This window comes from Python bivittatus, unplaced genomic scaffold (genome assembly GCF_059951505.1).
Source record: "Python bivittatus isolate LINGU-HERP-01145 unplaced genomic scaffold, Pbiv_v1 ctg000480_np1212, whole genome shotgun sequence".
NCBI lineage: Eukaryota > Metazoa > Chordata > Lepidosauria > Squamata > Pythonidae > Python > Python bivittatus.
Window position 1 is genome coordinate 37,915,576 of NW_028277075.1, and position 72,089 is coordinate 37,987,664.

The window sequence follows — 72,089 nt, forward strand, 5'->3', positions numbered from 1 at the left end:
GCTTATAGTTATCTTTCATTCATATACCATATAACACACACATACACATTTGAGTCAGTATTGACTCCTGGCTTTGTGTCCAAGGAGGGACTAGAACTCATGGACTCCCAGTTTCTAGCTTGGTACTTTAACCACTACACCAGACTGGCTCCCAAAGTTGTATTTTAGTATCAGGGAAATTTGGCAAAGCTGTATGTAAGGATGTCTCAATTTACTTTTAATCTAGAAGCAGTTCTATTACAAATTCAAATCCAACTCATTTCAGTTGTTCCTGGATCTGAAGGCTGAATATTATTTTTATTATGACTCCTGGGAATGTACAGTTGTCCAACACAACTCAGTTCTATAGGTCACAGTTGTATACCAGAAAGTGTAGGATTAGCATCTAACTTTCTTCAAGTGCAGAAGTATATCTGTTAAAACAATCAGTCAGCAGAATCTTATAGAAAGTTGCATTTCCAATAGGCTAACACAGGGATGCATAATCTTGGGGCCCATGTGGCTCTTTCTAACCATCAAAAGCTCCCCAAAATTGCAATACAAAAAAAAAATTGTGGCAAATCCCCAATTTTGGGCATGATAATTTTTTTTTTAATGGAAATGGTTTATGTATTTATATATATTTATTGTTTTAATGCATTGTGGGAGCCGCCCAGAGTCCCCCACTGGGGGAGATGGGTGGAGAGAAATTTAATAAACAAACAAATAAACAAACAAACAAATCTGCCAATATTACACATCTTTCATTTCTCAACTCCCATTTCTCAGCTTCTTTAAACCTCTATGCCTCTTCTTTATTTTATATAGAACAAGGCTGTTGTCCCTAACAGCCTTGCCCCATTTGAGAACTCAAATTTCCATCTGTGACCTTTGTTCTCCATTGCCTTCATCTCAATTATCTGAAGAGACCAGGATTTGCAAAAGGTTTCAACCTTTCTCCCTTACTGACTGTATGATTAGAAGTGTCACCCATTTGTATAATGCTGTATCTCTTGCACATCTTGCTTGCTCCAGACCTAGAGCTACACCAACCACATGCAGCCAATTTGCAGCACCCCCAGCACCTCAAAATCAGTGGTATTACAGCTAAAGTTTGATAGCACAATTTTGGACAGTCTTTTTTTTGGGGGGGGGGATAAGATTTTAAGAATGGGAATGAGAGTGATTTGCCTTTGCAAGGCTTCACACTATTCCCCTCTTCCTTAACATCCCCCCAAAAGACCAAAGGGGGGGGGCTGAAAAAAATTCACATATAGCCCTTCCAGAATCAGATGTTCTCCTCTCATCCTTCAAAAGGTCAAAAGCTGAGCAGAGACCATGACTTCCTCAGACATTGCCCAATCAAACAGAACACACTCATACATGCACACCACCGCCACCGATAACTAAGTATGTTTCACTTGGCATCCCTGATATACCTTTCTCCAGCTATGGAAGTGAAATTAGTTAACATTGACATTAAGGCTGATTTAAAATTTACACAGCAACCTGATCTCTGGATGTATAGCAATGTTTGCAGCGGTACACATCATAACATGAGAAACAATATTTTATATTTAGAAATAAGGTAAAGTCTCCTTCAAGTAAGAGCTTGACTTTTGGTCATAAGTACCCAGGCAGTTCTCTTGCCAGCACAGAAACAGTTTATCATTGACTTCTTCTGAGTTGTTTTTTCAGCTTCCCAATCTAAAGTACAGACTGGTACTTCTTACAAGTCTCCCATCCAGGTCTAGCCCTGTTTAGCTTTTCCAGATCAGCCAGGGTCAGCTAAGTGTTGCCACCTAACTGGGCACTTATACAGGCAGACATCATGACATTTAGAAAGGAAGCCTGACTGACAGTAATGTCCTGAGACAGCTCCACAATTTCACCCTTCCTCTTTAGGAACATGTATCTCCAAAGCATGCTTTGAACATTGGCAGAATTGGGGCAAAACTACAAATTTAAATAAGCTGCATGACTCCATTTGTTTTCTCAACTATTCAGCTCGAATCATTCTTCCAGCAGCAACTATGGTATGAAGGACATGCCTATGTTTTAGTTGTTTCTTCAAATATTTCCCTTTGAAACCTTTTCTCTTTGAGATGGTTCTGCTCTTTCCCTAGAATATAATTGAAATGAACAGTGCAGAATTATGCTTGGGATGTGTGTATTTTTATTGTCTCTGCTGGCCAATTCATTTTATCTCCACATTTAAAACTGCATAATAATTAATATTAATAGTGTTATTAGTATGTAAAGGTGGCATTGATATTGATGCATAGCTAAATGCTCAGTGTATAGCAGAAGGCAAAGTACCTTTAGCTGTTAATTCTATCATCTGAAGATTCACGCTCTCTCTGTTTTCATATTCAATATATATTTCTGACTTTAGAAACTGTTCAGGAGTGTCTGTTTTATCCATTTCCTATATTCTCCCTAACATTTGTTTAAATATTTCTGGCTTGCCAATTATCAGCATCGTTATGGAGAATACATAGCAAACCAACAAATTAAAACTCCATGCTGCAGTTAACAAAACTTCAAAGCTCAAATGAATAGGCTTGTCTTAACAAAGTCAAAATAAGGCCAGTGGCTATAGAGCTAAGTCTCTGGAGGTGGAGTACAATGAAGTCCAGAACAAAGCTCTATAGCTGAGAAGGTCCTCTTAATCTCCACATAATGTATGGCTTTCAGGAGTGGGACATAAAACAAGCTCACCAGGTGCAGATGTAAATAGAAAAATGAATGCAAGAACTATTAAATAAAGGTCAATTTAGTGCTGGGAAGGAACAGGGGGTAAGAAAGAAACTCAAGATAAACCTGCCTTGATTCTGTTTGGTATAAGATAGGCAGAGGGGAACACTTACTGGCTTTCAAGATTCTGTTATTATATATTATTTCAATAAAGCAGAGTTCCAATAGTCCTTGCGTTACCTATTCCCTGACCTGGCCTACCATGGAGCCGACAGAAAAATGCTGCTTCAGAAATCAAGTTTCCAAGCTATTAAAGGCTTTAAATATCAATGCTGTCACTTGAAGTTCAGGCCATAAATCAAAAGATGACTGGTCCAGGCCAACCATTTATTTAGAGAGGGCATGTTGTGCAAGGGTCCTGGGTTATGGACCAGGCAGCAGGCTTTCTCAGTTCTGGCCCTGATTTTATGCAATGCAGTCTTTCTGGAGGTAGAAATAACTTTGCTACTCTAGAGATATTCCAAAAAACAGTCATAGCAGCACTGTTCCAACAGGTGTTTTGCCCTTGGATGTTCTGTGATGCATTAGTTGTGGGGATTTTTATTACTGACTTATATATATACAGAGAGAAAGAGAAAGAGAGAGAGAGAGAGAGAGAGAGAGAGAGAGAGTTTGGTGTAGTGGTTAAGGCACCAGACTAGAAACTGGGAGACCATGAGTTCTAGTCCCTCCTTGGGCACAAAGCCAGCTGGGTGATCTTGGGCCTGTCACTCTCTCTCAGTCCTAGGAAGAAGGCAATGGCAAACCACTTCTGAAAAACTTTGCCAAGAAAATTGCAGGGACTTGTCCAGGCAGTCACCAGAAGTCAACACTGACCTGAGGGGGGAAGAAAAAGAAGAAGATGAAGATGAAGAAGGTAAAGGGGGAGGGGAAGGGGAAGGACCACCACCACCTTTGGCTGTTTCCAGTGCTGCAAGAACTTGGTGGGGGAATGTGGGGATATCAATTAGAAATGAAGAGTTGGAAGAAATATGGATCAAGCCATGATAATGAACTCAGGACTCATGAGATAAGAGGCAGTTCTTACAGTGCTATAGGCTGCAATGCTATAGGCTGGATGAGTGGGGATCAGAGGCCAGTAGCAGGTGTGATGGTAATCATGTTTCTAACATAAATAGGCTTTAATATTATATATATGTTTGTATGTTTCTAACACTGCATTAAATATGTACTTAGCTGCCTTTCATGCCAGTGCAAAAATATTTATTTATTTGACTTATATGGTTGCAAAATCAGAAATACTTAAGGCTTACATTAAAACTCATTAAAAGTAATGAGTTGTGCATCACTGACTGAAAGATAAGAACCAATGTTTAGAGAGGATAGATGGCAGAAATTCATTTGCATTAGCATTCAGTCCTATAATCTATAGTCAAGATTAATCTTTTTAATATGTGGATTAATCAATGCTTCTGAGCATGTTAACTAAATAAGCATATCCACCCCTTATATACCTGACACTAGGGGAAAGTGTAGAACTTCAGGACAAGATTAACTTTGCTATTTTTTAAAGAAGAATTTAAGCATTGGCCTAGGTATTGCAAATAATAAAATGAAACTGATATTGATTTTATCTTACTGATCCCTTGGTGCAAATATGTAGAAGTAAACAGTATCTATAAATCAGTATCAGTCAATATTTAGAAATATGTGTGCAATTCATAAGCACTTTACGCAAATTACATAATGATACATTGCTTTAACAGATTCTCATGACCTCTGAGGTCCTAGAGCATTTTCAGAAGCAGACGATTGTTTCTTCCCCCCCCCTCCCCCCTTGTAGAAAGTTCTATAGAAGGACATGCAGATTTAGGGACTCCTTCAGGATAAAATACCATATATCAGTTACAAGAAGTATATTATAAGGGTTCTATCACTGAGTTATCCCAAAATCTTCACAATCCTTGTGTTTTATAGTGCAGAAAGCATTTTTTTTTTTTTTAAAGCAATGTGTAATCCCCCCCCCCCAATTTACTGATATATCAAAAGACTTCACTGTATTAGTATATGGGTATGACTTCCTAATTGTAACAATATAATAGTTGGTGTGTATGCGGTAATGCATCATGAGCATCAAATAACAGTGATTCTACCAGTTTAAATTTTGGGCATTTGGAGAAGAATGGGGTAGGAGATGAGTCTCTAATAGACATAGGATCTAATATTCTAATAAATATAGGAACTAGTTGCACATTAAATCGAAACAACTCTCACATTCAAGACAAGATCAGAAAGCTATTGGAATTGGGCAAGAATTCAGTTCAGAGATTTACCTGAAAGGCAATTCCATCAAATCACCAAGTCAGATAAACTTCTCAAATCAAGTAAAAGAGTTGACTCAAATCATGACAGTAAATGCCTCTATATCAATTCAGAAATCCAAATTGATTCAGTGATTGAATTTGAACTTCCAGATTAAAATGAATCAGTTTTCCAGATTGATTCAAACAGTGTAATTGGATCCATTTTCCAAAGCAAATCAATAGAATATAGAAATTAAAATAAATTAAAATAAATTAATAAATAATAACTCACATTGCATTTTGCCTGATTCACACAGTGATGCCAGCTATACCCCTTGCTTGCCAGTTTTATGACTGCTACTTTTTCCTAGCTACAGTAGTTCTCAAAACTCAGTTGAAGTGGATAAATAAAGAGGGTGATAGGAGAGACAGAGGAGTTACTAATAGGAGCCAGTTAGCCCCAACATCTTAAGGGGCTAACTGGCTCCTGTTAGTAACTCCTCTGTCTCTAAGCCAATGTTTCTCAACCTTGGCAACTTTACCATGTGTGGACTTCAACTGCCAGAATCCCCCAGCTAGCATGGAATTGAAGTCCACACTGCTAAGGCTGAGAAACACTGCTCTAAGCAATTGGCCTCTTCTCATCAAGTGGATTCAGAGAAGCAACAGGAAATAGAAAGCTCCCTAAGAACCTGGTGTTACTCAGTCTAGAGTCTTAGAAATGCTACAGTTGTATGTAAGAGGCTCTTCCCTTTTTCTTTCCCTGCAGCTCCTGCTACCTTCTGTTATTCCTTCTTACCTCCTCTCCTGCCTGCCTATTATGTCTCTTGTGTCCTTCGCCAGCATATCACTCCACCAAGAAGCCAGTGCCATATAGATCATGACTACTTTTATTGTAACAGCTTTAGTAACAGAATCTGTCAAGTCTGAATGTGCTTAACCCCCTCCCTCAGTTTATCTTTGTGTGAACTAAGGAGGGACTTGTTTGAGACATTTACTCAAGTTAGTTTCTTGGGCTGAGCTCAAGCCCTCTTATCTGACTGTTGCCTTGGTAGTGGTTCTTCTTCCTGTCCTTCAAGGTTATTCCCTCTGCCCTCTACACCCATACATGAACCTCTTCAAGTGATCTTGATGTATGGCAAACTGGATTGGTGGAAGAGGTTCACTCAAGTAGCATTTTCAATGTAGCCCACTAGACCACTGGAAGAATCATTACCATATAATGATATATGTTTTTATCTGTATCTCATTTATTGAAAGTAGCAACAATGAATTCCTTCAAGCAAGCTCAAACGTTTACATAGCTTCTTTTAAAACATTTCTGAGTCACTTTTTGTCATTTCCAATGTTCTCATTATCTTGAATCTGGTCTAAGTCATATTTCAAATAGGACCATTGAAATGGGTGAGATTTATGTTAGCTGTAATTAATTTAAGTCCCATCAATTTTAAAGAGTCTGCTGTATTTATGATATGACCAAATCTAGAACTATTCTCCATTCTTTTACTTGCCTTTTATTAGTATGACTATGTGAAATGAATGGATATGACAAACTAGGATTTGTAGGATTTTTTAAATAGAAAATTTATTGGTAAGCTTTTTCATGATAACATTGTTAGCCGTTTAATGTATCTGCGATCTTCCTATTAGTACTTAACAATTTAAAAAAAACAAAAACACCTTCCATAACCTCATACTTTGAATTGCCTCAGAGTTTTATGGCACATATGTTTCATTTTAATACCCACTAGCCAGTTGTAACATTCCATTTTCTTTTCTAAGCAGTTAATGGGGTCTAGTGTGTAAATTGTTATTATTGTCCCCCTTTTTTTTCAATAATTTTGCATAGCTTTCAGGATCTTAAAATGGAAAAAAAAGGGGGGGGGTTGCTTTTGTTTCTTTGCTAGTTCAAAGCCCACACACAAAAGCAGGATAAGCTTTATAAATTAGTAGGAATATTGCTAACTACTAAATAGGACGGGGAATATATTGAATTATTAATTGTACTACTATTGTTTAAACAAAAGCATGTTCCCATTTACCTTATTCTTCCTTGGTCTTGATGGCACATCATAATATTTTTGGTATGTTTGATGACTATGTAGGTCTTCAAAGACATAACCCACTTCTGAAGGTCAGAGTGAAATGCTTCTTCGCACTGAGAATGTACAGAAGCCACACTTACTGAATCAAAGGGGCCGGTTGAGTTGGATCCATGGTGCCTTTGTATTTGTTGAGTGTGAGTGCATGAAACATGCTCTGTACAAGTCTAATACTTTGTTAAGTATTGTCATTGAGTTTGCCAATCAAGCAGACCTACAAAAGCAACATACAACTGTCAGCTCTAGTTTGATTTATAATTAATTAATTAATTAAGAAATGGAAGCAAATAATAACTGAGAGGTATTGCTATTTGATGAAAAATAGAGTTATAGAGCAGTCACATGTTGATCCACAAATAGGGAATTATCCTCCATGAAGGTATATAATCCTAAAAATGTCTGTTTTTTTGTTTGTTTGTTTGTTTTTAAAGTGGGTGTACGACAACAAGAATAATCTGAGAATGGATTCTATGGTCCAACCATTTTTAAATTTTTTTTTTCTTATACCTGCCTTTGTATGTAGTGTAAAGAATATTTGCAATGTTCAACACAGTTCAATTTATAACATGCTGTAAGTCTATAAATAATATTGGGGAATCAACACATTGTGTCATACCACAATGAGGTTCATGACATTCAGACATCAGGAAAGGAGTCAGGATCATAATTTATTTGCATTCTTTCTGAGCCTTTGTTATGTGTACATATTTGAGATTAAAAGAGATTTCCAGTTTCCTGCATGATAAACAGTGAATGGAGATTTACTAAAAGTCTTTTGCTACTTTTAGATAAAGCATTATTAATTTAGTTTGGGGTTTAGGTTTCTGAATCCAGCTCAAGTTTATTTTTAGGATACCTGTTCTCCCAACCTGATGATAACTTGCCTACATATGAATTTGCATATTTATTTTTCCTAAATAGCATTACAACAGCACAGATGGGAAGGATATGTTGTTATGATCTGCTGTATGGCTACAGTGAATACACAGCTATTAACATAATGAGAAATAAAATTGCTGAGAAAGTCAGGGGGTGGACACTTGTTACTTGTAAATCTGTTATTTTCTACATGTTCTTCTGATCTTGGGCTTCATGCATAAGAAATCTGAAAAATAATTTTCAAGTGCAGAACATTATGCCTTGTTTTGCCAAATTTTGAAAATGAAGGTCATGTTACACAAGACACTTTTACATTTTAAAAAAATCTTGTAAAATTAAAACAGGAATTCTGCAATTCCTTCAGTATTTTCTTTATGCTATCTACAGTATCTAGGTCAGCTGCATAAGCAAAATATGATTTATTATACTTAATAAGACTATTTATCCATTGTAGCTCTTCTAGATTGTTTATTCAGATTGGCAGTTTTGAGTCCAAGGTTAAATCCTCCCAATTGTATCTAGAGATATTCAGGACTGTTTGTTTGCAAAAAATATCTGTACTGGAACACTTTTTTTGTTTTTAGTTTTTGAATAACTGGGAAAAAAGTTGTTCAAAAAGTCAAGAAGAGTAAATATAAAAACTAGAGGGGGAGCAGTTAGTTTGTTAAGTGTGTCTTTGAAGGAGTTTGGCAAAATTCTAATTGAAAGAGCAAATTTGGGCAGTGCAGCATGACTTTATGTAGGGCCAGGTAGATGCAGACCATCTTTCCTCCTCAGCATGTCTTTGACAAATGTGTGAATGTGAGAAAGCTTATTATATGCTTGCTGATTTAGAGAAAGGGCATTAAAATGAATTAATACAGTACACTGCATGAAAATAAAATTGAAGTTTTGGGGTACGTTTGTCTGTATATAGGAGTGTGCCTTTGTCTACTTTGCTACATGGAAGTAAGAATAAAATACATTAGGAAAAACAGAAAGAGTTTGAATGCAATGGGAATAGGGTACTTAAGTGTGTACAACAGAACAAGAAGATACATTGTCAGGTATGAATGATTAATGGATGTGGATTGAATGCAAAAATGAGTGACCAATATGAAAGAAGAACATTAAAGTGGTCTGGTCATGTAGAGAGAAAGAAAGAGGATCAATTTGTACAACAAATATATGAAAAAAAAAAATGAATAGGTGGATAGGATGGGAAAGGTCGGGTGAAGTTAATGAGATCCTCAGAAAAAGAGAGGTAAGAAGTTTAAAGAAAAAGTGGCAATGTATGAAATGGAAGCATATCTTTTTTTGAAAAATATTTTTATTAAAGAGTTTTGCAATACTAGAAGATAATACAAACTGAAATCAGAAAAAAAATAGAAAAAATACAAAGTGCAAAAAGAAAGGGAGAGGAGAGGAGAGGAGAGGAGAGGAGAGGAGAGGAGAGGAGAGGAGAGGAGAGGGGAGGGGAGGGGAGGGGAAGGGAAGGGAAGGGAAGGGAAGGGAAGGGAAGGGAAGGGAAGGGAAGGGAAGGGAAGAGAAGGGAAGGGAAGGGAAGGAAAGGAAAGGAAAGGAAAGGAAAGGAAAGGAAAGGAAAGGAAAGGAAAGGAAAGGAAAGGAAAGGAAAGGAAAGGAAAGGAAAGGAAAGGAAAGGAAAGGAGAGAGATGGGGGGAAAAAAAAGAATATTTAAAGAACCAACTTCTGATCTTCCTTGCAACATGTACAGGCAAATTAATAGTTCCCCATCCCCTATGAGATTACATACATGGTTCACTTCTTCCAAGGGCACCCACCCATCCCCCTTTCCATTCACAAATACAAAAATTATTGTCATTTCTATCCAAATGTCAGCAAAAAGTCCATAAAGGGTTTCCAGAATTTTATAAAAATATTCCATATTTTAACCATGATCAAACAAGTCAACTTTAAATTCCTTTCTTTTTTTTCTAACAGTCTTAATCTTTAGTTCATCAAGTTGCTGTTGTGGAATTGAATCTCCATGCAGACTTTCTTTCTCCCATCTCAAAGTTTTTTTCAAAGTTTTAGAAACCTTATTTTGTAAATCCAAAAACAAGTCCTTGCCTAGATCCTTTTTCATATCTTGATTTGTCATTTGTGTTTCCAGTCTGACTGTCATCACTATCATGTCTATAATCTTCCATTTTTTTATTTTCCAATATTTCTCCATCAGCTAGGATTTGTATCCCATCTTCATCATGCCTATCAACAAATTCTTCCATGTTTTTATCTGTCACATTTTCTTCTTTACAATGTCCTTCAAGAAATATATTTACAGGTACAGAGATTATTGCTGTCAGATTTGTTATAAGTTTCCCTCCCAGTTCTTCAAAAATCTGTTTGAAATGTCTCAAGTGTCACACCTTTATTTGTCATTTTGCAGATTTCACTTTTTTTTTTTCCCTGCCTGGATATTCACAAAGTCTCAGGTTTCATTATTACTTCACTTTGTTTTCAATTTTCAACCAATAGTCTCTTTCCTGGTAGACTAAACAATTGTATTCCCATAGAAATGTTGTTTTGTTTACCCAATTTTTCAAAAATCTTAGCAAAAGTCCTAATATTCCAAATTTGTCTGGTCCCTTAATCCAGTTAAAACTTTCTTAAATTAAATTCTTATTCAGCTTTTTGCAATTTGTTTTATATTCTTTTCTTTAAACTGCTAGTTAACTTGTCTTCTATTTTGGGATGATGCTTTACTCACCAAGTAGTTTTTCAAACTCATTGTTTGGAAGACCTCTTCTAACTGTAAAATAATTATAAATTCAGTGGTGGTTAGAAAATGAGGTAGTTGAACCCACTGTCTTCAAAGGCTCCATTGGGGTTGAGAGCTTGATGGCTTCTTGTCTCCTGGCACTCAACCCCATGGGGTGACTGCTATCCTATGGTCTCCTGGTGAGGAGCGGCTGTCCAGAGTACAAGTAAGCAATCTCTCATCCTCTCCCTGTCTGGTGGGATTCTGTTGGACTAACTTGCTGTTGGTCTGTTGGTAGTTGCCATGGTGTTGTCTCCTCTCTTTTGGAGGCATCTAGTTCACAATTTTCCTCATCTGAAATGGAAGCATACCTGAATGAATGCGTACATGAATAAATGAATGTTGTGGAAGCAAGGGTTGAGAGAACAGTGAAGTATGAAGAGGTATAATGAATGGTGTTGATATAAACAAGATTATTTCTTCTTCTTTTTTGTTTCCTTTTATTCATAATATCAGAGAGAGGCACTTTTTAGTTTCAGTTTCAATTTCATTTTCAGCAAGGATAATTATGTCATATTCTTAACTAAGTTAGTTAAGCAGTTTTTGTTGGTTTCTCCCACACTCTCTCAATTTCTTACAGCTTTTTCAAAAAGCATTCAGTAAGACAGAGACTTGATCTATTTATCAAGCATAAATTAATTATTTCTATTTTTGAAATGTATATAACTTAAGGCTGTTAAAATAAAGACTGTTCAGGTTGGGTAAATAGGTGTTTCTACATCATTCTCCTCTTTTAAATAAGGACATTAATTACACTTGGCTGACAGGATGTTGATTACTTTGATTCTCCTCTGGAACATGATCCCATAACTAATGACCTCTTCCCTTCTTGATAATTTCCCATGATACACTGATCCTCCATTTCCTTCAGGGAGACCCTGAAACATTTCAGTGGTCTTCTGTTAGCTTGCTGTGGAACAGGGAAGCTTTGGGTACTCAAAAAGACCTAATCCATCATGGTTCCCTAGTTATCATCTCCTTCTTCCCCAAAAGTCCAAGCCTTGTCCACCATGGCTGGTGTGGGTCTTCCGGGCTGTGTGGCCATGTTCTTGAAGTTTTGTTTTCTAACGTTTCACCAGCACCTGTGACCGGCATCCCCCTGTCTGTGCTCCTGCACTCTGAAGATGCCGGTCACAGGTGCTGGCGAAACATTAGGAAACAAAACTTCAAGAACACGGCCACACAGCCCGGAAGACCCACACCAGCCATCGTATCCCGGCCGTGAAAGCCTTTGACAATACCTTGTCCACCATCTTTTTCCTGGCAGCACATTAGCCCTTTTTTGCTTCTTTTTTATTATAAGGAAGTTGCTGCCTGTGTAAAAAGTGTTTTATCTGTTATTCTCCCAGTGTGTACTAATCAGAATACCAGAACAAAATGTATCATGTGATGGGGTAACAGACAGCTACTGCATGCTGTTACATATTGCCTCTTTTCTGAAGGATTGGGGTACCTTTCCTCAGCTTTCCACTGGTTCCATTGATATCTGTACATATTAGCAAATTCTGGGCCAGTTCCATATCTGGTGTTGTTTTCCTGACTGATATTGAACCATAACCCTGTATGGTTATAGCATAAGATAACAGCATGTACAACTTCTGTCAGTGTCATTCATCTTCAAATTAATCATTGATGATCTGTAACTTCAGAGGATTTAGAATCCCATAAATAAACCTTGAACTTTCCATTGCCCACTTCTAAGCATAAACCTCCTTTCAGTGATGCTTTACATTCTTGCCTGAGTTAAGAGCTTTTTTGAAAGACAAAGAATTGGGTGCTTCACATCTTCAGTCTCTTGCATTAGCACAGCTCCCAAACCCACATCAGAGATATCAATATACAGAATAAATGGAAGGTTAAAATTTGGCCTTCTTAACACAGAGTCTTTACATTCAGGGCTCCAATGAATGTTGTTTGGTTCACTCTTTCAGTTAGGGGTTTTGCTTTGGTAGCAAAATAAGGTATAAACTCTATGTGGCACAACATAATTCCCAGGAACAACTTCACAGCCCTCTTAAAAGTTGAAGTCTGGGTCTGCTGAATAGCTTGCACCTTCCTTTCTTTTGGCTTAACTTCTTCCTGATCAACTATGTCGCCCAAATAACACAGTTCAGATGACTGTATTGGATGACCTTTGGCTGAGTTAATAGTAAGCTTGCTTTCTTTAAGACTGGAAATAACATTATTTAACTGCTGCAAATGTTCTTCCTAGGTAGTTCTGTAAATGATAATATTATTCAGTCAGGCTTCACATAACCTCTCTTCTGTATGTAAGTTTCCAGAAGGTTGCTAGTGCCCCTTTATATCCAAAAGGTATTTCTACGAACTGGAACAATCCTTGAAGTGCTGCAGACGCTGTTTTCTCCATGAAGTCTGCTTCAAGAGGTAGTCCTTTCTTAAGTCTAAGGTAGATAAGTACTTTGCCCCATTTAACTGATCTAAAAAGTTGTCTAGTAGTCCTTGAGTTACGATGGCAGTTGGGACCAGGATTGCTGTCGCTGAGTGATGTGGTTGTAAAACGTGATGTCACGTGACCACATCATTTAGTGATGGCAATCCAGGCAGTCCCAGTTGTCATCGTAACTTCAGGTAATGTGGGTTGTTAAGCTGGAAGCAGAGGGAGTCCCATGTAAGGAACATGGGGATGCCATGGGGGGGGGGGGTGCTGTGGAGTGGTGGGGGTGGCCCTTGGAGGCCTGATGCAGGCCATGCCTGAGTTGGGGGAGGGAGGTGCTGCAGCATGGCACAAATGGTACAATCAGCACAAGTTCAGGAAGGCCCTGGAAGGAGGGTGCTTGTGGGTGCATGTGTGTGAGCATAGGGGGGAAGGAGGATGCAGTACGTGCAAGTAAGTGAAGGGAGAAGGAGGGTGTGGTATGTGTGAGCGAGTGACCAAAGGAGGGCACAGTGCGTGCGATGGAAGGAAGGTGCAGTATGAGCAAGCAAGCAAAGAAAGGCTGTAGGTTGAGACTTACCCAAGCAACATATGACCTTCCCTGCTGGCTTCCCCACTGACTTTGCATGTGAGAAGCCAGCAGGGAAGGTCACAAATGGTGATCACATAACTGCAGGATGCTGCAACCAGTCATAAGTGTGAGCTGGTTGCTAAGCACCCAAATTTTGTTCAGGTGACCATCGGGATGCTGCAATGGCCAGAACTTTGAGGACCAGTTGTAAGTCCCTCCATTCAGTGCTGTTGTAACTTTGAAAGGTCGCTGAACAAATGGTTGTAACTTGAGGACTACCTGTACTCTGAGCATAAGAAAACTATCAAACTTGGTTACCTGACTGAAGCACCTTAAATCTACACAAAATCTCATCTCTCCATTAGGACTAGGCACTAAGACGATAGGTAATTTCACTCACTGTGTGAAGGGTCAGTGATATCTATCTGCAGCATTTTTTTTTTTTTTTTTGGTATTTCTTTTTCTAGTGTCTCTCTGGCCCTTCTGGAATACATTATTTATTTATTTTTTTCCTTTATAGGTTTTTCATCTCCAGTATCTGTTTCATGTTTGACTAGGTTAGCAGTAGTATCTGGCTTCCTTATGAACATTAATTTGAATATCTTGGAGAGTGTTTCTAGAACTATATAAGGTCACATAAGTCTTTTAAACAAAATAAATATATAAACTGTATTTGTAAACTGTAAATATATTATGCCTTTCATGTATTTTACATCTTCAGTTTCTTTGGCTTAGTATGAGTCACTTGGACTGAGATGGGCGGCTATAGAAACTGCATAAATAAAATAAATAAATAAAATTGTTTCCTGTTTTCTGCACTTTGTATAATGTTGCTCTCTTAAAAGGATTCTTACAATGGGTATGCACTGTATGTTATTTTCATTTATTTATAAATGTGATACATTTATAGTCTTTTTCTCCGGGAGCTTAATTTGACACACACAGAACTGCCTCTTCTTATTTTTTACACAGCAACAACCCAGGGTAGAAGTTGTATTAGGGTGTGTGTGTGTGTGTGTGATCCAAAATAGCCCAGTGACTATCTGTAGCTGAGGCTGGACTTGAACCTGGATCTTCCTGGCCTCAGTGCAACATCACTACACTATACTACACTGGCTGTGTTGTGATGTTTCACGAGCCTCTTTTCCATAAAGCTCAAACTGTCCTACATAAGTATCTTCCCAGGCAGTTTTCATGGCTAGATCCCTTTAGCTATAGCAGTATGACCATCCTGTGTTCTCTAATGTCATTCTCTGGATGATTATACTCTTCACAACCATAATTCTTATATAGTAGTGCAGCATTCTGGCTATCAAATCCTATATTCTTCATTCTCATAAAGCAAACTGTAATTCAATAAAAATGTTAAGCTCACTGTTAAAATAGGAGGAGAGCTTTTCTCTGCCCCAAAGCATTTTGTAACTTGTGTAAAAGTAATGGGATTTTTGCAAGCATGCCCACAGGGCAATATATCTAAGTATTTCATCTAAGTTTTCTCTGATGCTCACTTGGAAAGATTAAAAAAATGCATTCTTTTCAAGCTAATTCTTCCTTTTACATATTTCTGTACAAGCCAATAAGGAAAATTTAACTCAGGTTAGACTTATCACTCTTATTCTGATCAGTTTTACTCTGCTAACAGTTCATGCTCTTAACAGAAGGTGAAGGAATATACAAAAAGATTTAAATGCTATCATCCAGCTGCCTCTAGTTATCACAGTTCATGAAAAATAATAGGTAACGTAATATCTCATCAGAGCATCTGGCAATACATAGGATAGTTAAGCAATAGGATGGCTTAAAACTGCCTCAGGAGTACATTAAATAGCTTGCAACTTACACTGTTGAATTATGCTCAGTTTTACCATTCTCATGTAAACCTGAAGGACTTCATGTAAACCTGAAATGACTTCATCCCTCCCTCCCATCTTGCTTTTTCCCTTTGGGGTAAACAACATTGTGAAAAGCATAGAAAAATATTGAGGGGGGGGAGTAAGCAAAAGAGAAGGAGAGAAGAAAAGGAACTCTAAATCTAGTTTATCTTAACACCATTAACTATAGTCCTGTATGCCTTTTTTGGTCTATCAAGATGGTAAAGGATCCAGAAGACAGTGACCTGGTTTTAATGGGAACCTCCTCAATTCTACCCAATCACATTTTTCTCATTTTCACAAGAGTATAAACTTGGCTAAAACAAAGTTTATGTATTGTCTACATTTTTCTGTGTAGCTGCTATGGGTAATACTTTAGAAAATTCAACTGCTACAAAATATGACCACCCGATTTGTAACAGAAATACAATATATTGTCGAAGGCTTTCACGGCCGGCATACGATGGCTGGTGTGGGTCTTCCGGGCTGTGTGGCCGTGTTCTGGAAGTTTTGTTTCCTAACGTTTTGCCAGCACCTGTGACTGGCATCTTCAGAGGGCAGGAGCACACACAGGAGCAGTTCTCTCTGTGCCCAGGGTGATGTGACCCTTTTGTGGGTGTTTATAGAGATCTGAGGGGGGAAGGGGGATTGGGTGTGTGTGTGGGGGGTTGGGTTACTGAGTGGCTGCTTGTTTTGGTGTCAAAATCTGTGTGTATCTTCCTGGGGATTAGGCAGGGTTTTCAATTCAATAGAAGAAAAAACCCTGCCTAATCCCCAGGAAGATACACACAGATTTTGACACCAAAACAAGCAGCCACTCAGTAACCCAACCCCCCCACATACACCCCCAATCCCCCCTTCCCCCTCAGATCTCTATAAATACCCACAAAAGGGTCACATCACCCTGGACACAGAGAGAACTGCTCCTGTCTGTGCTCCTGCACTCTGAAGATGCCAGTCACAGGTGCTGGCAAAACGTTAGGAAACAAAACTTCCAGAACACGGCCACACAGCCCGGAAGACCCACACCAGCCAGAAATACAATACATTAATCTTACATCTATACTAGTTAACAATCCGTGTAATGGTTCAGTTCAAAATGTTGGCTTCAATCTTCAAAGTTCTCAGGTTGGATGGAGGAAGCTTCATAGAATAAGTGCAGATCTCTGAAAAAGGTATGCTTATTTCTTTCATTAAAACATGGTAGGAGGAGGAGAACATAAGGAGGGTGTCAGATTCAGCTGGCGCGGCATGGCTAGGGAATTGCCCAGCCGCGCTGAGTCCATTCCGCCACCTGAGCACAAGCAAAGCGAAAAAGGGGAAGTGGGAAAACTGCAAGCTGATTAATGGGCCAGCTGGGACCGCTTAACTGAAACCGTAGAGCGGATGTTTTGAATTGGGGCCCATTAGCCTTGAGCGCCGCGGACAAAGGGTTGAGCAGCAGTGAGCGGCAAAGCGATCAGCGCGCGATTAGGAAAACCCCGGCTTTGCACGCAACAGAAAGAACCAGCGAAGGTGCGACCCCGGCCGGGGCGAAAAAGCAATCAAGGACAAAAGAACTGATCTGAATCTGCCATTTTGGCAAAGGGGGGAATTACAGTGGGTGATTTGTAACATAGGAATGAAGTAAGCGTGGGAACAAGGGGACTATCAATTGTATCATGAGATGTGCCAAGCCAGTCCTGGCTTTGTCTGTAATTACGTACCTTACGCTTGAGTAAACTTCTTTGTTGAACACACATGCCACGAGAGTTTCTCTAGATGAATGGGGTAAACCTTACAGAGGGAGGGAAAGAAGAAGAGAGAGATCACAAAGAAAAAGGGGGATGACTAGAAGAGAGAAAAATGTGATTCCCCAACCTACTTTTAATTCTGGCCCAACTAAATGTTTCACTTCACTGTTGGCTATGGCCTAATTCATTGCAATGCAGTTCCCAAGAGAATATCCTCAGGGGAATTAGTGCTTCACGGTGGTGGTGGGAATAATTAAGTGCAATTTGTCATTAAGTCTGAATTACTATATGTAGACCAAACAACAGTTTATTGAAACAAATCAAGGGAACAACAACTGCAAGGATTTGCTATGGATATTTCCTAAAGCGATGCTTTCAAATCCTTGAATCTATGTTCACTATGCTTTTTATTTCATGTCTAAGCAGCAGAATCCTTAAACCAGCTCTGAACTATCTGGACCCTTTGAAATCAAGCACAATATACCAAACATCTGTTTTTGCTCTCTGCTTGGAACTGCAAAAGCAATTGTTTTTTTAATGCAGTGCATTCCATTTAAAATTCAATATTGTTGGGCCACTCATACAGGGGAATTAGGGAAGGGATTAACTAATTTGCAAAAAATTGTGTGATCCACTAACCTTATTTCCGAGAACATCAGAACCAGTTTTAAATCCAAAAGCTGACTCAGTGAAAATATTTTTATAGGCTGAAATACATTAAGAAAATGAAAAATAATGATGATAGATAGATGATAGATAGATAGATAGATAGATAGATAGATAGATAGATAGATAGATAGATAGATAGATAGATAGATATCTCACTGCCCTGCATATCTTGCTTCAATATTTCAATGTCTTCCTTCAGAATGTTCTCTCATGTGAAGGAACATCCCCAAGGATTCACATTTGCAAACCTTTAGATCTCTAGGGTAATCGTTAGGCATGAATGAACTCTGCAGTAGGTCTACCAAAAAGATTTGTCAGTGACCAAAGAAAGCTTACAAAAGGTCAGGGCACTTGAGGTTGTTCAGTACTCTTAGCATGTTTGCATTTAATGAAGTTCGTTGAAGTAGGAAAGCAGTTTTGACAAGGGGAATGCTTTCACTCTCCCCTCCTTTTCTATTTTCATCTAATGGTTTGATATCTACTGTATTATAAAAATATCTCATATCCTTGAACTTGTGTTGCATTCCTTTTTCATCCTCTTGGCTGCTGCTTCTTCCTTTTTCCTCAAATCCTCTCATGAGTGACCCTACCTGACTGGAGAAAATGCACTGAATGAGAAGACATTTATCTGTTATTTTTATTTACACTTTTTGTGGACTGCCTCAGTCACAAGACTCTGTATGAAGCACAGAAAAAACAAAACCAGCAAATTAAAACAAAATAATACATCACAATTCCAGGAAGCCAGTTAGAGTTTTCTGTTTGCTTGACACAAAGATTAAGTGTGGGCCATGTAAATAAATAATTGAATATTTATACAAATCCTGAAACCAAATGCCCCCCAAAGAAGATATTTTTCAGCATTGCCAAATTATTTTTAAAAAAGAGAAAGATTAAAAAGTCCTCCGCAATTTCTTTGGGGAGAAGGCTTTTCTTCTACTGAAAACTTTATCAAAAGAAACTGGGAGGAAACTTTTGCTCCTTCTCTTTTGGCTTCCAGTGCTTATGCCCTCCCCATTTACAGAGAAGTTTGGGGGACCCTCAATAACAATACAGGAAAGGGAATCTGTGAAAATTATCCTCCCTATTTATGGCTTGGGGAATTTTTCTTACACTGAATTTAAGGTTTAGTATACAGTGCCTGGGCTATAGGCTGAACTTGGAATTGAAAAACATTCCCAAAGAAGACCATGCCCAGTCATTCCTGTAGTGTTTCCAAAAAATATAGAGAAAGGTGTCCATATAGTCATCAAGAATTGAGCTCAATTTAAGATTACCTTTTATGTCCCTTTAGAATGAGTTGCTTGGCCTCTAATTTTCTCTACTAGTAATATTAACATTCCCACCTTCCAAGAAGAGACTGTGTTATGAACCTTATGACTACATGTAATTGTTTATATCCACACTTAATCATACTTGAAATGAGTAATTGCAGGAGTTCTTCTCTTAATAGAATTAAGTCTGGATACAGTTTAATTAATTGTAAGTTTGTTACATGAAAATACAACAGCCCTTCCACAAGTGATAGCAATCTTCTAGCATCACTTCCTGATTTTGGCATTAGAAACTGGCTTCTAATTACTGGTAGAACCAGTTTGGTGTAGTGGTTAAGGCATCAGGCTAGAAATTGGGAGGCTGTGAGTTCTAGTTCTGCCTTAGGCATGAAGCCAGCTGGGTGACCTTGGTCCAGTCAGTCTCTCTCAGCCCTAGGAAACTGGCAATGGCAAGCCACTTCTGAAATCTTGCCAAGAAAACTGCAGGGATGAGTCAGGCAGTCGCCAGGAGTTAACAGTGACTCGAAGGCACAATGTATGTATGTGTCTGTGTGGTATTTTTAATATAAATGTAATTGCAGCTGAATCTTTTATGTCAAGTGTGTATGTGTATGGATGCATGTGTAGACAAACATATTATACACACATGCACACACACTCTAAAGTACTACCTGCTTTTTTTAAAAAAAAAAATCCCTTTAGCATATTTGTTTTGATGATCTCATTCCCTAGGGGAAACACACACGCACACACACACACACGCACACACATTTAATCTGTTCTGTGTATTTAATAGTTGCTTTTCTTCTGCATTTGGCAGTTCTGCAGGATTCAAGACAAATAAAAAGAATACAGAAAAAGCATGCTATTTTTTTCCTGAAATGTTAATATTAAATCATTATCCAAAAATCCCACCACTGTGCATTTTAGCATAATTTTAGAACTGATACTAACACTAACTAAAATTACTACTTAAAGAGAGCAGTAGCACTTTGGAGTCTTTAAACTCCTTGACCACATTTTTTAAAAAGTTTAAAAGTCTGTCTGTTGGTAACTGGCCAACTTAGTCAATTAGGTTGAAAGCAGACACACATTCTCAGTAATATAATGCTATGCCCTTGAAACAAAAGTTTCAGAAACCCACTTTAGAATTTCAACCCAAATGTACTCAATATTTAGAATATGAATCTCTATCTATCTATCTATCTATCTATCTATCTATCTATCTATCTATCATCTATCTGTCTATTTCTGTGAAGTTGTTGGAGATCTATCACTGGACAGAGCCTTTTGTCTGGGATGGCATGAGCATTCTTGCCCTGGACAGGGTATAAGGCTAAAAGACCTCTAAGGTGTCTTCCAACCCTATGATCTATGATTCTAGTACGTACTGGTGAAGTTCTTCCCAAATCTCATCTTTGAATTTCCTTTCTACAATATCTCAAATAGATGGCTGCAGAATACATTTTGAAAATTGCAGATAATACCTATGCACCAGCAAATACATTAATAGCAGAAATAAGTGTATGCAGATGAATATATAGCATGGAATCTGATGTAGGGAAAAAAATTGGACTGTGCTGTTTCTACTCACAGCCCTGAATAGAAATCAACTGGATGGCCATCCACCTTTATGATGGAAATCACAAAACACAGAGGCCTTTACAAAAATGTATAAAACTATCTACCCCTGTCAGACTTGTGAGAATTTTGTGGTATACTAATAAAATTTAGGAACTTAGGAATCGTTAGAAACTGCAAAAGTCCCAATGATCACTAGATGTCAGCAAAGAGTTAGAGTCTGATATCACTTAGCATTCATCTGGAGTTTTGCAGCACAGATCTGGTATCCCTAGACATAAAAGCTGAGCAAATCAAAAGTTTCATTTGATTAAAATCAATGGGTTTGCTGATGTGCCACAACAGCAGAGTTCCTTTCTAAAGTGCATTGCTCACTTAGAGTGTAGGGAACAAGCAGAAAATCTAATTAATAATCACAGGGCTTTTTCCCCACCTCTCAGCATCTGAAATGGAATGTTTCTTCTGTGTTATTTTTATTAACCACATAGCACACAATAATGGTTCATTTAATAATGTCAAAACTAATCTTAGCTCTCTACTATTTACTTCTCTTTGTATAAATTTTAATGCATTTTTAATTCCACCCCACCGATTGGTAAACCAACCACTCAAGGCTTTTTACTGCCCTGTAATGTATTTCAGTCATTTCTAATAAACCTGGACCTTAAGATGATTTACTATTAGCTGTATAAGCTATGAAAACACACTTGTGCCTCCACCAGACTGGGCATTGGAGACATTAATAAGGATTGATATTAGGGATTCTGGTCAATGTAAGAGATTCTTTTTTAGTACCATGCTTAGTTGCTGGCTCACTATTTCAAATGAATGCCCATTTTAAAATTGAGTATCTCTTCCAGGGAACCATAAATTCTGCAGAAAACTCTGTAATGTCCCAACACATAACATACTGCCAAAATGAAAATCAGATGGATGTCTGTATATAGATATGTATGTGCATTCATGTATTCTTGCATATAGAAATTTCTTCTGCATTTTTCCCAACCATTTTCATCCATTTGGTAGGAAAATACAGTTTTGTTTTGTTTTGTTTTGTTTTGTTTTGTTTTGTTTTGTTTTGTTTTGTTTTTGTTTTTGTTTTGTTTTGTTTTCCAAAAGAAAATAAAAATCAGGATTCTTCTCATTTCCTTGATTATGAGACGGGTAAAGGGTGTACGGATATTCTGTTTTTATTGTACAGTCTTCTTTTCAGCAGTCTGCAGCCTCCCTGGCTTCCTGCAATTTAATTCAATTGTATGAGGGAATGATTTCTATGGGAATTTTTCAAATGAGAATGAGGGGCAATCAGGGAGGCTGCATAGTAATGGAGAGGTATTAAAAGGAAGCAATAGCAATAGTCAGGTACTTTCTAGCATTTTGCAACAATACATTACATTCAAAAGCACTGGCCTGAGAAATTTGGAAAATGAGACTAAAAACCAGAAGACTTTCACATGAAAAGAACATTTTCAGAAAATTGGAAGATAGATTTCAGCACAGCTTTCCTTGCATAGATGGTCTACATAGAAATTACTACTGCTGAATTGGGCTGCCATATAAAAGTAATATATTTTATGTCTTCATTTCATTTGTTTTAATAACCTAGAGATAAGACTGAAAGTACATTATTCCATTTTTTCCCCATCTTATGAGCATGTCTGTAGTGGTAGTAAGGCTATGCAATAGAAAGAAAGCCACAAAGCTTCCAGAAGGTGCAGAACATTTGTTTCCATAGCAACAGTTAAAAGTTTTATAGTTAGAGTAGAATCCCTAACTGGGAAATATGAGAATTTATTTATTTATTTAGCATATTTATATGGCTGCCCGTCTACCAAAGGAACTCTGAGCAGCAAACAAAAATAAAAACAAAACTGAATTTACAATCCATTAAAGAAAAACCAGGCCAAGGGCCCTAAAAATCTCAGTAACAACATAGCAGAAACATATCAGACATACCCACATCCATGCCAGAGCTCCATTAACAAGGCCAGCAAGGTCAGGACCGTTTATATGTCAGGGGAGAGACTGTTACACAAGACAGGCACTAGGAGAGGTAAAGCACCCTTTCTAATGCCCACCAAGTGATGCTGCTTCACTGATGGGACCCAGAGCATACCCACTCTGCCTGATGTGGTGGGACAGTTATAAACAATCAGGGAGAAGCTGTCCTGCAAGTAACGTGGTCCTATGACATGTAGGTAACAACCAGCACTTTGAATTGTAGCCAGAAGCCTACTGGGAGACATTGTAGTTCATGTGCCTATTGTGGAGCACCCAACACTGCACATGCCACTGCATTTTGGACCAGCTGAACCTACTGAATGCTCTTCAAAAGCAGCCCCATATAAAGCACATTGTAGTATTCGAACCAGGAGATAACTTAGGCACAAGTGACCATGAATTCTGCTTCCCAGTCAAGGAATGGGTGCAACTGACACACAAGAGGTAAGTATGTAAAAGTTCTCCTGGCCATGGCTGTCACCTGCTTCTCAAGCAGGAGCCTGAGCTCAGCAGGACTAGCAGATTGCATGCCAACTCTCCCTGGGAGAGGATTATGCCATCCAGAGTCAATGATGGCCTCCAGCTGGGCTGCTCTAGTGAGATGATTGGGGCAGGATGCCCTAAAAACCACAGCCACTCAGTCTTGTCAGTGTTAAGCCGAAGCTGGTACTTCCCCATCCAGACCTGCTGGAATATCATCAGCATACTAATGATACTTAACCCCATGTCAACAGATTACCTCAACCAGCAGTTTAATATAAAGGTTAAACAGGACTGGGTAAAAGAACCTAGCCCTGTGCACCTTGCAATGCTGGGGCCTAGAACTAGACTTCTTTCCCTCCCCACCCCCAACATTGACTGGAACTAGCCTCAGAGGAAGGAGGAGAACCGCCAAAGACCTATGCTACCCATTGTCAGCACTCAGCTGGTACCTTCATGACTGAAAGTATTGAAAGCTGCTGATAAATCATGGAGGGCCAGGATGGATACACTACCCCCACCTCAAGCTCACCAGAGATCATTCACAAGTGCAACCAATGCCATTTTAGTACTATATCATGGCCTGAAACCTGACTGCAATGGGTGCAAATTATCCACTTCCTCCAGAGCTCTTTGCAGCTGCAAGCCCTCTACCTTCTCAATAACCTTCTCCAGAATGGGAAAGTAGGAGACTGGACAAAAATTGCCAAGTATTGCTGAGTCCATGGACGACTTCTTGAAGAAGGGAAAGGACCACTGACTTCTTTAAGGCAGGCAGAACCTTCTCCTCCCACAAACAGTCATTCACTATCACTTGGACCCAGCTATATCTCATCTCCTGGGAGGCCCTGACCAACCAGGAGGGACATGAGTCTAATACACAGGTGGCAGAGTTCAGAATCCCAAGGACCCTGTCCATTTCTTGGGAGTCACTTGATGGAACTCATCCCAAATAAATAGACAAGACTGGGCCTCAGTCATCTCCACTAGAGCAGCACAGCTGGAGGCCAACTCCAAGCATATCTGAATGACTTATTCAGATGTTCAGTGTAATCCTCACAGTGACTTTATAAGAGTTCCCCCAACCTTTCCTTACCCAGAAAGGCCCAAGTCACCTGAAACAGAATCACTGGGCAGTTTTCTCTGGACACAATAAGAACAGAGAAATAAGTACATTTTGCTGGCTCTTACCTACTATCAGTTGGAAACATTCTTAACCTTCTTTCAGTGCACTCTAGGCATCTCTTAGGTTGCTTCATCTGCTGGAGTTCCTCTGAAAATTGCCCCCCACCGCCCCCCACCCCAGGATTGACATGCATAAAGAGTTCACAGAGGCACAATCCAATCCAAAGCCACTGTTGCTTGCTGTTTCCAAGCAGTGACTAAGGCTTCAACTCAGTAATGCACCAGAGCTTCAGGAACTACCCCAAATTCTGTCTGGAACCCCATAAACCCATCAGGACCTAGGGCACACCAGTCAAAAAGGTCTTCCCCCTGCATTGAGGGGCAGACAAGGAAAACTCCAAGTCTATCAGGGAGTGATCTGTCCATGACAGGGGACTGATGACAACACCCCTCAACTCCAGGTCACATTGCCACTGCCCTGAGTCAAAAATTAGATCTAGTGTGTGAGCTGACCTTTCAATAACTTGGATCAGGTCCCCCTGATAATATCATGTATTAGAGAGAGATCCATACAAATACCACATAACTTTGCTGTTTAGTTCTGGTGAATGCAAACAAGTCTATTTTGGATCAGATTTGAAGAATCTTACATAACCCAAGCCCTTTTTAGGAGAGAAAAAAAGTTATATTAGCATAGCAATATTTTTTTAAAAAAAATATCTATCTAATCTTCCACAGTGATTTAATAATTTTGATCTTTTCATTTATGTATGATTTACTCAGCTATAAATTAAAAAAATTGAAGCTAAGCCTTAACCTGCAATATATTACAATGAGAGATAGTGAGAGCTGGAACACAAAATAGGTGTAATGTTGATGGTATAAGTAACCCCCCAGTTGAGTGAAATTCTAATTTTCCTTTATAGTGCTTTGCATACAGCTAACAATTCATAAAATTGTAAGTTCCCTTCAGCCAAATGAAAATTACTGCAATCCTTGATGCTTCAATTTTCTCCTTTGTAATATATTCTATAATTTTATCTGAGAGTCAGTTTGGTGTAGTGGTTAAAGGACCAGAGTAGAAACCAGGAGACTGTGAGTTCTAGTCCCACCTAGGCACAAAGCCAGCTGGGGGTCCTTGGGCCAGTCCCTCTCTCTCAGCCCTAGGAAGAAGAAGGCAAGGGCAAACCACTTCTGAAATCTTGCCAAGAAAACTCTAGGGACTATTTTATCTACAGTCTTGTATTTCCCTACCTCATTTCAGCTGTTGAAGCTAATTTTTTCATTCACTCCCAGTTCATTATGTTATATACATTTGTATTGTATATACGTAAATGCTTACTGGTAGGTAATATGGATAGGGGAGTATATAGGTGTCTGTGTCCCTCAGAAAGGAGTTTCTGCTGCAGTGTTGCAATGCATGTTTGTTCACTTGCTCCCTCTGTAGATGCCTACACATGAGTAGTAAAGCTTTCAGAGGTCTGACAACAAAACAAAATCTCCACAAAATCTCCAGAAAATATAAGAGAACTATTCTTTTTCTAGTTACTAAGCTACCAAAATGCACATGGTCCTTTATATAGAGATGCTACAATGTAGTCTGGCAATTTGTCCATATTAGATATCAATAAATATCGCTTTAAAATAAATGGAAAGTTAACATTTTGCAAAGCAAACCAGTGTCCTCAAGCATAATCTGATTTTCAAGAAGGTATCTGGGCCCCACATAATACTGAGTCTTTTTTTTTTTTTTAAGAGAAAATGGTGCATATCAAAAAAACATGATAGGGGTGGGGTGGGTACATATGAGATGTCAGAAAGTATCCTGGGAGGAGGGTGATGGGGAACAACTGAACTAGTTTGCCATCTGGCAAATGTTTATTTGGCCAGGCCTATCATGGCAGCTATTTTAATAAGAATATGTTAAAAGATTACTCTCAAAGTTTGTATCACCTGTTCAAGGTGGACCGGACTAGGAAACCAACGTTATGAATGCTAATGCTACTTTTATTATAAGGTTACAGTAACAGTATCTTGCAAGTCTGAATGCCCCCCCCCCTTATCTTCAAGAGAACTAGGGAGGGTCAGGTCTGAGACACTTGGATTACAGTTCTGCCCAGACTCCAATTTCTTTTATCTGATTGTTATTTTAGTGGCGGCTCTTCCTCCTGTTCTTCAAGATTATTCTTTCTGCCCATTACAGTTTGAAATTGTGATGGAATGGTGTTATGAAGGCCGCACTGGAGGAGATAAGCATTTCTTTAGCCCTCAACAGGAGCATGGGAAGTTTAAGAAGATGAGACTGGCACCACCCTAAGAAATTCATGGTGTTGTGGCTTGCTGGCTTGGGAAATTAGGTTCAGTCTGAAGAGATTTCTGTCCTGAGGTGGAAGCTAATAAATGCAACAGAACTATATTGCATTGTCTCATGGAGTTCTTTGGGCTGAACCTGACATCAATCTCTTCAGACTGAACCTAAGTTCCCAAGGGCTAAGGGAATGCTTATCTCCTCGAGCGCGGCCTTCATAACACCATTCCATCACAGAAATGCATCTACCAACTGGATACTCCTGTACTTACAATAAATGTATTTATTTTATTGATTATAAAATATATATTTGGCCACCCATATTATATAAAATAATATAAATATACAGATAATAAATAAATATACAAATAATAAAATATGCAAGATTAAAAGAAACTCTCATACACCATCAGACGCCATAACATTATCCACTCAAACAAACAGAAATGCTGGGCTCACCTCCCTTCCTGGCCCGATGTAAGGTAGGGGCAGCAATGGAAATGTTTGCTTCCTAGGTCCTGCCAAATAACAACACTCAATAAGGGGGCCCGGAACAAGCCCACCCTATCCAATCTAGTAGGACAGGTAGATGTCCTCAGGGAGAAGCACTCCCTTAAATAACCTGGCCCTGTGCCAAACAGGGCTTTAAAGGTGACCATCAGCCCCTTGAATTGCATCTAGACAGGAATTGGAAGCCAGAGCAGCTGGCCTGAGACAGTCTTCATTCTGCCAACCTCAAAATGCTAAGAACACAGACAGAATGCCATGAGCTGAATCCCTGCTCACCCTCCAGTTGACAAATAGGAGAGTATTAGAAAATAAATAAATAAATCACCAAGTCATGATCCTGTTCCTGAGCTACTGCAGATGCTGGAGCAACAGAAATCCCTCCACTTGCATTCACTTCAAATGAAAATGAAATACATTATTAGTCTGATCTTTATCCATGCTTTCCATTTATGCTACATGTGATTGTTGGCGTTGTTTGCACCCACAAAAATAATGGTTGCTGTGAGAGGATGCTGGCTTCAAATATACCATTCTTCTGTTACCTTTAAAGTTTATGTTAAGCAGTGAACGTAAAATAATAGTACGTCAGAAATTTTTGCCACTAGGTGCTTTTGCTAATAGATGGAGTGGTTGAAGTGGGGAAGATAAGGAGATGTCTTCTAAACAGAAAGGCAGCAGGAACAGGTTTCTGCACCTCTGGGACTCGAGGAAGGGAGGAAATAGAGAGGAACAGTTACCTGTAGTCACAGATAACCCACCAACTCTGAATAACTGCAACACTGCAAAGGGAAAAAAACAGTTTGGTTCTGATTTCAAATAAACTGATGCAGAACCAGAATTAAGTTGACTCAGCTCCTCAGCCAACCAATGTTAAGAAAGGCAACTGTTGCAATTTCTGGAGAGTCATCCAGAAATACTTAGCCTGTGAACTGCTCTGTCTTGGCTGAGGTGAGAGGGACAGAACTGCAAAAAGGATATACCTCAGGGATGTGAATTTAAAATTTCACAATTAGAATAGCTGTCATGCTTCATTGCTGGTAGTATCTGCCAACAATCAGATTAACTCATAGCAAGAAAGAAGGAATGCTGTGGATAATGCATTCTTTCCCACTAACCATGAAAGAAAAGAGGATATTATCATCTTTTCTGAGCTATGGTCTATTCAGTAATAGCTTTGCGTTTTGTCTGAATTGAGAGCTGTGCCCCAAAGAAATCCTGCAAAATGAGACTTTGACAAATCATCCCAAACAGCAGGATAATTTCGGTGGCAGGATCGGGAAGATAATGTTGGGATTTAGTAGAGCTCTGTTGTTTTGTGTGTGTATCTGTGTGTGTGTGACTTCTCACTCCTAGTCCAGCACTTTAACCATACACACAAACACACACACCACACATACATATATACATAGGTACATGTATATGTACATGTATTATACATGTATAATATATGTTAATGAGGTCTGTGCTGTCTCTAACTAACCAGGAAAAAATTCTGTTTTGGCAAATCTAGTCCATTCTACCACAATGAAAGGAAGAGAAAGGTTTTATTGTCCTTTCTCTATTCTTCTGTTTATGTTGAGCTGCTTTTTTGTTGTTGTTTTATTTTAAGTTTGGTGTATTTCCAAGAAAACACCTGCAATGTTCTTTTGTAAAAATGGCTACCTGCTACATAGTACTGATTTGGGCAAAGTACAGAATTTTAATATATAAATACTAAAACTGTGCAGCTGTTCAGATTTCATTCCAAAAAGTGCTTTAAAGTTCACAGAGATATAAATATAGCATCAGTCTACAATTTCACAAAGCAGCTGTGTCTTTCACCATAATCACGTAAAGTGGTACAGAGCCTTAATAAATACCTTGACTTAAGCATTCATCATTTTGTAACAAAAAATATTTCATAAATTGTTGTTTTTCAGTGTTTCCAATTCTTCAGGGAGAAAAATAACCAGAAACATAGGAAGAAAGTGATTCCCCTCCCCCCCTTTTTTTTGTCTTTTTTTCCTTATCCCAACATCTGTAATGGTATGTGGGAAAGACCTTGGGAGACAGGGCGAAGAGATGCTGCCAAGGAAACAGTCAGATAAGAGACAGCATAGCCCACAACTGGATAGTGGGTGGGGCAAGAGGCTCAGAAGAGACCCTCCCTAGTTCCTCAGGCTGTAAGGGAGACAGTGGGGGTGGGGGAGAATTGTACTTTCAGATTTGCAAGATTCTGTCAATGTAGCTTTGCAATAAAGTAGACTTAGCTCATCTGGTTGTGATTCCTATCTGGTTTACCCCACGAGGCCAACATCATCATTATTTCTCATCTCTACTTTTCTCAGCTGTGGAGTAATTAAAAGTTGCACACTGGTTAATGTAACATATGCATTATGCATGGAATTATTGTCACTCCTTGGTGAAACATAACTCTTAAAACTGGGATAAGGCATCTGGGCTCAAATATACATTTTCTCCCTCTCTCTTTTTTTAATAAAAATGTCATTATATTATATAAAAAGTACAAAACAGAGAGTACCGCAAAGAAAGAGGATAGAACTAAAAGAAAAAAGACAAAAACTAAAATAGTGAAAGTAGATAGAAGAATGAAACAGAAAGTGACTTCCAACTATCTCCAATACAGATATAAATACAAATTGAAAGAAAGTTAATTTCTTACCACTAATTAATCCATGTTCACATTATTTCTATCAACACAGACCATCTAATCATTAAAACCCACAATCAGAGCCTCATTTTTTTTTCCCACACAAGAACGTAATCTAAGAAGGGTTGCCATGAGGAGACAAATTTAGAAATAATATTATCTCTTATTAACGCTGTTAACTTTACCATTTGAGCCAAATCCATTAATTTAATGATCCATTCTTCCAGTGTAGGTATTTGTGGATCCTTCCATCTTTGCGCATATAACAGTCTTGTAGCTGTGATCATATACAAAAGCAAAGTTCCATGTTTTTTCTCCAGTTCTTTCTCCATCAAACCCCCCCCAAAAAAATGTTCTGGTTTTTTTGAATGCTCACTTTAAGAATCTTTTGGATAGCAATACATATCTGATCCCAAATTTGTTTAGCCTTTTCACAGGTCCACCAAAAATGATAAAAGGCTCCCTCACCCTGCAAACATTTCCAGCAAACATTTGTTTACACCATCATACATTTTTGATAACTTATCAGGAGTTAAGTACTAACGATACATCATTTTATAAAATGTTTCTTTTAAATTATAATTCAATGTAAATTTCAAACCTTTATTCCACATATTTTCCCATTGTTCCAACATAATATTATATCTGACGTTTTTAGCCCATTTGATCTTCTAAATTCATCTGTAACAACATCTTATACATTTTAGCAACAACATGTTCATCATTTCTACAAAGTTGAATCTCAAAATAAGTTGTTTCATTAACAAATCTATAATTCTTTTTGTCCAACTTGAAACATTCAAACAATTGCATATGAGTAAACCAATGACATATAAAACCTTCAAACTTAACTGTTCTCTTGTTTTAAAGCTTGGTTCACTCTCCTCAAAATTTAACAAGTCTTTATGTTTTAACCACTTCATTTATCACACATTTTCTCTTCTAGTAAATGCTTCCTGAGGTGATAATCACAAAGATACATTAGGAGAGAATCTTACCTCAAATATACATTTTCCATAAGGTTTATTACCTGCAATTATATTCACTTCTTTCAATGTGTATTAAAATCTTTGCTAGAAAAGATAATTAAAAGAACTAACATTGAAATTCTTCCAAAAGAAGCTCAGTCAGCTTTTCTGATTCTTTCCCCATAATCAATTACCTGCCAGGAATGGCAAAAACATTGCTGCTTGTGAATTATCTAAGAACTAGCCCAGAAGTTTGTATATCAGCACATGCTCCTTGATTAAGACTTAGTACTGTGGTGGTTAAGGGAGTTGGATTAGGAGGAAGGTGTTTTTTAATCCACTTTCAGCCATGGAAGATCATCAAGTGACTTTGGGTTCATCATTCTTGTCTTAGCCCAACCTATCCCACAGGATTGTTCTTGCTGGGGGAAATTGGAAAAGAACACTATGTATGCCACCTTTAGTTCTTAAATGTCTGTCTGTCTGTCTGTCTGTCTGTCTGTCTGTCTGTCTATCTATCTATCTATCTATCTATCTATCTATCTATCTATCTATCTATCTATCTATCTGATGGAATCAATAGTTTGTGTAATTATTCATAGTTTGCCAGTCACGTCTGTTGGGGACTAAAGGAATAGTTTAGTCCAAAATTATTAGTCCAATAATTTTCTTCTCTGACAGATCAGAATCAAAGAATTGGAGGATCCCTCAAATCCTCAAAGCAAGGATTTAAATAAAATATTTTCATCCAGCCTCTGCTTGATCACTTCTAGCAGAATTAAAGAGGAAGTCCATTAATCCTTTGGTAACTGATCACTTATTGAGCAAAAATAAGAATAAGATAGTAGAGAAGCCAGTTACTCCAAATATCCATCCTCACTCTGACCCCTTCCCTGAAAACATCAAGGTCAGAGGTGCACCAATGCCAGCAAGTTCATAGCAGCTAAAGATAATACATCTTGCTGTAAGGGTTGCTGTAAGTATGGAAAGTTAAGGATGAGTTTGCTAATGCAATACATGCTGCTATTGAAGCCATCACATTTATTTTGAAGAACTGCCTGGAGTGTGGCATATTGGCTAGCAGTTAGGATGGCAGCTCTTATGGTGATACAGCAGAAAAAAGATCAATGGTGGAATACCAGTTGGTCCCTGAAGTTCGTGGAACATATTTTGCCTGACATTTCTTGGAGGGCAATCAGTCTGAATCTCAATATACTGGGATTTTTGCCCTGTTTTCTTCCTTAGAGGCTGATTTCACTAGACATGAAGCACTGAACAAAGCACTTAAGCAGGTAATTAAACATGCCCACTTAAGCAACATGCAAAGTGATCCAGTTTGCATGTTCAGTTCAGTTGGGGCCCAGTTAAGCAAATGAACAAACAAAACAAAACAAAGCTCCATGGAAATTTTGTCAAATGAATCACCATCATCATGCCAGGGTCCTTTATTAGATGCATTATATTGCATATAAACAATTGGAGCATTGATTACTTTCCATTTACTTAACTTATTATTCAATTTATTAAGGATGGAAGAACAGCAGCTAATGATAATAAATTTCTGGAGAAGAGGGAGGAGTAGGCAACTCTTGGAATATTTAAGTTCTCTTTTGGCTCTTAATTCACACCTCCCAACATGTGTTCTGTTCTTTTCAATAACTGTTCATTTCTTTCCCAGTATTAATGGTGTTGCTTTTCATTGCTTTGCAACAAGGTCGATCAATGTGTAGTCTTATAAAGAAAGCATGTGAAAAAAACGCAGTCTTCTTCAATGTCCTGGTTCCTCAGAACAAGTTTTATTCATTCCAGGATTTACTTTTGTCACAATAGCAGTTTAAGAATATTGGTGAGGGGTTTTTGGGGGGGAGGGGGGTTGCCTTTGAGTCAGTTTTTGATTCCTGGTGCCTGCCTGGACTAGTCCCTGCAGCTTTCTTGGCAAGGTTTTTCAGAAGTGGTTTGTTATTGCCTCCTTTCTAGGGCTGAGAAAGAGTGACTGGCCCAAGGTCACCCAGATAGCTTCATGTCTAAGGCAGGACTAGAACTCACAGTATCCCAGTTTCTAGCCTGGTGTTTTAACCACTACACCAAACAGGCTCTCTAAGAATATTGTTGCTCTAAAAGAATATTGCTGTCTCAGAATTAACCTGATCTTAATTCTGTGCAAGGTTATGTGCAGGAAAGAGATTTGTGTAAGATTTCTATTGCTGAAAACCTACTTTCTGCCCTTTTTTGTGTGTATTTACCCCAAATAACATTCCATGTCTGCATTTTTGTGTGATTTTTTTTTTAAGTTTACATCATTTAAAATGCATGTTAATGCATATTTTAATGCAGTTGAATTCACAAGAAGTCAGTCACATCCAAGAAGCTACCTTTCCACCCAAAGCAACATAACATGGGTTGGGCTTCTTCCAAATCTGACAGTCTGGCCATGAAGTAGCATTAGTGCTCCTAGAATATTCAGAGTCACTGAGTAACTTTTATGAAATGAAAAGAGAATGCTATCTTAGAACTCATCTCTGCAACTAATACTGTACATGATTCAATGTTTTCCATTTCTTCCACATCTTTAAAGGAGATGGAATAGAAAACATTAATTTGTCAATCAAATATTACCTTGACAACTATGTAGGCTCTAGAGTCAATAGGTTCTATTAATTTGTCAACTATTTAGGCTATAACTTTTGCTTACAAAACAGCTACTTTCATATATATATATATATATATATATATATATATATATGTGTGTGTGTGTGTGTGTGTGTGTGTGTATGTATATATATATGTGTGTGTGTGTATATATATATATATATATATATATATATATATATATAAAAATGATCACTTAAGAATCATACAGAATGATAGCAGTCATACTGTCTTTCATTATTGTAGGTACAGTATATGTAAATGGCATTCCATTTTACATAGACTTTTCCAGTATTCTCTGTCCTCCATAACAGTTCTTTAATTGTTAAATGAACACAGCAGGATTTGGCAATCTTTTCCCCAATTTACAATTCAAGATAATGAGCTCATGTATCTTGTGCACTCTTCTTTTTGCCAATGCCAGGACTCAAGCTGATGTGTGTAAAAGGCCATATGATGGAATTTTTTTTTTAATATTGAAGAGGGATGTTTTCAATATTGTATAGTTATTATTTTTCATTCTAAATCAATAGATTGAAATTATGACAAAGAAAGTTCAAGATACATAAACTATGATACAGTTTAAACCCACAGTTCTTAATACCTTTACTTAAAGATACTTTGTTTATTCAACATACTCAACATGTATTATTTAATGTAACAAAATACTTTTAATACATGCAAAACATTCTGCCTATATACTGTATGGCATTGTTCAATTCCGATAAAAGAAAAGATCATCTATAAGTGTTCCCACCTCTTTCTTTTCTTGTTGTGTTAGCACAAAGATTTGGAGAAGTGTCGGCAGAATATATCAAGGTTGAATGAATGTTTGAATGCTATCAGGTCAACTGTGTGTGTTGTGGAGAAGGGGGAGGACTCTTGTCTGTCTTCTTTCAGATTTTATGAGCTGCATATTTTTGATAGTTTCATTTATATTTCATTACTGAGCAAACCAAATGAATCAACAGAGAAAGCAATCAACACAGAATGCGCCCACTGGAACCTCTAATGTTAAATGCTGGCTGCTTTTGTAAACATTGTCAATTACCCAGAAGGTATTCAAAAGAGGAGCAATTGCCTTTTTTGAAATGAGAAAAAGGGCACTGTGGATGTTATCCCACATACCTCGTAGAGGAGGCAGAAGGGACACATCCTTTTTTACACACATTAGAAATCTGGAATTCTGGGCACAGGTTCTACTGATAGCAAATAATTGTGTTAACATAGTACTAAGCCACAGTTTTCTTTCCCCAAAGTTTTCTTTTCTCATCATTAAAAAAAAAAATGTTTTGTTTTTAGTATCTGCTTTGAGTTTGTTTTGAAAGTGTTTACAATTATTGTCAGGAACTCATCGACCTCCATGACTTAATTTTGTTAAACTATTTCTTTAATTAAATATAATACAAAATTAGGAAGCTGATGTGATGTAAAGCCAAGTGCTAACCCCTGGCTTCATCTATAGAAATAAAAACTGTGAGGGATTGCATCTATTGCTTTGTCTGGAAGTATGTCCAATTACAGAATCATAGAATTGGAAGGGACCATCAAGTCCAATCTCCTGATCACTATATGAGGAAGTAAAATTCACAATGGGGCCAAGAAGGAATTAGGGGGAAGCAGCCTAACAAATTGATATTTTGGTAAATTGATGTTTTGTGCTGGGCCACAACCATCATTACAGCTTTTTTATGATCAGGCAAATCCCCTTCTAATGTACTCATTCTGTTAAAACACCCACAGCCTTTTCAAAATCTCAAAAAACTCATTGCTTAGCAGTTTGGCAACTCTGGGTTTATTGTTGAGAGCAGTTAAGACTGGTTTCTAAGAGACAACTTCCACTTTTCTCACTATTGATCGGTTGGATAGTGGACAGCTTTATACAGTGGAAAGACATGGGGAGACAGGAACAGAAAAGTTAGGAGTACAACTTTTGTAAGAAGGCATTCCTGAGGCTGATATTGTGTGAAAGAAAAAAAATAAAGATCAGCTTTATTTATCAAATAACACATGATAGGAAAGCCTGGGTTACCTAAGCCTATCTGCAGCTATGAGCCTATGGAATACTGTCTTCCATTATGTACAGAAAACCGGTTAGGTAACTACCTGAACTATTTGGATCAGAATTAGAAAGAAAAAGAAAACAGAACTGAGAGATGAAGGTAGTGAAGAATGACTTGAGAATATCAGTCCAAGTAATTGGAAGCATATTACATACAGGTAAGACAAAGACAAAGGTGAAGTTAAATTTTCTATCAAGGAAAGGAGACAAAATTGCAAAGCCCCTCTGCTAACTATCTCTACATCTAACAACCTGAGTGTCAGTAGGTTTGTGGGTGCAGAGAGCTGGTACCTGTGAAGTTAAATTCCAGCATGGTCAGCCTTCGCTTCTTAATCCATAGAAAGAGCTGCCTCAAGATATGTTTCCTCTTAGCTGTAAGTGAAGCATGGCAAGCCAGACAGAGACCAGAAAAATATTCTACAAAGAAATACATGACTGTCACATATGCTTCAAGTCTCATTTATTCAGGGAGAAGCAATTCCTCTCCTCATCCTCTTAAGTTAACATATAAAATAGTGATTTTAAATTATAAGCAATGAAATGTAGGTTAAATGTTGGAAAATACTCTTTAAGCTTAAGGCCAGTTTGGCAGAGGAAAAGGTTTCAAAAGAGGTGTTAAAATCTCTTCCTTTTTAATAAAGCCTTCAGATACAAGTTTTGACAGACTACTCACAGGTCTTTGGATCAGTGAGTTTCACTGTTTTAACAGGAATCATTTGGCCAAAAATCCTTTAGTGAGGCTCCTTCAAGAGTCCATTAACATAAGCCTAGAAGCTCCTCACATACGAAGTGAAAAAGAAACACTGGAAAATCATTTTACAGGGTTATTTATTTATTTATTTAGCCTGAGGTTCTCAAACTCTGGGTCAGGATTCCCTGGTGGACAAATCTGAGGGAAATTCATTTGCTCCAGCTCTGCCTGAAGGAAGGAATCCTTCACCAAGCGGTTGGCACCAAACTGGGCCACATGTAGAAATCAGACATCAAGGTTCTCCTTTGGGAGAACTGTTCTCAGAAATGGTTCCTGCAATAGCACAAATCCACTCCTGAGTGATGGCCAAGATACCCCAGCCAGGATTAAGGTGCTGTTGCCTGGTTTCATTTTCCCTGTCTTCCAAGGATGGCCACACGCTTCCACCAAATCTACCAGGCTAAAGTGAAAATGGCCGAGAGCACAAGTATGTGTAAATTGGAAACTGAGTATAACACTCAAAGTGATAACAATATTTCATTTCAATCTATGAACTGAAATTTCCAATATCAAAGCATACACATACCACACATATCCCTCCCCCCCCCCCCCACAAAAGAAGTAGGTTTACCAATCAGGCAGGTAGCATTCTTTTTCTTAGATCCAAAATAGTTCTCATACTCTGTGATTGAGTTGAGTGAGTGACATCAAGTCATTGTCAACTCTTAACAATTGCATAGATAGATTTTCTCCAAGACAGTCTGTCCCTAACCTGGTCTTTCAGGTCTTCCAATGGTGCACTTAGTGCTATTATAACTGAGTCCATCCACCTTGCTGCTGGTTGTCCTCTTCTCTTTCCTTCCACCTTTCCCTAAATTAGAACCTTCTCCAGAGAGCTAGGTCTTTGCATAAGTATTTGAAATGGAATAATTTAGCCTGGTCATTTATGCCTCAAGTGAGATCTCTGGGTTGATTTGTTCTTTTATCCATTTGTTTATTTTCTTGGCTGTCCATGGCATTCTCAGGAGCTTAACTAACTCTTTCACACTATACTCCTTCTTCCAAATTAGCTCTAGCCACTGTTTCTTCTGATGTATTGGCTAACAAAAATGCCTGGATGAGCTTTGCTTTGTCTTATTTTAAACAAGTCAGTCATAGGTTGTCAGGACATTTGATACAAAATGAAATATCCCCTTTTTTTTACCCCAAGCTCAGAACCAATCTGTATTGAATTGTATTGTGTATTGAAATATTTTGAGCTTGAAACATTTTATCTGCTTTTAGACTTAGCATACATGGCTGCTATCTTGATTTGAAATGACTGCTGCAAGTTTTCCCTTTAGAAATAAGAATAATCCCTGGATATCTCTTTTAAGTTTAGAATGATCATCATCTCAAACTATTTAGAATATGATGAGTATTATTACTATACAGATTTATTGGCAAGCACATTCACTTTGAAGGCTCTCATAGTCTTTGATAGGCCTGCACAAATACACTGAAACAGAACTAAATTCCTTGGTCTTCAGTTTAAGTTGACCATAGCATTAAAACTGACTTTTCTTGAAATTAGCTAATAATCAGGGCATCACAAGGACCAAGACCACTGGATTCAAAGTCTCACAGATGTGATTTATATTCAGTCACATTTTTGTTTGGCAACCTATACAAGATTGTATTTATGAATAACTATCTTTCATAAGTCAAACACAACTTTTTTCTCTAAAGGGAAAAGACAAAACAAAAACAAACAAAAACCAGCATGACTGCATGGCAGAGGCAGGTGAGATTCCAGTAAACATTGAGTTTATGAAATAGGACAACACTACTTAAAGCGGCTTTGAAAGAAATACATGTGGGCAAGTTATCTTTGTTGTATCAATTCTAAGCACATCTAGCTTAAATCCAAAGATAAAATTGCAGGATATGGTGATACCCATATTAATTTGGATTGTAACTTGGACAACTATATCCAATATGTATGTAAACACACAAATTGTAAAAGAATTTGCTTTTTCTGGATTGCACTGCCTATGTTTATTTGTGCAGAAAGAGGAGCTCAGTCTTGTGCTAAAATGTCTTTTTTTTTCCCCAGCTGGTGAGAAAGTAGGTATTGATCTGATTTCATATCTATTTTTCATGTTGTTAGGGGAAAAACCTTGTTAAACACGGGAGACAGACACACCAGTACATAAGCTACTTCAAAGTTTTAAAAGCTTTATTAAATGTTAGTTCAATAAGCAAGTAAAATTCAACTAATAGCATACAAGGTACTCACTTAGATTTACATTGCAATGAAGACCAGCATGAGCAAGTGGCCAGGTAAGACAGCTTGGCCAAGTGGCCCCGACCCCCTTGTTGCAATCCTTTTTATCCTCAAAAACCGCAAACCACAGACATGACTTCCAGGATGAGCAACTGATTCATAAAGTCCTTGGTGCTAATTTTACCATACTTCCCTGTTCCATTTCTCCTGTCACACTTCTTCTATCAGCACTTTACCTTGTCCATCTATTTTCCGACTTCCTGTCCATGACTGAAAATTTTAGTCCACATAGCAATTTTACTTATTGCTCTATAAGCTTGTTTATTTGTATGTTACAATTAACATACAATTAACAAAGGCCTTAAGTATTAATAAATCAGTGTTTTCCTCTCACAATGTGTTCATGCCTAAATTAATCCTGTCATATTTCCTGGAGAATCTGATATAAGCATACATTCACACACACACACACACACACAGAGAGAGAGAGAGAGAGAGAGAGAGAGAGAATGAAGTAATTAATTAAATTTTTGATATACATTTTCTCCTTGAGCACATGTTTTATATGCATTACCGAATTATATCCATTGCTTGCATGTTCAATATCTGATTAATGGATAAATAAAGTCAACCAAAATTTGGAACTGGATCTCCCTAGAAGAGTTTAAGTCTTGATGGTTTATAGTAATAATAGTGAGGGGTAGGTGGGGGCTTTCAAGTCAGTTTTGACTCCTGTACACTGCTTGGACAGATCTCTGCACTTTTCTTGGCAATATTTTCAGAAGTGGTATGCTATTGCCCTCTTTCTACACCTGAGAAAGAATGACTGGTCCAAAGTCACTCAGCTGGTTTTGTTCCTAAGGCAGAACTAGTCTCCTGGTTTCTAACCTGGTGCCTTAAACTACTATACCAAACTGGCTGTCAATCATAAAAGTACTTCCAAAATAATCAGAAGTTAAGATATTGAGAGGATGGAAATGTACAGCCAGCTAATTTAGAACTGGAAGGGTCAACTGGAAGGGACCAGCACTGATGATTCAAAATAATTTACATATCTGAATATTAGTTCACAACTTGTATCAGACTGGCCAAAGAAATCCAAGCCATTTTTCAAATACAGCCATACACAGTCCTTATAACTATTAAAACTAGAGGTCAGCCAAGTGTGAAGAATACCATTCAAAACTCTTTTTTTCAACAGCATAAGATCTGGTATCCAGAGCTAAAACTGCTCCTGGAAAACAAGGGTTTTACAATACCTCCAAAATGTCCTTAGTTGGAGTTACTTTCCAGGACATTAACTGTCTTCTGAAAGGCAAATCCAGTTAATGTGTCCTCTGAGTCTTGTTATTTCTGATCCAGTCTAACCCTAATTGCAAATACACATTCACAAGGACCATGCTGTCTTTCCTAACCTAATACAAAGGAAAAATAGAGTTTAGGAAAGAAAACACATTGTTAATTACTTTTCCCAATAGTTTTGGCATGAAGAATGCATATCCTTAGGGTTAAAATGGTTAACCCTAACTGAACAGGAAGTGTTCATTTACTGATGAATGCCATTATCAGTCTCAGGAGTTCCTATAAGGATAGAAGTTGGAAGGACTGAACTTGGCATTTCTGTTCTTACTTCATAAACTGAAATCATGGAAACTGGGAAACCATAATTCTTCTCAGCAAGATTTGCACTGTGGAATTCCACAATGTTTATTTTTGTTAGACATGCTATTACATTAGCTGCCAGGTGCCATCACTGAAGATTGGGAGGTGATATGTTGTTAGTATGTCAATGACACCATCAGAATTATTGTATTTTCACCTGAAAGAGCGGTGCCACTTTCACTTAGGCCAGAAATACTGATGGTCCTGCTAACACCAAGAAAACAAGTTCATTCTAAGATAAAGTGAAGCTGAAAAATATATTTTATTTTCTCGACCACCCTTCTCTTTAAAGAGAAAATAATACTGCTTATGGTTGTAGTTTGGTTATTTTTATTTGGGGGGATCTGGCAATATTTTGGTTATTCAGCAGGAAATTACCAACTATTGTTTTTCTGATTTTTTTTTTTTAAAGGTTATTCTGAGGTTAAAAGAGGTCTAGAGTCATGGTATTTATTCTACCACCCCAACAAAATGGCAAGGAATTCTGAATGATGGCCTATTTAACAAGAGTGACATTCTATCTTGTTACTCATCAAAGTAAGAAGTAGAATGTATCAGAAGCAGCATCCCAGAGAATAGTAGGAACAGCAGGGGGATAAGGGAATATGTTAAGTTAAAAGAAGTTTTCCATAGTCTTGCTAAAGTGGGAGTGGGGAAAACTAGCTGAAGCTGCATCTGTTTTGAAATACAATCACATTCTTTTTTAGCCTGGAAAAAAAAATACAAAGAATCCTGGCAAATTGTATAACTTTTCTTTTAATCTTTCTGATGCCTTGTCATTCATTTTTGTACATGTTGCCTGGTACATTTAATTAAATTATAAAAAAAATCTGTGATAGAAATTAGAAGCTTAACCCTTTTCTATTCTCTAAAAGCTGAGAAACCCACAGCAACAATTTTATATGGGTAAAGACAAATCACTGTATGTTAACCTTGGAGTTAGTTGCATGGTAGGATTGGAAGATATTTTCATCTCTTTATAGTATTTAAACATGGAAAATGCATTTAAAAAGTCTGGCTTCTTCAGTCTAACAGTTCCTTTTTTTTTTTTTTTTGAGACTAATACTAATATATGGATTATTTTGCATATTTATCTGGAATCATAACTCTAGTGGACTATTCCCTGAAAACCATATTTATATTTTGTTTTGGTTTGGTTTTTGTACAGTATTTTTCCCACCTATGTCTTTTTGTTAAAATAAACGTTGGTCAATCTCAGATTCTATGTTTTTAAATGAATGATTACATAAAAATATACTGAGCAGGCAAAGCTTTGTATTGCTTGGGCTGCTATTAAGTTGAATCTTGATTCACTCATAACTCATATCTTAACATGTAAAAAAGGCAAAAATGGAACAAAATAATTTGTCCTTATTTAGATTTTACAGTAGGGAAAAGATGTTCTGTTTTATTCAGTTTCTTATTTTTTTTTTCCAGCCTTAAGTGCATTTTGTCTCATTTCTCTTTCAGTTTTCCTTAGAAAAGAAAAAGAAATAGTTAAAGGTTGACATAGAAATTGTCCATATCACTGTTTTTATGATTGTGTAATTTCCTGGAATATAAAATGTCCAGAAAACCAACAGAGTTGCTTGATAAGATTGCAGGTCCAAGTTGTACTGATTCATATGCTTACTTAGAAGTAAATCCCATTGAATGTATTTATCAAATTTATATAGCTGCCCTTCTCACACAAGGTGACTCTGGATGGCATGCAACGAAATCAACAGTTAAAACATATTATTAAAAACCACTTAAGATAATTAAACTAATTAAACATAAATAAGAACAAGGTTGCAACAGGGTTAAAATCAGAATGTTGTATGTGAAGAAGCCAATGCGTGGGCTCCCTGCTGCCAGGGGATCCCCAGGTCTGTTTAAAAAACCCACATTTTGAGGGCTTTCTGGAAGGCCATAAGAGTTGGGGCTAACCTCACCTCAGGGAAGATGATGTTCCCAAGGGCGGTGCCATGACAGAAAAGTCTCATCTGCTAGGTCCCATCAGATGGAACGCCTTAGCAGGTGGGATGGAACACCTTAGCAGGAACGCCTCAACATGCCTCTCCTGCTGGGCCTGATGGAATGAGTAGATGTAATTGTGGAGAGGTGGTCCCTCAGATAATCCAGCCCCATGCCATGTAGGGCTTTAAATGCCAAAATCATCACCTTGAATTGGACCTGGAAGCAAACTGGTAATTAATGCAGCTCACAGAGCAGAGGTGCAATGTGTGTCCTTCTTCTTTTTTTTAATTTTAAAATACAACTACAAGACACAAAACCAGTAATAACAAAAACATAAAAGTCCCATGGGTAATGGATGCATGTAGAGATTAAGTTATATGTGTTTTATTTTGATTGTTTGATTGAATGTGTGTTCTTCTAAGGGCACACATAACTGCCTGTACTGCTGCATTTTGCACCAACTGAAGCTTCTGGATATTCTTGAAGTGCAGCCCCCTGTAGAGCATGTTACAGCAGAACTAAAGAGAGATACCAACCCAGGAATCATCATGAGGTTAATCCTTAAAGGCCCTATGGCTGAATTCCATCTTAACAGCCTTTCAGAATGATGCCAAGGGACGTGCCAAGTTGACACCGGCTGGGGGTGGGTGGAGGTTGTTTCACAAGGTGGAATCCACTATGGAGAAAAATTGACTCTGGGGACTCACTCTACTTACCTTAAATATATGGGGGACATAAAGCATCCCCAGCTGGGACAAGGACACAAAATGGGCTCATTCCACATCGAGGATGAAGTCCTGAAGGTCCCTAGAAGCTGAGATTTTAGAAGAGGAAGGGACAATATTGTTCTCACACAACTCAAAACTTATTCATTCATTTATTTGATAATTTATATTAATACACTGCATTTGCATTTTTTTAATACTCCCAGAGTATGGAATTTAGCTGCAGTATGTAATTTACTGAAAGTCTACCTGACTTTGACAAATTAATTTAACAACTTAATTATTCCTCCTTTCTTTCTGCTTTATTCCAAATGCTATACCTCATTCCTATGGCATGTTGCCTAATGATTCTGGTGGTACAGCAATAATACCAATCCCATTAGCTCCTTACAGAAATACAAATATTGCTTTCCTCATATAGGAAATAAAATGATTATGAGATGAGTATAAAATAGTTTTGTCTTCATTGCATTTACAGATTGTTTGGAGATTATTCAGGGATTGTGTATATATAGTAACCCATGATTAGAAAATTAGTGAAGGCTTGAATGGGTTAGGGCAACGAGATTCTCTCTGTTGACATAGGATATAGTATGTAGAACAGTAACCTGATGCAATGAATATAACTAATGAGCCTCAGTCACTACTGGATACAAATTCATTAGGAAAGAGAAAGAAAAGTATACTGAGAACAGTATCACATAGGATGTCAAGCAGTGCATGAAAAGTAATTTCTCTTTTGAATGTAGCTTGACTGTTGGGGACTTCATGGACACAGCTATGCAAGTAGTCATCTGCTGGGATTGCTTTTCCTTCCCATCTCATTTGTGGTCTTCCATCCATTTACTAACCAGATCCAACCCTGCTTAGCATTCAAGCCTTTTCAGCAATCTCAAAAAGGATGGGTCCTTGAACAGAATCACTGCTATGTCCTACATGTAATTCAATATTAATTATATTGGCTACTTAGGCAAAATGGTTAATTAACAGTATTATCAAGGAATCTAGTAAAGAAAAGATTTCCTTCAGAAAGTGGAAAACTTGCCAAAATATGGAAACTGAAAAGGGCAAACTCTGGCATAAAAGTGTCAGAAAAAATTATTTCATTTTTAATATTAAAGTAATTTAATATTAAATCATAATTTAAAAACAAGCAGGTAGGGAAATTGTTGAACTGTTGGATGATAACAAGAATCAAATGCAAATTGGAAATTGAAAAGAAGCTTAATTTTTGGATCCACTTTACTACAGGAGATACCTATGCTTGAATAGATGTTTTCAGGAAGTAAAGCTGAATAGTTGAGACAGACAATAGTGTCACAAGATAATGTTCTTAACTCAGCTGAAAAAAATGGAAAAAAGTCTAAACCATGTATCATCCATCCAAGAATTCTTAAAACATGTAAATGCAAATGCAGAAGTACTGATCTTATAATAAAATCATAGAACATATGCTTGAGATAAGCCTCTGTGCCAGAGAATTGGAAAATAGCTAACGTAAAGCTAATTTTAAAAAAGAAATACAGAGAAAATCCGGGAAAGTACAGGCTGGGCTAGTTAATTTAATGTCTGTTTTGCATATATTGGTGGGAAGGATAATTAAAGATGAAATTGTGATGCATATAAATTAATACATCTTGTATCATAAGAATCAACATGGCTTTTGCAGTGGCAATCATTCTTTCAATACATTTTTAGTTTGCCAAAAGTATGAAATGTGTTTAGGATAGCTGTGCTCTTGAGTCTGATCAAGTCCTTCACCAAAGAACCCAAGAAAACAAGATAAAATGAGATGTCCAGTTAGTCATAAAACAAAAATTAGTTCTCCTAATGTAGGGAGCTGGGGAGAGCACTGAGCTGGCCATGCTGGCTGACAATATCAAATCATTCAAGATAGTTAAAAGAAGGCAAAACAAAAATAGGGTAGAACCGAAAGATCTCTCCAAATCAGTGAAATGGGGTTTATAATAATTCAGTGTAAGAAAAATTATACACATTTGAACAAAACACATATACATTGACACAAATAGGAGAAATAACGTTCAGAACATCACTGAAAACCAATGAATGCCTGATTCTAGTGGGCGTTATTGTAATCTTACAATGTGTTTTTGTAATCTTACATTTTGTGTTTCTATTCAACTTTAGGTTGAATAGTGCTTCAATAGTCAAGAATATTATGCAGTTTCAATAGTATGAAGGTTATTTAATCTTTCCTTTTTGATTGTCTGATTATTTCACTTGTACTTCATTGTGGTAAATTAATCTCTCACCAAAATCCAGTTTTATCTGACCTTTGTTTCAACTTGTGAACTTCTATTTGGGCACTGAGCACCATGGCACAACAACATAAAGATTACCCTTCATCTTGAAATGCTAGATCATGAACCATTGTCATCTGTGATTTTCCACATAGCAGAAGGTCAGTTGTTGGAAGAATGCTACTTTGAATTGCTTGCATGCAAAATATTCCAAAAAGTGCCTTAGAAATCAGGCTGTGCAGCTGTGAGGGTTTACTTTAGAAGATTAAAGTAGCAGAGCTCAAACATTCAGAGTTAAAAGAGTAACTTCCTGGGTCCCAGATGGCAAGTATCTTTGCATAAAATTTGCTGAAAATAGTTTATAAACTAATATTGCCAGGCCAATTATTATGTTAATTTATAGAAATATATGCAATTTGGTTCCTTTTATAGTTATGAACCACCAGTAATGATCTATATTTGACCAACAATGAAATTCTTTATAATAGAGTGCACAAAGACATTACTGTGAGCAAGTAGGACCCTTTCCTTTATGTTTTTTTTCACTCAGCACAAGAGGATACTGTGCTCCCAGTACAACATGTGACATTTCTTTAGTTGATTCCCAAACAGTGATACTGGTGAGGCAGATTGAGCAGGATCTGAGCTGAGTGCTCAATAAACACTTCAGTCTATTGTAGGGTTATAGCTCAGATATGCTCTGAATATAAACATTTGCAGATTCATCTGCTTGCATCCGTTCATGTTTCAACCTTCTGGAATCTTCACACAAAAGACAGAACCCATCTGTAATCCTAGAAAATTGTTACTAGCTGGTAAGACAACCCTGAATAGGATTAGAATTAAATAATATTTATATATTTAATAAATCAATCCATTTCTAAGGTAACCCACTCACCAGCAACCCTAACTCGCTTACAAAGATTTAAAAACTCAGTTAAATGGTTGTAACAATAAAGCACACTTCTGCTGTGAAAGAAAAACAAAATCAAACATATTGCAGTCACAAACTGTCCTAGCCCAGAGCCTTCAGGAAGACCAGGGTCTTAAATGCCTTTCTGAAAGCCAGCAGGATTGGGGCTGTATGGAATTCAAGGAGGTGCTCCTGTATTCCAAAGGGTAGATGGGGCAATGAAGAAGGCACACCTGCCATGTCTTATAAGGTGACATTGTTTAACTGAGGGGACCTGAAACTTGCCAACTATGTAAGATTTTATAGGAAAAGTGGGGATCTTTGGAGTGAGGTGGTCCTGCAAATATCCAGGCCTATGTCATAAAGGGCTTTATAGATGACTACTAGCACCTTGAATTACATGCAGAAGCCCACAGGTAACGTGTGCACCTCACAAAATAATAGTGTCACATTGGCATACAGAAGTGTACCCATAATTATTGTGCTGCTGCATTCTGGACCAGCTGTAGCTTCCAAGTCAGTGCTGTGCACACTTGGAAAATGATTCAGACATTGCCAAGCATAGCCCATCTCTTCTATTCTTTAAAGAAGGTCAATATTTTTCAGACTTTCATGAAAATCTAAATAAAAATGCTCTGTTTTAAGGAATCCACTCAATAAAATGAAGGCAACTCTTAAATGAGAATCTCTCTCTTTTTTTTTTTTCAAGGCTATGTAAGTAATTGTATGAGCTGAGGAGTTTCTCAAGATGATGCTATCAAATTTTAATGGCAAACCATGGAATAGGCTTAACATGTCTATGGCATCTCTAGTTATTTTACAATTCTCCTAAAAGTGATAAAGAATATATGGAATTTTCTAGCCACACCACTCTGATAATTGTTAAATCGTTATTGTAAAACTTTGCAATTAAATTTGCAACATTGAAAAGTACAAACATAAAAGGATAATTATGCTTTGATTGTTGTATTTGTTTGTGATTGAAAAATATTATGATAAAATATTGCTTTTACATCCACAATTTATTTAATAGACTTCTTTGAAAACATACATCCTATCCTTTTAGTGCTTACATTATTGCTCATGTTTGGTTTTATTTTGGTTTCCTCCCCCCCTTTGGGTTTTGCTAAATTAAGTGTAGAATTTTCTGCTTTTGTTTTTAAGAAATGAAAGGTTTGAGAACTTGGAATTCAGTGGCATTATGCATTGACCTGAAAAAGAAGAATATATATTTCAAAGATCACATAGAACGAACTCCATATATGTAAGGATGGAGATCTGTGGCCATCCCGATTCTTTCCTTCACTCTTGGCCTTGTTCACAGAGGCCAGATATCCAGAAACATCTCAGTCTTGACTACTGGCAAGAAAGGAGAAACAGAATAATTAGTAAGAATGATCAGTAAGAATACTGATGTTAGATGTCAAAGGAAAAAATGCTCACAATTTTCAGTAGTAACTTGTAGCTTTTTCCAGGGATGTCTAGTAATCTCCTTGATCTACCTACCTTATTCTGTTGTCTTCCCCTTCTTCTGTTTCCCACAACCTTGACAAGCATAGTTTTTGTTTTAGTAGCCATTCATATCATATCATCATATCATATCATATCATATCATATCATATCATATCATATCATATCATATCATATCATATCATATCATATCATATCATAATATATCTAGCCTATGTAACTGTCTGCTTGCTGACTACCATATTAATGGAGCAGTGCACAGATTGGGGTATTCTTGTGTTACTGTATATTCAATTAAGGAGACACACTCTCTGAAATTGGAATGTGTATATCTGTTCCTTCTCCATATAGCATAGTCCAGACCAGTGTTTCTCAACTTTGGCAGTTTTAAGATGCTGGCTGGAGAATTCTGGGAGTTGAAGTCCACCCATCTTTTAGCTGCCAAGGTTGAGAAACACTGGTCTAGAATGATGTACAATGATACAATCATTAAATTGGAAGCTTTGGAGGTGCCATAAGATATCTGGACAGAGAAACCTTTTGACCTTTCAATCTAATTGCCTATTGATTCTTGGACTATACGGAACCAGGTGCTCTCATGATATACAGGTCTTCCTCCTTTTAACTGATAAATTTGCATTTCATTTTATCAGATATGGTAATTTCATTACTGCTCTTTTTATCTGAAACTTTAAAAACAGTATTTTTTTTAAAAAAAGATGTAGCTTTTCTACTTAAAGAAATCTATCTTTTCCACTTTAAATTACATCATAATATCCTTAACAGCATGACAGAAATAATCTGTATTTTCACTATTAGCAATACTAAATAAAATATTATCTTTCCAGAGCCATTACTATTCCATTATCTATTATTATTATTATTATTATTATTATTATTATTATTATTATTATTATTATTATTACTGCCACTACTACTACCACCACTACTACTACTACTACTCAGCAAATGGTGGTAACTTAGGATCAATTCAAGCTTTATCCCAAAGCATAAGAATTGTCCAAATGCCACTTTCAAATATATGGTTAAAATTTTATTTTCAGCCAAAAGTCAGCAAAAGAAACTTACAGAGAAATATAAAAATCAAACAAAGTTTATATGGGTAAAACCTGCTCTTTAGCAAGCATCTTGTCACATTCTTGAAGCTTAGTAGCAAAACCTACACTACAGGCCACCTGAACGTTTTTGTTTTTAATAGAAAAGCTACAGAACAATCATCTGTCTGCCTAGAATTATTGTTAGAAAAGAGAGAATTAAATTTGATGTAAACCCAAATAAAATGTATAGTTGAAAAGCACACGTGTGATAGTTTCAACTGCCTCCATGCTACAAGGGCAGCTAATATATCTGTGGTTCCAAATAAAATTGTTTTGGGGTAAACTAAATGTTATGAGGTCAAATAATTCAATTTTTTTTTCAGCTGTTATAGCTCTTAAAACTCCAGTAAAATCAAACAAGTCTTTATAATACTCCAATAATTATAGAAACACCTTTACCAGTTTATACTATATTCTCTTCAATTTCAGTTGTCAAACTCCAAAGACTGGAACTGGAAAAGGAACTGAAAAGTGTCATTTGATATTGTCACATCTATAAATAAAACTTGCTTTTCTTCAATTAGTGTGATGTCCAGAATGTTGTGTTCTAGATGTTGGCCCATGTAAATTCAGAAATCTGCCCCCCCCCCTTTTTTTTTCATGATCATTCTGGAACATTTTTTTCAACATTCTGATGATACCATTACTTTGGGACAAAAATCCACACTTTTTGCACACATTTCAATATATCATTTTTGCCACATGATCATGACTTGTTTTATAATGTGTCTAGGCAATATTGCCAGAGGTGCTGATTATATGGTCAACAGTCTTGTCTTTCTCTTTGCATAAACTACATTTGCTCTTGTTTCCAGTTGTTTCATATTTTCATTTTATGGCATTTGTTGTTAACGTTTGTCCTTGTGCTGCAGATTTTAAGCCTTTCGTTTCCTTCTTGATGGATCCAGTCTGAAGCTATTGATAAAATTTACTACTAAATAATAATAATAATAATTTATTAATATGTATATGCCGCCCGACTCCCAATGACTCTGGGTGATTTATTTACCTTGCCTTCAATTTCTTTCAGGAATCATGATGTGATAATGATGTCTAAGGAGACATGGATGTCCACATTTTAATCCTTTCCAATTCAAAAGTGATAACAGTAATTGTCTGCAACTGGTACCTGTCAGTATCATGCTCTCTGAAAAGCCAAATCTCTGGCTACAGAATGAAGCCAGGAGGACTGATTGAAAACAAGATCCAAGCTGATTTTTTTTTTAAGTCCTTAACCTTTGCGATAAGTTATGTCTTTGAATTTCAAGCAGTCTAAAGAAATTGAGTAATTGCTCTCTGATAAGACGAGTTGCACTGAAGGATTTTCCTGAGGCTCTGAGTACTGAAGGTCCAATAAACTGGGCAAAGTCCATGAGCCCCAAAAGGGCACTGAGGATGGATCAGCTGGAGGCTAATATGCAAGGGAAAAGGTCAGCCAGCTCTGGGGAAACCAAACTGTCCTTATCTTTCTGCTCAGCAGCTGAGAAACTCTTGAGGCCAAGTAGGAAGCCAGATTGCTATAAATGAACTTGCTTGCCTGCTTGTACTATTTTAATATCTCCATTCCATTTCTATTTTTATGAATGGCTTAGCCTCAAGTCCCAAGTGAATAAAATGGTGTCTGCCCACATCAGGGCTAAATGAGGGATGCAGGAAGTTTGGTCCACTGATCTATTCCCTTTGAACTACTATTTCTTTCTTTCTTTCTTTTTCTTTTTAAGAAAGTTAAAGAGGAAATAACAGTTTGAGCAATAATGTTTTAAAAGTTTCTTGAGGGACAGATACTTCATTTGCCAATCATATTTGCCAAGCTTATTTTAATATAAATGCTTTCAACGGCATTACCAAATTCATTCCCTTGGATTTCTGAACAGGTGTGGATATTCTTGAACACATTGTGGCTGCCAGAATACTGGGTGATAATTTTCTAGATACTAAAAAAGCTTTTGTATGTGTTTACACATCAGTCCAATCTATCCCATTTTTTGCATTTGCTTTTCTTTCTTCTTTTAAGTACACATATTAAAATTTTCATTTAATATATACAGTATATACTTAAATGTGGTTCAAAATCTTTTTTCTTTCAAGCTGCACAGGTTTAAATGCATTTCTACACACACACACACACACACACACACACACACACACAAAGAAGGGTGGTGTGCTGGTTAAAGTTTGAGACTAGGAGCTTGAAGACCCAGATTATAGTCCTTCTTTCGATATGAAAACTGGCTGGGTAACTTTGGACCAGTCACTTTTTTCAACTGTAGACTAGGAAGTAAAACAAATATCCATTTTCTACCCTTCCCTGGACCAGCATGGTAGCTTACAGTCCCCAACTTTCAATAAAATCCTGCAGTGAATTGATTTAGATTGATAATAATAATATGTAGCAAGAGGGAGGGAGGCAGAGAGAGCATGATTCAAAAGTGTCTGAAAGGTATGAAAGCCATAGGAAAGTAACCTCAGATCTGCTCATTTGTGCAGGAATTGTAGAACAGGGTAGTACATGTTGGAATCCACCAAAATTGTATATCTCAGGAATCCCTAAATCCAGATTCTTCTTTTTAAACTCCCAATTGCACAACTAACTCAGGGTGCTGGTTGAGTTTGTGGCAAGCCACCATATCCAGCTGATCGATGAATTCCAACTGTCCAGAATATGTTTGTTTTAGAGATGTTTATTAGATTAATATCCTGTCTTTTTCCCAGGAGCTCAAGCTGGCTTACAAAGGGGATCTCCCTTCATTTTTATCTCCAGTGCAACCATAAGAGTCAAGTTGGACAAAGACAATGAATGCTTATATACTGCAATGTTACTTTCCACAAGAAATGCCTGTGTTGTTCATGTATATAAAAATTGAACAGACAGAAACTTCTGAACATTGTTAATGTTTGGATATGGATTTGCTAAGTAAAAGGAAGGAAGGAAGGAAGGAAGGAAGGAAGGAAGGAAGGAAGGAAGGAAGGAAGGAAGGAAGGAAGGAAGGAAGGAAGGAAAAAATACTATTTTTAAAAAAGACTACTTTATGATAGGTATTTACCTAAACAATAAGCTTGAATACAATCATCCTCATTTTTTTATGTTTTTATATTTTTAAGTTTGTGAAAGAGTCCCAAATTAATTTGATTGGATATATTTCTAATGTGTGAATTTTGCATCTGAACAGGACTAATAACCATATTTAATCTGGGACTGAAAAATGATTCTCAATCTCATTTTCAGATTGTTGAGAAAGCAAAGCCAGAAAAAAATTGAGTGGGTGATGTTCTGTCCCATCATACTCGAATTAAATTAATTCTATTTATGGAAAACTTGAGTTCACTGTGATTGTTTTATAGTTATATTAGACTTTATTTCAACGTGCAACAGCTCCAAGTATGCCAGCTCAAAGGATATCATTCAAATGATGTCAACATTTCCTTGACATCTGCTTAGGCAAAGTGGATGTCTACTATAAGGAAGTCTAGATGTATCAAGCATATGGTATAGCCTTGTTCCTATAGAAGCCTCCTTGTATATAGCCTTGTTCCTATAGAAGCCTCCTTGTATATAGCCATAGGGGACATATATATGAATGCCTGGGAGATACCAAGACTTTATGACTGAAGCCAGGAGTGGAGCTATTCAGGACTGATCATGGGTAGATATAAGCCCTTTTGTAAAACTTGAATAGTTGTGCTGAAGTCCAGGAGTAACCATGTTACTCTGTTGCAAAGCCAATCATGTACTCTCAACCTAAAAGGGTATTCTCAATGTCTTATAGGTTGCACAACTTAATGGAAATGATAGTGACTTGCAGCAGCAGAATAATTTAAGAATAATGTCCAGCTTCAAGAAACATTTTTCATGTCTCCTACCTGCAAACTTTTATGAGACCATTCTTATTTTGATTGTGGTGACTAGGAATGTTAGCAATCCTTTCAGTTAACTTTGAAGTTGGTAACTTTATCAACTCCACATATGCCAAATATCTGTCTGCAGCATCTGGCCATTATTCTGTTTAATCTCTCTGGAGAAATGTTGGTTCAAATCCATGACGGACAATCATATAAAAAATGTCCAGGCCAGATGTCTTTCATCTTCTGTATCTTTTGATGCTGGTCATATATTCTTATTGCTCAACTTTCAGCACATGCTTTGTTCATGCTCTTTTGCCCACTCTGTCTTTTGACTGACACTTGTAGAAGAACAAAGCATGGCTTGAATGGAGTAAAATATGAATTTGAAACGTAAAAGTACTGGAGGATGTTTCCACTATGCTTATAAGGCAATTGATGTGCAGAAAAGCCTCTTGCATGTTGCCACCGAGGTTAGACTAAGTTGACTGAGGGAAGATACTGAGGACAGTTGTTTGAAAAGGAAATAAAGGCTGAGGAGGATACAGAGAATGAAGGAAAATAAAATATCTAGAGAAGACAGTGGAGAAGGAGTAAAAGCAATCTTTTGTTGTCAAAGAACAGTCATGTAGTAGTAGTAGCTTCACACCAGAAGGAATGGCAAAGGTCTTTTCCCCTCTGATGTGTTAAATTGCCATCCACCAACTTTTGACTTGGAAGAAATTATATTGGTATGAAAAGTGCTTCCCCTATTACTAATCACCATCCAGCCTGTATTGCATCTATTCTGACTCACTGCTGAATGGTGCTGTTGTGCAACACACAATAGACAAAGTGACACATTGATACTTCTGGCTCTGCTGCCTTCCATCATCTGCACATTGCCAACCACTGGAGAAAAAGTCCACCAATCATAGTGCTGCCACAGGAATGGGTCAAACGTAACTGCCATATTCTATTCATCTCTAGGTTTCTTCCTGTGCTTCTCACCAGTACCCCATTCTGTCATAATCCAAGCTGAATAATGCTAAAAGAAACAAAACAACAACAACAAAACAAAACAAAACCAACCAACCAACCAACTGTAGCAGAGTCATGAGAACTGAGTCACAATCAATACTTTCACTGAGGACTTTTCCCTCTCCTTTCTTCATGTAAGCGATGAATGCCAGCTTCCAGATACCTTTGAGACTGCTGGGGCAGGATGGGACTATTTCAGCTTTGCACTAAACTGGAAAGGGCCATAGAGTTAAAGCATTTACAGTTCTGCTGGCTAATTGACCTAGAGCTTTTGTGCAGTCCTGATTGACCACCCACATAATGCTCCTGTGTCCAGCTCTTTAGGGAGCCAACAGGAGATGATGATGGTGGGTAAAATTGTTTGGGAACAAGAGAGAAAAAGGTTGTGTTGTACACAAGAGATAAAGGGAACAGTGTTGATGGCAGTGATACAGCAGCATCAATGGCATTTGAAGAAAGTGGTGACACTACAGTGCAGCCCAGACTACTGGCAATAGGACGGAGCCCAGGCATTGACTGAACAGGCCCAAAGTGTGGAACTCTAGGCCACTGGCAGAATAAGGTCCAAAGTAAGGTCTGGTCAGGCCCAGTCCAAGAACAATGATGAAACAGTCCAGTCAAGTACAGTTCCTTTATTTGCTTACACCCTATAGACAGTATCTTGCAAAACTAAATCTATACTACAGCAACTAGTGGATATACCCTGGGAGATTCTAGGGAGTGGCTATTTTGAACCTCTTACTCTTCTCACACTCCCCCTGTGGAGTGAGTTGTCTTTTGCCTCCTTTTCCCTGCTGGAATGCCACCCCTCCTTCCTGATAGCCTTGATCTTCCACATCACTGTCCTCCTCATAGGTACATTCCATCACAGGTCCAGAGTGCTAGAAAGTGTTCCACAGAGGCTGGAGACACTAGCAACACTGGAGGCGGGGCTTAAAGACCACTGCCAGGCCAGGCCAGCAGCAGAAAGGGAACTATCAGATTTTTAACATGCAATCCTTCATGAACACCTAGCACCAACCTCAGCTCCAAGAACTGCTACATAATGTTATCTGAGAACACAAGGCACGGCGGGGGCGGGGGGGGAGTGTAATGTAATAAATAGCCCTGTGACCTTTTTAATATAAGAAATAAAGAGCTAAATATAGAAAAATATATAAGATAGAAGAGCCATAGGTTACGAGATAGAATTATAAGGATAAGGCATATTTGTCTAGACATAGGTAGATGTGGGAGATATATCATCACCATTATCTATAAACAAACCTAATATTTGCCTTCTTAAATGGAAGTGTCCACACAACACCATTGGCACAACTTTATTTACCTTAAGTCACTCTCTAGCTTTTCAAAAACATTGTCAATCTCTTCAAAGACAACTCTTCTGTCTACTAATCTACTATCCTAATCAAGGGAGGGAAGGGGTGCAAGTTTACAGAAAAGTCTAGGGTGTGACTTTATCTAAGTAAAAAATATTTTAGATTGATTAACTTGGAATAACTAGTTGAGTGAAAGCTTAGGCCCTGTTGCCCTCTTATTTACGCCAAAGCTCTGAAGCGCTGGCATTTGGTATTTGGTCAAGAATACAGACACAAAAATACACACCTTGGAGATGTTATCAGGATTCCTATCATTATTAGAAACTTGCAAAGTGACTCACGTTCTATCTGTTGTTGTTGTTTTCTTTCTGCAGATTATAATATTTGACTGTTTGCATAGGTACACATGGATTGATTGTCAGTGACTTGAAAAGGATGGAGCAGGAAAACTCAACTCCTCAAATTTGCTCGAAATATAATGGCAGAAAAAATTAATGTTCATCTATAATTTACTTAGGGAATGACACACACAAATTTTCTACTGACTACTCTCACACATCTTACAGTGGAAATCTAGAGCAAAACCTCAGATGAATCTAAACTATATGTATGCTTCTAAGCAAGCAGATGGGCCTTAGGTCATTTAGTGCATTATCAGTAACAGCCAGCATCTTGAACTGAGCCAAGAAATAAACTAGGAATGAGTACAACTGCTGAAAGGCAAGTACAATACGGCCTGTATAGCACTGCCACAGGGTGACTGTGGGTTCTTTGGCAGCTGGATGTGCTTTTACCATTAAGGAGGTCAATTCCAACACAACAACAGAGACAGGAGATGCTTTTATGATTCTTGTACTATCTACAACTATTTACAGCAAGGTGGAAGTTCTATGTGTAAAAGTGTCACTTTCTCCCAGCCTCTATCTCAGAGCTATTTCCTGATAACCATCTGCTCCATTGCTAAGCTATTAGCATCCCGCTCCCTCCCTCCCCCTTCAGTTTCTCACTGGGACATAGGAAACGAATTGGCTGAATTACTGAGGAGTGGGTGTAGCATGACTTGCCTTCTTGGATCTCATAAGTCAATCCTCTGCCCAGTTCTTGTGTGAGGCACCCTGAAGACTCCGGTGTTGGTCTACAAACAGCCATCTCCCTCTTTTCCCATCTGCCTTGGGTTTTGGGAGTAGTTCATTCTTCTATCTGAGGTTTCACTTCTTTTCTGCCAGAGGAAACCTCCCATCGATTTCTTTTCCATCATGTCCTTCCTGGGGCCAGGAAATTTGACAACACAAATGAATTCTCCCACACGCTTACTGTGATGTGTCTCTTCAGCCAAAACTTCTAACATAGACTCTCCAACAGCATGTTCTACAATACTTGCTAAAACGTGACAACATATCTCTCCATTTCTGTCTTCTCTTTCCCTCTTTCCCCATTCACAGGTCAGACCAACAACATGTCCCACAGCAATTGAGGTAGTGGGTTTCCATCCAGAACTTTAGTCCACAACACCTACACATAAGCCTTAACCAATGGGAATGCTGCTTACATCTGTCCCACAACAGTCCTGGCTAGTAGCCAGCTCAGCTCATCAGCCGTTGTGACAGTACAGTTGCACTCCAAGGCCACTCAGCTGCCAAGCCAGGGAACAAAAATCCATATGCCACACACATATCAGACAGTGGTGTGGTTTATACATTCACCACTAATTAGAGTTTCTAAATATTTGTCAAGGGCAGCTCCACATGTAATAATGTAATCACGAGTAGATTAAACTATGTGATATTATGTTCATTCCCTTATTCCTTAAAAGGATCATGTCTGATGCTTTATATTTATTTATTTATTTTTCAGATTTGTCACCGCCCATGTCACTGCAGAGTGACTCTGGGCAGTTTACAATAAAAACAATCAATATTAATTAAAATATAATAAATATTAATTAAAATACATTACAACGTATTAGGCCACTTAACCCTCCAAGATCAAGTCTGATAAAAGATTAGACCACTGCTTTAATGTGGTGTTCTAGATCTGTGCTATCATTTCGCAAGATGGGTAACGTGTGTGTTCGAATGTATGTATAAATAAAAATAAAGATTTCTTTGTCTTTCGATAAAAATGCTCCTGCTGTTTGCATTAATCATACCTAGGATTTAAAATTAAATATACTTTACTAATTAAAATAATTAAATTTAGTACAACAAATGATTCCTAACTGTAATAGTGAAAAAAACTGTGTTCCGGGGTCATTTAAAATAATCAATTGAGATGTGTTTTAACATAAAATGGCATAATAACACGGTTTCTAGATATTCCTTTCATTAGATTAAAGGTTCTGTTCAGAAAGTGAACATGCTGGCATTCTTTTTCTCTATTCACAGTGTGTTTATAATTACATTTTCTTAAAAAAATAACACTCAGTAGTGCAAATTTACAAGGTAAACTCAAATCTTTTAAATGTTATAATTTTCATTACAGCTATTTTCTTTTCAGCAATAAACTACATATTTCAAATCACATATTTCAGTTAAATAATTTCATGACTCTTCAACAGAAGAACTTTATGTTGATTGTACCCTCTTTCTAACTCCGGGGAGGGGGGACTGGGTGAACATTAGTTTTCAGCTATGGAATTTATTTATTTATTCATTTATTTATTTATTTATTTATTTATTTAATAAATAATTTATTTAATCCCATCTTTATTATTTTTTATAAATAGCTCAAGGCCGCAAATATGCTTAATACTCCTTCCTCCTTCTATTTTCCCCACAACAACAACCCTGTGAGGTGAGTTGGGCTGAAAGGGAGTGACTGGCCCAAAGTCACCCAGCCAGCTTTCATGCATAAAGTGGAACTAGAACTAGTCTCCTGCTTTCTAGCCTGGTGCCTTAACCACTAGACCAAACTGGCTCTTACCAGAGGCTCAAAACATGAGCTGATCGTGCAATTGCCTGAGACTCAAAGTCTAGACAGACCAATCTGAGCACAGCCTGGAATAACTACAGGAAAGCCTACGACTCAATGGATCTGTGAATGTCTGGCACTATACAAAGTCAATAGGACACTAAGGACCTTCCTCAAGAACTCAGTGGGACTGTGGAAGACAACACTGGAAACCAACTCAAAACATTTCACACAAGTGGCCATTGTGTGCAGCATATACCAAGGTGATGCACTGCCCCTGCTGCTGTCCTACATAGGCTTGCATTCCCTCAGCCAGATAATCACAAGGACCAGATACAGATACAAGTTTAAGAGTGGAACTACTATCAATGGATGACATCAAACTGTATGCTAAAAGTGAACAAGACGTTGACTCGCTGATCCACCTGACACAGATCTACAGTGAGGACATTGGGATGTCATTTGGACTGCAGAAGCGTGGCTGGATGGTAGTAAAGGAAAGGAAGGTAGTTACGAATGATGGGGTGGAACTACCAGTGGACCACATAGCAGGCATACAGTCCAGCTACAAGTACCTTGGTATCCCCCAGTCACATGGGAACCATGATGAGGAGGCAAGGAAGACAGCAACATCCAAGTACCACCAAAGGCTAAGACAGGTCCTGAAGAGCCAGCTCAGTGGGAAGAACATGATCCATGCCATCAACACATACACTCTTCCAATCATCAGATACTCTGCTGGTATAGTGAGCTGGCCAAAGCAGGATATGAAGGCTGCCAATGTGAAGACCCAGAAGCTCCTCACAATGTATGGAGGTTTCCACCCCAAGTCCAACACCCAGAGATTGTACACCAGCTGGAAAAAAGGCTGGTGGAGTCTGATGAGTGTCAAAGCCACTGTCCTGGACAAAACCCGGAGTATCCAGGAATACATCAGTAAGATGGCACCCAAAGATGAGCTGCTGAGAGAATGTCTGAGGCAGCAGACATGGGAGGAAGTTCAAGCTTAGGAAATGCCATGGCAAGACAAAACCCTGCATGGGATGTACCATGAACAGTTAGCTGAGGTGGCTGACATTGGGAAATCCTAACAGTGGCTGGAAAGGGCTGGACTAGAAGACAGCACTGAGGCACTGATCATAGCAGTACAAGAACAGGCACTAAGCACCAGATCCATAGAAGCAGGGGTCTACCACACTAGACAGGAACCAAGGTGCAGATTGTGCAGAGAGGCCTCAGAGACAGTTCAACACATAGTGGCAGGGTGTAAGATGCAGGCAGGAACAGCATACACTGAACGGTATAACCAAGTAGCTGGTGTTGTGTACAAGAAATCTGTACAGTATATGGGCTAGACCCTCCGAAGTTCAAATGGGTGATTCCAAAGAAGGTTGTGGAGAATAACAGGGCTAAGATCCTGGTGATAGATGTAGTGATGCAAGTGACAACAACATCAGGAAGAAGGTGTATGAGAAGCTGGAAAAGTACCAGGGCCTGAAGGAGGAACTAGAGAGGATGTGGAAAGTAAAAGCCAAAGTGGTCCCAGTGGCAGTAGGAGCACTCGGGGCTGTGACTCTTAAGCTGGGAGAGGGGCTCTAACAGATCCCAGGAACAACATCAGAGCTCTCTCTCCAGAAGATTGCAGTGTTAGAAACAGTTAAGATACTGTGCAGAACCCTCAAACTCCCAGGCCTCTTGTAGAGGACCCAAGATTGAGGAAGACACATACCACCCATAAGAGTGAGAGGGATTTTTTTTTTAATTCATTCCTTTCAAAGACACAGTCAAGGACATTCATCTATGTCTTCATCACTGCATAATTCAATGATCAGAATAAACTATGACATGTCCCTTAGGAAATAAATATTGAAAGTTTTCCAAGCAGTTCCATGGCAGGATGAAAACTACCTGGAACAAAGTCAAAGTAGCATGCATCTTTCCACAGCAAAGAAAAATCTGTAATTGGATTGGATGTGGGTTATATTTACTGACATTTCAAGTGGTTCCTTGGAATGACATATTGTTTAGGGGTACAGCAGCCACCATGACCACTTTATAGTACATTATTCTAAAATTCCACTTAGATCTATGCATATAATGTAGATTAGTAAGCTACTGTGAAGATCTGTCCATCATTACATGATGTGAAATGACTCTCTGGTGGCAAATGGATGGAACAAAAGCGGGGATTTGGATCTAATGTACTGCCCATCCAAATTTGCTGTCAGAATCAGCTGCTTCATTTCATCTAACAATAGGACTGATCCTGTTGGGGGACTTAATATGAAGATATATAGTTGATATATTAGCCTATTGATAACTCAGGCATGAAAAGAGCGAATGATGTGCAACATAGCATTCCATTAAAGCCAGTTATTCACAATAATTGATTTTGATTGGGGGGGGGGGATGTTATGTTGTTTCAAGGCAGAATGCAACAGAGATTGAATGTTTGGTTGGTCAGGCGAAATTAGATCTTTGGTCTAACAACTGCACCAGTTTTCATTGCTTTAGACCCTTGTCACATTTGTTTACAGTTCAATAGCTTCAATGAACCTTCAATATTCCTTGGTGATATTGACTTAAACAATGACATGAATATCCTTGAGCCCTGTCCTCTTGTTACTGGAATAAAAAGGCAACATGAATAGAAAGGCAAACTGTGGAGCAAACATATAGTCCCATCCATGAAATTGTAAAACTCCTCCCAGACCATCTTATGATGAGGTTGAACTTCTACAGTAGAGAATCTGGTAGACTTCCAATTTATTTAGAGTCCTGGAAGAAGGTTCTACATCGCACAAGAGTCTCATCAATTCAAACGGTTCCTTGATGCATAAGTTCATTCAATGTGTCAGAGTCTAAAAGAAAAAGTCCAACTTGAAGCATGACTAAATCCGCGTACCCTATACCTGTTGTTATTTTGGTCCATCAATGCTCCAACAGAGTGCAAATTATGTTTTAAGAGAACATGCCATTTGAACCCAAGAAGTGGGTAACGACTTTCAAATACAAGAGTCTCACCTCCATATTTGGAACTGCTGAACTCTATTTTGATCAGTTTGTTCCATCTTCAAAGTAATATGTCTACATTAGATATTAATTTTAGTGGACAAATACTGTATAAGCAAAGAAAAAGGAACAAGGAAATACTACAGCCTGGTTCTATGATTTTTTTTTTTTAATTATAAGTAAACATGTAAGACAGAGTGCATTGACAGCTATATCAGAATCAATTGCTACTTGTATTGTACCTGCAGCAAATACCATGCCTTATCAGAGTAGAAAATACTTCCTAAAAAAACAAAACAAAGCAGCAGTAATAATCCTTCTGTATCATCATTCTGCATTGGGGAAAGAAAATGTAGAGAGGCTACAGAGCCTTATGATAGACTGCATAAAGCTTTGATTCTGAGATTAAACTGAGACTCAGTTTAAAGGTGATTTAGTGGAATCACTCATTCCAAATAAATCTTATCAAACTGTTTTGGTATCTCAACTAATATGAAATTGAACAGAAAATTAAATTGATCTCTATGCACGGGTGTGTGTGTGTGTGTGTGTGTGTGTGTATGAATAAAATCATCAAATTTCAAATTCAAATTAAATCTCATCTGGTAATACTGAATTCTTATAATGAAATTTTCAGCTATGCTGAATGTGGGGGTAAATCCTAACTAATCAGTGGATTTCACAACTTTTCTACTGTTGTGATACAGTTTAAATGTATTAAATCCATTGATATATTTAGAAAGAATAAACATATGTTTAAAAGAAAGGTTGTGAATGTAATAAAAGGAAACAAACTAAACCAAAACCTCTAACAAGATTTGTAGGTATTTGTTTGATTAGTTTAAGATTCTTTTCAAATGAATGTACTGGCATCCTTTTTTCCTGTTTTCATAGCAAATGTATAATTTTTTTTTTTAAAGAACGGAATAACATTAATTAATTTATTGAAAAATTGAACTTTGCCTTCTAAGATAAAATTTGGCATGCAGAAACCTTCCCCCTCCATATGTTTTATTTTGAGATATAATGTGAAACTGACATTTAATGTGGCATGGAATTATTTTCACTATTTTTTTTTTCCCCTGAAAAAGAGGCAGGCCACGTCTCTTTATGAATAAACATCTCACCGTATGCATTTTGTTGTTGGAATAGATTCATTAAAAAAGTGAATGTAAAATTGCAATTAAATATGACTCACACAGCAGCCAAATCTGCCAAGGACTAGCTTAATTGAATTCAAGATGAATGGCAAGGTAAAAGAAAAAATAACTTTATCCAAGTGGGGAAAAAAGGGATGGTCTCCTTTTTGTTCTATATTATTCAAAAAGTAAAAGTGCATTCTGGTTGCCTCTCAGCTTGTCTAGCGTACCCTTCACTGTTTGAACTGGCTGTGGGGAATCAGGGTGAGTAGCAGCAACCTAGTATAGAAGAGACAAAAGGTCCAAGTGAATGCTGGGGAAGACACTACACACCCAGAGAGGGAATTTTGTTCATGTATGTACAGCAGACATTGTGTATGTGTTTTCTGCCTGTAATAGGTGTGAACTGTTTATGTCCACAACACTTTCTCACTACTCCAAATCTGTCAATTGATCACCAAATGTTGGGGACATTTTCTTTGAAAGCTATCCACAAACTACACACTTGGAGTAGTGAACCTGCAGCACACAAATCATATTTAGTAACCCTTGTCAGGTTCTGTGAATTGACAAACTCACTGGAAGCTAGCTCCCTAAGCCATTCCATGGATATTACTACCTCTTCAACTTTGTGCATTAGTTCCTAACTTTGAGGGGGGAGGGAAGGAAACATTTTAAACAGTTTTAGCATTAAGAGCAGTGGAATTAATTACCCAGAGAGGTGATGGGTTTCCCTTCACTGGATGCATTCAAGCAGTGGCCAGCCTAAGGTGTTTTAATTTTGATTCCATTAGTGAGCAGGTGGCTTAAACTCAGTAGATCTGAGAATAAGGAAGACATTTGTTCAGTTTGCCTTTGAATGTGAATTTATTAATCTGCATTTCTCAAACCAGCTGATACACTAAAACATAGTTATACCTTCCTGTTAAATAATTATTTAAGAACATCTGCACACTAAGGAAAATTGCACAAATTAATGCATATATTAATGAAAATGATGTAAAAATATAATATTAGGGGAAATTGCTTGCAAAATGTATCATAGGAGATGTGCATAAATATGTAGATGATTTTTATGTCATTTAAAAAGCATTCCAACTGAAGCAGAAATGGGAGATGGGAAAAACTGGGAGATTCTGAAATTCATAGTTCGTACATTCCTAGCAAGCAAGAGAGAAGGCATAAGGTAAGTCAGAGAAAGAAGGAACTACACATGCCTGAAGTGCTAAATTTTAGCTTTAATTTTGTTAGCGTTTTGGCTCTGAATTTGTCTACTCCCTTCTTGCTCTACCCCTTACTTGTTGTCAATCCCTATTGTTGAGGCCTTGAGGATCTTTAATGATTAAAGGGTCCTTATTCCTTACTCATACTACTGAGCCAATTTGTAGTGGTTAAGGCACTAGGCTAGAAACTGGAAGACCATGAGTTCTAGCCTGGCCTTTGGTACAAAGCCAGCTGGGTGACCTTGGGCCAGTCACACTCGCTCAGCCCTAGGAAAAATGAGACAATGGCAAATCACTTCTGAAAAAACATTGTCAAGAAAACTGCAGGACTAGTCCAGGCAGTGGGCAGGAGTCAAGGCTGACTTGAAGGCACACACACACGCTTGTGCTATACAGAAAGATCTATCTATCATTTTTTGAAACTCTTATTTTTCCAGTGGTCCCCTGGCCAAATGCCTTGCAAGTAATGTTCAGTGATAATCAATAATGAAGGGCAAAAGATAAAGACTCAGTCATAAGACTTTAATATTAGAAATGGTGAAATATATGTAACATTTGTAATGGTTAATCACTCCTCCTTCCTCAAAAATACAGAGCACTGAGTAAGAAATTCACTATGAATAATAAATGCACCTATTGACATTTCACAATGCTTGGGAAAGTTCAGAAGCTGCAGAAAGATTGTAGCTTATCCCCATCTAATTTCCATTTCTGATTTATAGCAACCAAGTTCAGCTGGATAGCAGCATGACCAGATTTTTCCAAGTGTGCTAAAGGTGTATATTTAAGTGTATATTTAATACTTCCCATATTTAAAATGGAAATAAAGTTTGCTGACCAATTAAATTGTACTGCTGCATTTTTCTTGACATGTACTGATAATTTGTTTTAGCAATGATTTGCAATGAAGAAAATAAAGATGTATAAAGATACATTGTCAAAGAATATAAACATTGTTTCCATATTTCAGTTGGAATGTTTTTCTTTCTCCTGTTGTTGTTGTTTAGTCGTTAAGTTGTGTCCAACTCTTCGTGACCCCATGAACCATATTGGGCCAGGCCTTCCTGTCCTTCACTGCCTCCCTGAGTTTGCTCAGTTTCATGCTCATTGCTTCAGTGATGCTATCTAACCATCTCATCCTCTGCCGTCCTCTTCTCCTTTTGCCTTCGATCTTTCCCAGCATCAGGGTCTTTTCCAAAGAGTCCTGTCTTCACATTAGGTGACCAAAGTATCTGAGCTTGAGCTTCTTTCTCCTACTGGGTTTTGAATACTATTATTTCTCTCGCTCTCGCTCTCTCACACACACACAAACGATACATAGACACTAAAATGGTTCTTTGATTGCAGCTCAGCTTGACTGTATTATTCTAACTGTAGGAAATTAAAAGAAACATACAACACATTTTGAAGAATTGGAATTATATTTTCCTTTGGATTGTAGCACTGTCCTGGGTGTTTTCTATAACCTGTCCTTCGTCCTCACTGCTACTTGTTAAAGTATCACATGGGAGCCATTTTCATGTGATTTCCATTCTGTAATGTAGACTATTTCTAAGATAATTTATGGCAAGCAATACTAGGAGACTAATGCAATATTCTCTGAGCTAAACAAAGGCAACACATGCCTGCGATATTACAGGTGCAGCAAATGGGTAATAGCATCAGCTACATTTTGAAAGAAGTAACATTACCTAAAGCACTGTTTGTCACTAATATGGGACCATGCTATTGAATATACACAATTGGCAAAAAATATCATTGACTTCATGCAGCAAATTCATCTCTTCTTCCTAAGCAGTTGCCATGGGAATGGTTATTTAGGGAGCTTCATTTCTGGAGCCAGTGATTGAAGGTTTCTGTCTTGGGGGTGGGGGTGGGGTGTTCTTTCCCATATAAGCATTGTACTAATATAAAGTCAATTATTTTCTTTTTGATAAAATTTGCACAAAACTTTCAAGAAGAAGCAACAGGAAAAATGTAGTGAATGTCAATCATTAGTTTCCCATTATGCTTTAACCTGGCACTTTCAAATATAGAATTCAGAATTGACAGCTGTCAGTTGTGAGTCATGTACAATGACATTTTCTCTTTCATCTTCTCTCCTTGGTATAGAAAGGCTCATATTACACTTCTGCCCACCCACCTTGTTTCTCATCTTGAAATGAGATGGGAAGGCAGGGCTGAACCATGCAGTTTGTCATCACAGCATACAAAGTATTAAGGTATCATGGCATAATGGAAGCATACCGCAGTTTTCTCTCCATCCCATGGCGGGCAGGAGTTGGGGAAAAAGACAATTATCAAAGTAAATTGTGTAATATAAACCATGCTAAAGGCAGAAGAGTAAATTAATAGTTGGAACAGACATTTTGTCAACATGTTTAAAATAGATTAAAAGTTGTTATGCTTAAAGATGCATCACTGACATAGCCAGAAAATATTGAAAAGTATTTCTTGCAGTATCTATGACACTGCACTTGCAATTAGTCCAATTGCAACCTAATTAGGAAGGCAGATAGCAGAACAGGGTTGTACCCAAAAGCTCTTTTGACTTTTTGCAGACTGCTAAAGACTGGCTGTTTATTCCCTGGCCTTGAGAGAGGATGGTGGTTGAGCTTTCTTGATATACTTGATATACTTATATAACAATTATGATTATGATTATAATTATAATTATTATATATTTGTATATATATAATAGATTTGCTGTGGAGTCAGGTGGCCTCAGAACTTAAGCAAGCGAACAGGGGAAGGTAGAGGGAGCAGATGAGAATGATGTCTATTTATGCAATATTGAATACAACCCGTCAACTAAAAACATTTAGTTTCAGTTTTTACATACCATATGTATTTATGATTCAATACAAATATATATATTCTAGCTCTCTATCTTATGAAAGTAATTGCAAATCAAGGACAAATCATTTGATCAGGTAGTTCCTAAAGATGCAGTTCATTGTCACCCAAGTTTAAATCAAGAGGAGATAGGATAGACTGTGCCTAGGTTAAAAAAAACAAAACAAAACTGGAGAAGAGGTATAATGGAAGCCAGAACCTTGGAATCGTCCTTCTGGCTATAAAGATAAGGAAGATAAACATGGTCACTCAGGTGTTGTCATCCGCTGTGCTATAAGTATGCTATAGGTCAATGTTCATAACATCTAAAGAAAATCCATTTATAAAATTTGTATCAAATTTCACCAGGTAGCTCACAAATTAACAGAAAGGGAGACTTTAAAAACAGATATTCGGAATATATTGTTAATTTGATATAGCTTTTATTTCCTTGCTTTTTATAATGCAAATCGGGTGCAGTTTCTAAAGAAAAATGTGAACAGACTTATTTATACTCATCAAAATATCATGATTCTCAACATGTCACTTGAAAATATTATTAATAATGCACACCACTTTTTTTTTTTTCTTTTTTGCAACAAGGCCTGGTTGTTATTATTATTCCAACTGTTTTTTCCTAAATCATAGCAGCCTCTCTTGGTTTTATAAAACAGAAGTCATCATATTACTAAAACTGCTATTTATGTGCCTGATCACTTATAACGATAATAATCAAGAAATAAGCAAACTGATTATTTTAGAAAAAATCCATAACTATAAAGGAAGGTAACTTGTTGTCTAGAGCTTTAATATGCTATAGATACTTTCTTTGGCATCTGCCAGGATCCCTGCTTCACCTTTCTTTACTTTTTAAAATATTTAAAAGTAAGAATAATTAGGAAGCTGGCAAGTTGCAAAGCAAAAGAGCAACTTTTAGAATCCTTCCATTCTCTGACTGATCCTTGCAGAGATGTCTTCAGATAAAGCCTGCAAGACACATAATGAAGGGGTGGAGCTTAAATCATGTAGCTGCAGCTACCATCTTGACTTTTTTGATTTCCCTGCAGCACCCCATTGGACATCCACCCCATGCCTTTATTGTTCACATGGTTAAAAAAAAACAGAAGAAATACAGTAAGAAGCTGCAAAGCCGAGTGTCAGACTTTGGCATGATTTGGATTTACAGAAAAAATTGCTTGACCCCATAAATATCTCATAGATACTCTTAGAAAATAAAGACAGTGGAAGGCCAGTGCTTTGTTTGAAAAGGACTAGAAAGAAAAAAAAATGCAGGGGTGGTAGGAGGTAGTTAAAGAGGATGGCAGAGAATAGTCTCACCAGTTTGGCTTCTGGTAAGGGATGGGGGGTTGTGAGGTGGGGAGTTGTGATTGTCCATAGCTCATGTGGCACCCAGCCAAGCTTTTCCATGACAGCCATTTTGTGAGAGCATCTATAACATATTCTCAAGTTCTGGGACCCCTGCTATGCTGATGACACTACTCAAATAGCCAAAAATACAAAGGCTCTGCAAGGTCTAGTAATAAAAGTCAAGAAGCATAGTGAAAAAATGGGACTAAAATTAAACATAAAGAAGGCCAAACTAATGACAATAAGTACAACAAACAGCCTTTGGACTGATAATTAAGATATCAAAATGGTATGCAGTTTCTGCCTTTTAGGGTCAACCATAAGTGGTAAAAGAACAGGCAAGTAAGAAATGTGCCTCAGACTAGCACTTGGTAGAGCAGCCATGAAGGCCTTGGAAAAGATATTAAAGTGCTGTGATGTGTCTATCCCTACAAAGATAGAATAGTGCAAGCCATGGTACTATAGAGGGACTGACAAATATTCCCTGTGAGACTCTATGGAAGTGAAAGTTGGAGTCTGAAGAAGCAGGATAAGAAGAGTATTGATGCTTTTGAAATTTGGCGTTGGAGAAGATTCCTGAGAATACTGAGGACAGCCAAGAGAACAAACAAATGGGTCATCAAACAAATCAACCCAGAGTTCACTTGAGGCACAAATCATCTGACTTTGAACATATTATGCAAAGCCCTAGCTTTCTGGAGAAGGATCTAATGCTAGGAAAGGTGGAAGGAAAGAAGGTGACCAGGAGCAAGATGGATGAACTCGGTTAAAGTCGTGATGAATGCACCATTTGAAGACCTGAAAGACCAGGTTAGGGACAGATTGTCTTGGAGAAAATCTGTCTATGTGGTTGCTAAGGGTCTACACCAACATGATAACACGTAAGCAAATCAAATCAAAAGTTGTCTACCACTGTCCTAGTATGATATTCAAATATATTCAAATTCATATTTGAATACTTTGGAATTGTGATAAAATACAATTCTTTTTTTACACTACTTGCAGTATTCTATTTTACTTTTCTTTTCTTTTTTTAAGTGATAGGGTTCAGATTGGTGTTATACAGTAGATATATTTTTGGAGATATTATTACATGGAATATATATATAGAATTGCTTTCATTTTTATTTATTTTTTCATATATTTTATTTGGATTCTTCCTTTCTATACTCGTTCCAGTTTTAGTAATAATTTGAGCATTTTTTGCCTAAAGAAATTAGGGAAGGAGGGAGGGGGGTTAGGTAGTGAATAAGTCTCTTTGGAAGCAATTTTCTTGGTTTTTGTTTTATGGGGGGTTTTGTTAATATTTTTATTTCTTTTTTAATTATATTTTTCTATTCATTCAAGTATATCAATTACAATGATTGGATTGGTTAGAATTTTAATATCTATGGTTGTTTTATACTTTGCCATTAAAAGAAGCTTTCAGTATGGCTTATACTTTTTAGATTTATTTTTATTACATTTTAACATTTAGGTTATTAAGTTGGAATGTTAAAGGAATGCATAATATTGTTAAGTGTAGAAAGTTGTTTCAGAAACTATACAGGACAATGTAGATATTATATTTTTACAGAAGACCCCTATTCTTCATCATGAAAAATTTCTTGTTTGATTGGGTTGATCATACATTAGTAGTAATAGCACTAAAACCATTAGGATCATGATTTTATTTAATAAATATATAAATATAGAATTTGTTTTAAAATATTTTAGAAAATGAAGGATATTTTATTATTCTCTGTTTGAAGATATTTGATGGTCATATTTCCATGATAAACTTTTATGGCCTTATATATAATAAATAATCCAGATGTCATAGATAGGTTTCTATGGATATTAATAGATAGACTAAATTCCATTAGTTGGTGGGATAAGATTAATTATATTAAATGAATAGTACTCTCTGATTAATGTACATTTTAAAGGGCATCCTGGTGTTAATTCCAAAAAGGTACTGTATATTGACAGATTTTTAAAGAAATGTATATGGCAAAACAGGTCACCAAGGATTTATTTGGCTAAATTGAGATAATCTCCTGAAGAAAGAGGTTTTCATTTACTAGACTTTCAAAAAAATCATTAGGTGTTTATTTTATCATCTATATTTATGCAGAACAAAAATCTAATATTAATCTCTATGGACTTTATTAGAAAGTTATTAGTATCTCTGTTAAGATCCTGGCAATTACTGGAGTCAAATATAGCAAAAGAGGAATTTCTTCTGCTAGCTTACATGAAGCTAGACATGATTTGGCTTTATTGGGATGTAGACTGGGTTTTGATGTGGAAAGTGACTTTAAAATTATATCAGAACCTGAAAGATATCTTTAAAGTCAGAATTAATGATTTTATGACTTCTGAAATAAAGAGTTGAAATAATGGTAATGGAACACCAGTGAATCCAAGTCTTAAAGAATATTAAATTTTCTGCTTTGGATTTGAAGTTGAAATTAATCCTTCAAAAGGATATATTCCAAGTCTTTTTGACTTCGCAAAGACTGTATCAAAAAGAATGGTTTGTAGATTTTTTTTATGGTGATCCGTCAATGCTATTTTGAATTATAGTCCAAAATTGTGGAATCTGATGTTTTTTTGAGAAGCATTGGTTATATCAGGCATGAGCAATAGCCAAAAAAAATTATATTGAGAGATTAGAAAAATATATTATCTCAGATGTCAAAGATTAGATTCAAGAAATGTATAATTTATCAATTTTTGAAATGGCTATTTTTTCTACTAATTAAAAATGACACAATATGTTCTCTTTGGCATGGATTTAATAATATGTTACTACAACAGGTAAATTGTTAATGTTATTTTATGTTTAAATGAAAATGTGATATATTTAGATGATTTATATTAATTTAATACATTAATTTTAGGGAAGGATCTCTTTAATTTTGTATTTTTTTCTGTTTTTGTTCATGTTAGTATTACAATTTAATAATTAATATCTTTTGTTGGATATTACTGGTTTTTTAAATTTGCTTTTGCATATTATTTTTTTCTGATTTCTCTTTTAAAAATTGCAATAAATTATTATTATTATTTTTTTAAATGCAACTGTTAAAGCAGCTATACCTTTTTTTCACACTCCATGGAAGCCTCGAAAAACATGGTCTGCTTTACAGCACAAAAGGGTTGGGCTGTTTTAAAGCATGTACAGCCTTATCTTAACCAGGTCAAAACTTTAAATCAAGAAAATCCAAATATTGTATTAAAAGAGGTAAAGAGCATTACATTGTATCAGAATCTTTCCAGCTAGTTTCTGGTCAAAGGCTCAAAATCTAGAAGTTGTAAAAAGTAAGTTCCAGTGGTTGCAGAATTGAGTTTCTTAATAACTGGTTTTGAATCTCTCCAAATTTCCTGGATTCTGTATTCCAATTCCTGAATGGAGCCAGTCCTACAATTAAGCAGTGTGTGTCAAAGCATAGGATGTTTCTCAGATCAAAGACAATCCCTTGTCTACTATTGTGGGTTAGAATGAAGAAAGTAGAAAAGCAGAGATGTTACAGTTTACGGGAGCAGGGGAGTGATAAACAGAAAGCCAAATTTGGATTGAGCAAAAGAAGACATGGGAAACATAGTAGAGTACTTTCAATCTGTTTCTATATTAAAACTTCTTCTTTATCAATTAATACTGTTCAATTGCCTTAATTTGCCACTAGTCAATTTCTAGAAAAGCTTTGTTCTTGACTGTATCCATGGTTCCTTGAGAAAGTAGATGCAACTTACCTTCTATCCACTCCAGGAGACAGATGAGACCAAGAAATAAATTCCACAGAAGATTAAAAACTATTTTTATTTAGATTGGCTATAGAAGCATAATGTTGTAAGTTTGATTGTGCTTCCCCACCTCCCTCTTTTATATTCATGTGAATTAGGGAGGTGTCTGTCCGAGATGTTTTCATAATCCTACCTTGTCATTTGGATTTAAGCAATATTTCCTTTTTTGTTGTTTTTGTAATGGATCTTCCCTCTCTCCATCAAGGTCATCCTCTTTACTCTCTACAACTTCTGATCCAGAGGGTCTGATAGAGTATCTGAACTAACACATTTTAAATCCTCAGCTGTTCCCCTGTATCGGGTTACTATACACATTCTACAGTCTTTCCTACCAATTGCAGAATCATTAGTCTTTCAGCAACAGTCTGACATGTGACAATATAATCTATCACTGTACTACTCTGTTCCCCCATTTCTTGTTCTTTTATTGACTAAGCTTGAATGGAAATGGAGATCGACCCAGGAATGATCAACCCAACATTTGGCCCCTAAGAAAACAAAGTCATTTCCTGGATCATTTCTCTTATGCTTGCTGAGGAAAATTATTTCAAAACAATGTCAAATGTGTTACTACTGCGCTGACATTGTTTTGAAATAATGTTGTGATTACTAAACCAAGAGTAGTGGAATGTAGGAGAGAACAAACTAATGGTAATGAGAGGAAAACTGTTCATCGCTAATAGCTAGGTATTTTGAGCCAATGATAAATTAGCAATCTTTTTTTAACATATCTCAAAAACAGGGACTATTAAGAGTCCATGTGCCTTGTGTACTACCCCAAGGGATTTTGGACTAGAATAGTAACTAACAAAAAGAAAAGAAATAAGATGTTTTCAAATGTATTTTGCCTGAATATGACAATGTGTTTGCCTTTGATATTAAGCCTTTGGTCTACTTGATGGAGGAAGCTGTAAGAGAAGACAGTGATCTGGGATTCTAGTGCACTGAGGGTTACATCAGACATTGCTCATGAATCAAGGCACTTCTGTACCCATAAACC